Raw genomic sequence first — 72,089 nt, 5'->3', positions numbered from 1 at the left:
GGACGAAGCGCCCGGGTCACTAGAGTGTGTCGCTGACGGGATCGGGGGATTGGCAACAGTGGCAGGTGAAGTGGCTGTAGTGTCTGAATCACTGCCCAAAATGATAGCAGGTGGAATATTCGATATCTGAACAAGGAAAAATAAATTTTCCATGTCAGTAAGTCATAAAGCAAGCACGTATTAGGCCAAGTAACTACAACAGTCTAAATCATGTGCAACAGTAAGTAGCATGGCAATAACGACAAGTATCATGCAATCGAAAGCAGATAATAGCATGCAGTAGTGAAATCATGTAATAGCATACGACATATAGCAGTAAAAGTAAGCCGCAGCATGCAGTAAGTTCAGCGGAAACAAGTAAACTAGCAAGTTGTAGATTAGTCCTATTAGTGAATCCTACTCGGGTCGGTCCTAGACTCACTAATGCAACCTAATTCCCTACAACCAATGCTCTGATACCAAATGTGATGCCCCGTACAAAACCATCGTGTACGAATCATCAATAACAGGATCATTACAAGGTCAAACACTATATGCTATTTCAAAATACGTTTGTATTCATGGTAAAAGGTGACGTCATAACTAACGTCGAATGTTTAACAACCAAAGTATGCTTCAATGAATAGAAGCAAGGATAATAGTATGTGACCCATAGGTTGTTACAAATCATAGTTTCAAAAGTAATAATGTTTATGAATGCAAGATAAATGTTCATGCAGTAACATCTCTAAAGCAGCGGGTGTCTACAGCAAGACTAGTACACAGCGGAAGCAACCTTAAACACCTGAGAAAAACATGCTTAAAAATGTCAACACAAATGTTGGTGAGCTATAGTTTAAGTATAACAGTATGTAAGGTAGGCCACTAGATTTCAGTGCTACAAAGAGAGTTTCAAAACAGTATGATAAAGTATATGTTTAACCGTGGGCACTTGGTAACTAACTTAATGTTTATAACCCCCTGAAAGTACACTTGACGAGTGCGTATGTTTATGAAGTATTAAACACTCGTTAAAAGCTAGCGCGACTAGCCCGAGTGGGGATGTCAAACCCCATGGATCCATATCTAAGATTCGCGTTCACCGGTTCAAAAACCAATGACTATACGTTACCGAGCTAAAGGGAATGTTTATGCCGTTGTATAACCCACACATATATAAGTTTAAGTATTCGTGCCTAGTATGTAAAACGTAAAATGCGCATGTATTCTCAGTTCCCAAAATAGTTAAAGTAAAAAGGGATGCTATAACTCACAGTGGTAAAGTAGTAGTAAAGTCGAGTCAGGAAGTAAGCAAGTACGTAGGTCCGGAAAGTCCTCAACCTAAGTCAAATAGTACTAAGTCAGTAAATTGTCCCAATAGGTTTAAATGTATGTAAATTAGGTCTTAAAGGTCATCATCATTCATCATCAAACAAAAGGTGTAAAGTAAGTTTCGTTCATGAAAAGAGTTTAAAACAAAGGCTGATTTGGATCAGTCACCACGGCCTCAATACCTACTGAAATAAGGTGAGACCAGTGGCCATGGCTCCGTATATGAGTCCTTTAGTTGTGGTAAAAATTTCAGAATCAAACTCGTCTTCGTTTGACCGTGGCGACGGTCTAAGTGGGAGTAGGTCAGAATTTTCAGCACAACATTAAAAGGACATAGTGACGTTCGGAGGGCCATAGATCCTAAACCGTAACTCGGATTAAGATGAGTCTTAATTGAAAAGTTATCTACTCAAACATAGCTAACTGAATATCAACATTACAGTAGCCCAGGTGAAATGTCCCGTTCTTATTGATTAAAAACGTTCCATATTAATTGATTTCGTTGCGAGGTTTTGACCTCTATATGAGACGTTTTTCAAAGACTGCATTCATTTTTAAACAAACCATAACCTTTATTTCATCAATAAAGGTTTAAAAAGCTTTACGTAGATTATCAAATAATGATAATCTAAAATATCCTGTTTACACACGACCATTACATAATGGTTTACAATACAAATATGTTACAACAAAATAAGTTTCTTGAATGCAGTTTTTACACAATATCATACAAGCATGAACTCCAAATCTTGTCCTTATTTAAGTATGCGACAGCGGAAGCTCTTAATAATTACCTGAGAATAAACATGCTTAAAACGTCAACAAAAATGTTGGTGAGTTATAGGTTTAACCTATATATATCAAATCGTAACAATAGACCACAAGATTTCATATTTCAATACACATCCCATACATAGAGATAAAAATCATTCATATGGTGAACACCTGGTAACCGAAAATAACAAGATGCATATATAAGAATATCCCCATCATTCCGGGACACCCTTCGGATATGATATAAATTTCGAAGTACTAAAGCATCCGGTACTTTGGATGGGGTTTGTTAGGCCCAATAGATCTATCTTTAGGATTCGCGTCAATTAGGGTGTCTGTTCCCTAATTCTTAGATTACCAGACTTAATAAAAAGGGGCATATTCGATTTCGATAATTCAACCATAGAATGTAGTTTCACGTACTTGTGTCTATTTTGTAAATCATTTATAAAACCTGCATGTATTCTCATCCCAAAAATATTAGATTTTAAAAGTGGGACTATAACTCACTTTCACAGATTTTTACTTCGTCGGGAAGTAAGACTTGGCCACTGGTTGATTCACGAACCTATAACAATATATACATATATATCAAAGTATGTTCAAAATATATTTACAACACTTTTAATATATTTTGATGTTTTAAGTTTATTAAGTCAGCTGTCCTCGTTAGTAACCTACAACTAGTTGTCCACAGTTAGATGTACAGAAATAAATCGATAAATATTATCTTGAATCAATCCACGACCCAGTGTATACGTATCTCAGTATTGATCACAACTCAAACTATATATATTTTGGAATCAACCTCAACCCTGTATAGCTAACTCCAACATTCACATATAGAGTGTCTATGGTTGTTCCGAAATATATATAGATGTGTCGACATGATAGGTCGAAACATTGTATACGTGTCTATGGTATCTCAAGATTACATAATATATAATACAAGTTGATTAAGTTATGGTTGGAATAGATTTGTTAACAATTTTCACGTAGCTAAAATGAGAAAAATTATCCAATCTTGTTTTACCCATAACTTCTTCATTTTAAATCCGTTTTGAGTGAATCAAATTGCTATGGTTTCATATTGAACTCTATTTTATGAATCTAAACAAAAAAAGTATAGGTTTCTAGTCGGAAAAATAAGTTACAAGTCGTTTTTGTAAAGGTAGTCATTTCAGTTGAAAGAACGACGTCTAGATGACCATTTTAGAAAACATACTTTCACTTTGAGTTTAACCATATTTTTTGGATATAGTTTCATGTTCATAATAAAAATCATTTTCTCAGAATAACAACTTTTAAATCAAAGTTTATCATAGTTTTTAATTAACTAACCCAAAACAGCCCGCGGTGTTACTACGACGGCGTAAATCCGGTTTTACGGTGTTTTTCGTGTTTCCAGGTTTTAAATCATTAAGTTAGCATATCATATAGATATAGAACATGTGTTTAGTTGATTTTAAAAGTCAAGTTAGAAGGATTAACTTTTGTTTGCGAACAAGTTTAGAATTAACTAAACTATGTTCTAGTGATTACAAGTTTAAACCTTCGAATAAGATAGCTTTATATATATGAATCGAATGATGTTATGAACATAATTACTACCTCAAGTTTAGTAGGTAAATCTACTGGAAGTGACAAGAAATGATCTAGCTTCAAAGGATCTTGGATGGCTTGAAAGTTCTTGAAGTAGGATCATGACACAAAAACAAGTTCAAGTAAGATTTTTGCTCGAATTAAGATAGTTTATAGTTATAGAAATTGAATCAAAGTTTGAATATGAATATTACCTTGAATAAGAAAGATAACCTACTGTATATAACAAAGGTTTCTTGATCTTAGATGATTACTTGGAATGGATTAGAAAGCTTGGAAGTAAATTAGTAAACTTGAAGGGATTTTTGAAGTATTCTTGAAGTGTTCTTCCTATGATGATTATAGCTTGATTCTTGAAGTGATTTTTGATGAAGATGATGATTAACTACTGGAAAAATACGTTCATAATAGTGTGGGTGTGTTGAGAGAGAATTAGAAAGAGATTTGGAAGTGAAATGGAGTGAATGATGAGTGTTAATTGGTGAGTGGTGAGTGGGGTTAAAAGGAGTTCTAGTTAGTTGACTAGCTCATGGTAGAAGTTAAAATTGATTAGTCATACATGACATAATCAAGAGTGGAATCCCATGCTAGTTCCTATTGGTATATACCCATAGTAAGTACGTTTTGAAGCTGTGTATAATACGGGTAAGAATACGACTAGAATTCTTGATGAAAGAAAAGAATGGGAAAGTAATTGTAACCATTTTCGTTAAGTATGAGTGTTTTGATATATGTCTTGAAGTCTTCCAAAAGTATTTTAATACATCTAAATACACTACATGTATATACATTTTAACGGAGTCGTTAAGTCATCGTTAGTCGTTACATGTAAGTGTTGTTTTGAAACCTTTAAGTTAACGATCTCAATTAATGTTGTTAACCCATTGTTTGTTATATCTAATGAGATGTTAAATTATTATATTATCATGATATTATGATATATTAATATATCTTAATATGATATATATACATTTAAATGTCGTTACAACGATAATCGTTACATATATGTCTCGTTTCGAAATCCTTAAGTTAGTAGTCTTGTTTATATGTATATAACTCATTGTTAATATACTTATGGAGATACTTACTTATCATAATCTCATGTTAACCATATGTATATCCATATATATATCGTCAAGTCGTTTTTACAAGTTTTAACGTTCGTGAATCGCCGGTCAACTTGGGTGGTCAATTGTCTATATGAAACATATTTCAATTAATCAAGTCTTAACAAGTTTGATTGCTTAACATGTTGGAAACATTTAATCATGTAAATATCAATCTCAATTAATATATATAAACATGGAAAAGTTCGGGTCACTACAGTACCTACCCGTTAAATAAATTTCGTCCCGAAATTTTAAGCTGTTGAAGGTGTTGACGAATCTTCTGGAAATAGATGCGGGTATTTCTTCTTCATCTGATCTTCACGCTCCCAGGTGAACTCGGGTCCTCTACGAGCATTCCATCGAACCTTAACAATTGGTATCTTGTTTTGCTTAAGTCTTTTAACCTCACGATCCATTATTTCGACGGGTTCTTCGATGAATTGGAGTTTTTCGTTGATTTGGATTTCATCTAACGGAATAGTGAGATCTTCTTTAGCAAAACATTTCTTCAAATTCGAGACGTGGAAAGTGTTATGTACAGCTGCGAGTTGTTGAGGTAACTGAAGTCGGTAAGCTACTGGTCCGACACGATCAATAATCTTGAATGGTCCAATATACCTTGGATTTAATTTCCCTCGTTTACCAAATCGAACAACGCCTTTCCAAGGTGAAACTTTAAGCATGACCATCTCTCCAATTTCAAATTCTATATCTTTTCTTTTAATGTCAGCGTAGCTCTTTTTTCGACTTTGGGCGGTTTTCAACCGTTGTTGAATTTGGATGATCTTCTCGGTAGTTTCTTGTATAATCTCCGGACCCGTAATCTGTCTATCCCCCACCTCACTCCAACAAATCGGAGACCTGCACTTTCTACCATAAAGTGCTTCAAACGGCGCCATCTCAATGCTTGAATGGTAGCTGTTGTTGTAGGAAAATTCTGCTAACGGTAGATGTCGATCCCAACTGTTTCCGAAATCAATAACACATGCTCGTAGCATGTCTTCAAGCGTTTGTATCGTCCTTTCGCTCTGCCCATCAGTTTGTGGATGATAGGCAGTACTCATGTCTAGACGAGTTCCTAATGCTTGCTGTAATGTCTGCCAGAATCTTGAAATAAATCTGCCATCCCTATCAGAGATAATAGAGATTGGTATTCCATGTCTGGAGACGACTTCCTTCAAATACAGTCGTGCTAACTTCTCCATCTTGTCATCTTCTCTTATTGGCAGAAAGTGTGCTGATTTGGTGAGACGATCAACTATTACCCAAATAGTATCAAAACCACCTGCAGTCCTTGGCAATTTAGTGATGAAATCCATGGTAATGTTTTCCCATTTCCATTCTGGGATTTCGGGTTGTTGAAGTAGACCTGATGGTTTCTGATGCTCAGCTTTGACCTTAGAACACGTCAAACATTCTCCTACGTATTTAGCAACATCGGCTTTCATACCCGGCCACCAAAAATGTTTCTTGAGATCCTTGTACATCTTCCCCGTTCCAGGATGTATTGAGTATCTGGTTTTATGAGCTTCTCTAAGTACCATTTCTCTCATATCTCCAAATTTTGGTACCCAAATCCTTTCAGCCCTATACCGAGTTCCGTCTTCCCGAATATTAAGATGCTTCTCCGATCCTTTGGGTATTTCATCCTTTAAATTTCCCTCTTTTAAAACTCCTTGTTGCGCCTCCTTTATTTGAGTAGTAATGTTATTATGAATCATTATAATCATAGATTTTACTCGAATGGGTTCTCTATCCTTCCTGCTCAAGGCATCGGCTACCACATTTGCCTTCCCCGGGTGGTAACGAATCTCAAAATCGTAATCATTCAATAATTCAATCCACCTACGCTGCCTCATATTCAGTTGTTTCTGATTAAATATGTGTTGAAGACTTTTGTGGTCGGTATATATAATACTTTTGACCCCATATAAGTAGTGCCTCCAAGTCTTTAATGCAAAAACAACCGCGCCTAATTCCAAATCATGCATCGTATAATTTTGTTCGTGAATCTTCAATTGTCTAGACGCATAAGCAATCACCTTCGTTCGTTGCATTAATACACAACCGAGACCTTGCTTTGATGCGTCACAATAAATCACAAAATCATCATTCCCTTCAGGCAATGACAATATAGGTGCCGTAGTTAGCTTTTTCTTCAATAACTGAAACGCTTTCTCTTGTTCATCATTCCATTCAAATTTCTTCCCTTTATGCGTTAATGCAGTCAAGGGTTTTGCTATTCTGGAAAAGTCTTGGATGAACCTTCTGTAGTAACCAGCTAGTCCTAAAAACTGGCGTATGTGTTTCGGAGTTTTCGGGGTTTCCCACTTTTCAACAGTTTCTATCTTTGCCGGATCCACCTTAATACCTTCTTTGTTCACTATGTGACCGAGGAATTGAACTTCTTCCAACCAAAATGCACACTTTGAAAACTTAGCGTACAATTCTTCCTTCCTCAATACTTCTAACACCTTTCTCAAATGTTCACCGTGTTCTTGGTCATTCTTTGAGTAAATAAGTATGTCATCAATGAAAACAATGACAAACTTGTCAAGGTATGGTCCACACACTCGGTTCATAAGGTCCATGAACACAGCTGGTGCATTAGTTAAACCAAACGGCATGACCATAAACTCGTAATGACCGTAACGTGTTCTGAAAGCAGTCTTTGGAATATCATCTTCTTTCACCCGCATTTGATGATACCCGGAACGTAAGTCAATCTTTGAATAAACAGACGAGCCTTGTAGTTGATCAAATAAGTCGTCGATTCTCGGTAGTGGGTAGCGGTTCTTGATGGTAAGTTTGTTCAACTCTCGGTAGTCGATACACAACCTGAATGTACCATCTTTCTTCTTAACAAACAAAACAGGAGCTCCCCACGGTGATGTGCTTGGTCGAATGAAACCACGTTCTAAAAGTTCTTGTAATTGGCTTTGCAGTTCTTTCATCTCGCTGGGTGCGAGTCTGTAAGGAGCACGAGCTATTGGTGCAGCTCCTGGTACAAGATCTATTTGAAATTCAACGGATCGCTGTGGGGGTAATCCCGGTAATTCTTTCAGAAATACATCGGGAAATTCTTTTGCAATGGGAACATCATTGATGCTCTTTTCTTCAGTTTGTACTTTCTCGACGTGTGCTAGAACAGCATAGCAACCTTTTCTTATTAGTTTTTGTGCCTTCAAATTACTAATAAGATGTAGCTTCGTGTTGCCCTTTTCTCCGTACACCATTAAGGGTTTTCCTTTTTCTCGTATAATGCGAATTGCATTTTTGTAACAAACGATCTCTGCTTTCACTTCTTTCAACCAGTCCATACCGATTATCACATCAAAACTCCCTAACTCTACTGGTATCAAATCAATCTTAAATGTTTCGCTAACCAGTTTAATTTCTCGATTCCGACATATATTATCTGCTGAAATTAATTTACCATTTGCTAATTCGAGTAAAAATTTACTATCCAAAGGCGTCAATGGACAACTTAATTTAGCACAAAAATCTCTACTCATATAGCTTCTATCCGCACCCGAATCAAATAAAACGTAAGCAGATTTATTGTCAATAAGAAACGTACCCGTAACAAGCTCCGGGTCTTCCTGTGCCTCTGCCGCATTAATATTGAAAACTCTTCCGCGGCCTTGTCCATTCGTGTTCTCCTGGTTCGGGCAATTTCTAATAATGTGGCCCGGTTTTCCACATTTATAACAAACTACATTGGCATAACTTGCTCCGACACTACTTGCTCCGCCATTACTTGTTCCGACACCATTTGTTCCTTTCGTTCTGTTAACCCCTGGTCCGTAGACATCACACTTCGCCGCGCTATGACCATTTCTTTTACACTTGTTGCAAAATTTGGTGCAGAACCCCGAGTGATACTTTTCACACCTTTGGCATAGCTGCTTCTGATTGTTGTTGTTGTTGCGGTTATTATTGTTATTGGGATGATTGTTGTAGTTGCTGTTGTTGTTGTTGTTGTTGTTGTTGTTGTTGTTGTTGTTGTTGGGCCGTTTGTTGTAGTTACGATTGATGTTGCGATTGTTGGTATAATTGTTGCGATTATTGTTGTAATTGCTGTTGTTGTTGTATTGGTGATTCTTATCACCGTTTTCCTCCCACTTTCTTTTGACTTGCTTCACATTGGCCTCTTCAGCAGTCTGTTCTTTAATTCTTTCTTCAATCTGGTTCACTAGTTTGTGAGCCATTCTACATGCCTGTTGTATGGAGGCAGGCTCGTGTGAACTTATATCTTCTTGGATTCTTTCCGGTAATCCTTTCACAAACGCGTCGATCTTCTCTTCCTCATCTTCGAATGCTCCCGGACACAATAGGCACAATTCTGTGAATCGTCTTTCGTACGTGGTAATATCAAATCCTTGGGTTCGTAACCCTCTAAGTTCTGTCTTGAGCTTATTGACCTCGGTTCTGGGACGGTACTTCTCGTTCATCAAGTGCTTGAATGCTGACCACGGTAGTGCGTACGCATCATCTTGTCCCACTTGCTCTAGATAGGTATTCCACCATGTTAATGCAGAACCTGTAAAGGTATGCGTAGCGTACTTCACTTTGTCCTCTTCAGTACACTTACTTATGGCAAACACCGATTCGACCTTCTCGGTCCACCGTTTCAATCCGATCGGTCCTTCGGTTCCATCAAATTCCAAAGGTTTGCAGGCAGTGAATTCTTTGTAGGTGCATCCTACACGATTTCCTGTACTGCCAGATCCAAGGTTATTGTTGGTATATAGCGCAGCCTGTACTGCAGCTATGTTTGAAGCTAGAAAAGTACGGAATTCCTCTTCATTCATATTCACAGTGTGTCGAGTAGTCGGTGCCATTTCCTTCAAAATAGTTAAATGGAACAAGTTAATCATACAGAATATTAAGAGTAGTTAATAGTATTTCGTAGCATAATATGAACTCATTTATAAAAGCTTTTTCTTCATATTAGCGTTTTATAAGTTTAAATTCGGGTAGTACCTACCCGTTAAGTTCATACTTAGTAGCTAATATACAATTCAACTACTACAATTCTATATGAAAAACAGATTGTAATAATATTTCGCGTTCAAACTTTTACACAATATTTTACAAACTTACAATACCACTTATTTTACATATAGCATGAAATATAGCACACAATAAATTTGATACAAGATGGTTGTGAAGATAATTCTAGCTAGTACACAAGTCGTTCAGCAAAGGCAATAAAGACACGTAATTCATACGTCCAGAAACAAGTCATGCATTCTGGTTTTACTAGGATTACTTCCCATCCTTGGTCTTGTGGAACATAACCGTTATGGCCGTTGATAAGACAGCGTGTTGTAACGTCGTCAAAGGGACGAGGGTTACGTAATGACCAACAGTCTCGTAATAACCTAAAAACCTCATTTCTTACCCCAATTACCAACTCCGTCACTTGAGGGAACGTTTTGTTTAATAGTTGTAGCCCGATGTTCTTGTTCTCACTTTGGTGAGAAGCGAACATTACTAACCCGTAAGCATAACATGCTTCTTTATGTTGCATGTTAGCCGCTTTTTCTAAATCACGAAGTCCTATATTTGGATATACTGAGTCAAAATAATTTCTTAACCCGTTGCGTAAAATAGCATTTGGGTTCCCCGCAATATATGCGTCAAAGTAAACACATCGTAACTTATGGATTTCCCAATGTGATATCCCCCATCTTCCGAACGAAAGCCTTTTATAAACCAAATCATTCTTGGAACGTTCTTCGAATGTCTTACAAACTGATCTCGCCTTAAATAGTTGTGCCGAGGAATTCTGACCGACTCTAGACAAGATTTCATCAATCATGTCTCCGGGTAGGTCTCTTAAAATATTGGGTTGTCTATCCATTTTGTGTTTTTATACTGTAAAATAGACAAGAGTTAGATTCATAAAAAAAATACTTATTAATACAAGTAATTTTTACATATATCATAAAGCATAAGCACACTATATTACATATATTACACCACACGAATACAACTATCTTATTCCGACTCGCTTGTTTCTTCTTCTTTGGTTTTGGTTCGTTTTCCCAAGTTTCTAGGGATATATGATGTTCCCCTAATACGAGCCGTTATTTTCCACATTGGTTTAGAAAAACCTGGTGGTTTAGAGGTTCCCGGGTCATTGTTACAACTTAAGGACTTCGGGGGTTGACGATACATATAAAGTTCATCGGGGTTGGAATTAGATTTCTCTATTTTTATGCCCTTTCCCTTATTATTTTCTTTTGCCTTTTTAAATTCAGTTGGGGTAATTTCTATAACATCATCGGAATTCTCGTCGGAATCCGATTCATCGGAGAATTGGTAATCCTCCCAATATTTTGCTTCCTTGTCGGAAATACCATTGACCATAATTAACCTTGGTCGGTTGGTTGAGGATTTTCTTTTACTTAACCGTTTTATTATTTCCCCCACCGGTTCTATTTCTTCATCCGGTTCCGATTCTTCTTCCGATTCCGATTCTTCTTCTGGTTCCGACTCTTCTTCCGGTTCCTCTTCGGGAACTTGTGAATCAGTCCACGAATCATTCCAATTTACATTTGACTCTTCATTATTATTAGGTGAGTCAATGGGACTTGTTCTAGAGGTAGACATCTATCACATAATATCAAACGCGTTAAGAGATTAATATATCACATAATATTCACATGTTAAAAATATATAGTTTCCAACAAAATTTGTTAAGCAATCATTTTTCAAGTAAACACGGTCGAAGTCCAGACTCACTAATGCATCCTAACAAACTACATAAGACACACTAATGCAAAATTCTGGTTCTCTAAGACCAACGCTCTGATACCAACTGAAATGTCCCGTTCTTATTGATTAAAAACGTTCCATATTAATTGATTTCGTTGCGAGGTTTTGACCTCTATATGAGACGTTTTTCAAAGACTGCATTCATTTTTAAACAAACCATAACCTTTATTTCATCAATAAAGGTTTAAAAAGCTTTACGTAGATTATCAAATAATGATAATCTAAAATATCCTGTTTACACACGACCATTACATAATGGTTTACAATACAAATATGTTACAACAAAATAAGTTTCTTGAATGCAGTTTTTACACAATATCATACAAGCATGAACTCCAAATCTTGTCCTTATTTAAGTATGCGACAGCGGAAGCTCTTAATAATTACCTGAGAATAAACATGCTTAAAACGTCAACAAAAATGTTGGTGAGTTATAGGTTTAACCTATATATATCAAATCGTAACAATAGACCACAAGATTTCATATTTCAATACACATCCCATACATAGAGATAAAAATCATTCATATGGTGAACACCTGGTAACCGACAATAACAAGATGCATATATAAGAATATCCCCATCATTCCGGGACACCCTTCGGATATGATATAAATTTCGAAGTACTTAAGCATCCGGTACTTTGGATGGGGTTTGTTAGGCCCAATAGATCTATCTTTAGGATTCGCGTCAATTAGGGTGTCTGTTCCCTAATTCTTAGATTACCAGACTTAATAAAAAGGGGCATATTCGATTTCGATAATTCAACCATAGAATGTAGTTTCACGTACTTGTGTCTATTTTGTAAATCATTTATAAAACCTGCATGTATTCTCATCCCAAAAATATTAGATTTTAAAAGTGGGACTATAACTCACTTTCACAGATTTTTACTTCGTCGGGAAGTAAGACTTGGCCACTGGTTGATTCACGAACCTATAACAATATATACATATATATCAAAGTATGTTCAAAATATATTTACAACACTTTTAATATATTTTGATGTTTTAAGTTTATTAAGTCAGCTGTCCTCGTTAGTAACCTACAACTAGTTGTCCACAGTTAGATGTACAGAAATAAATCGATAAATATTATCTTGAATCAATCCACGACCCAGTGTATACGTATCTCAGTATTGATCACAACTCAAACTATATATATTTTGGAATCAACCTCAACCCTGTATAGCTAACTCCAACATTCACATATAGAGTGTCTATGGTTGTTCCGAAATATATATAGATGTGTCGACATGATAGGTCGAAACATTGTATACGTGTCTATGGTATCTCAAGATTACATAATATATAATACAAGTTGATTAAGTTATGGTTGGAATAGATTTGTTAACAATTTTCACGTAGCTAAAATGAGAAAAATTATCCAATCTTGTTTTACCCATAACTTCTTCATTTTAAATCCGTTTTGAGTGAATCAAATTGCTATGGTTTCATATTGAACTCTATTTTATGAATCTAAACAAAAAAAGTATAGGTTTCTAGTCGGAAAAATAAGTTACAAGTCGTTTTTGTAAAGGTAGTCATTTCAGTTGAAAGAACGACGTCTAGATGACCATTTTAGAAAACATACTTTCACTTTGAGTTTAACCATAATTTTTGGATATAGTTTCATGTTCATAATAAAAATCATTTTCTCAGAATAACAACTTTTAAATCAAAGTTTATCATAGTTTTTAATTAACTAACCCAAAACAGCCCGCGGTGTTACTACGACGGCGTAAATCCGGTTTTACGGTGTTTTTCGTGTTTCCAGGTTTTAAATCATTAAGTTAGCATATCATATAGATATAGAACATGTGTTTAGTTGATTTTAAAAGTCAAGTTAGAAGGATTAACTTTTGTTTGCGAACAAGTTTAGAATTAACTAAACTATGTTCTAGTGATTACAAGTTTAAACCTTCGAATAAGATAGCTTTATATATATGAATCGAATGATGTTATGAACATCATTACTACCTCAAGTTTAGTAGGTAAACCTACTGGAAGTGACAAGAAATGATCTAGCTTCAAAGGATCTTGGATGGCTTGAAAGTTCTTGAAGTAGGATCATGACACAAAAACAAGTTCAAGTAAGATTTTTGCTCGAATTAAGATAGTTTATAGTTATAGAAATTGAATCAAAGTTTGAATATGAATATTACCTTGAATAAGAAAGATAACCTACTGTATATAACAAAGGTTTCTTGATCTTAGATGATTACTTGGAATGGATTAGAAAGCTTGGAAGTAAATTAGTAAACTTGAAGGGATTTTTGAAGTATTCTTGAAGTGTTCTTCCTATGATGATTATAGCTTGATTCTTGAAGTGATTTTTGAAGAAGATGATGATTAACTACTGGAAAAATACGTTCATAATAGTGTGGGTGTGTTGAGAGAGAATTAGAAAGAGATTTGGAAGTGAAATGGAGTGAATGATGAGTGTTAATTGGTGAGTGGTGAGTGGGGTTAAAAGGAGTTCTAGTTAGTTGACTAGCTCATGGTAGAAGTTAAAATTGATTAGTCATACATGACATAATCAAGAGTGGAATCCCATGCTAGTTCCTATTGGTATATACCCATAGTAAGTACGTTTTGAAGCTGTGTATAATACGGGTAAGAATACGACTAGAATTCTTGATGAAAGAAAAGAATGGGAAAGTAATTGTAACCATTTTCGTTAAGTATGAGTGTTTTGATATATGTCTTGAAGTCTTCCAAAAGTATTTTAATACATCTAAATACACTACATGTATATACATTTTAACGGAGTCGTTAAGTCATCGTTAGTCGTTACATGTAAGTGTTGTTTTGAAACCTTTAAGTTAACGATCTCAATTAATGTTGTTAACCCATTGTTTGTTATATCTAATGAGATGTTAAATTATTATATTATCATGATATTATGATATATTAATATATCTTAATATGATATATATACATTTAAATGTCGTTACAACGATAATCGTTACATATATGTCTCGTTTCGAAATCCTTAAGTTAGTAGTCTTGTTTATATGTATATAACTCATTGTTAATATACTTATGGAGATACTTACTTATCATAATCTCATGTTAACCATATGTATATCCATATATATATCGTCAAGTCGTTTTTACAAGTTTTAACGTTCGTGAATCGCCGGTCAACTTGGGTGGTCAATTGTCTATATGAAACATATTTCAATTAATCAAGTCTTAACAAGTTTGATTGCTTAACATGTTGGAAACATTTAATCATGTAAATATCAATCTCAATTAATATATATAAACATGGAAAAGTTCGGGTCACTACACCAGGTATTCGGGTCTGTTCCAGAAAATAGTAAACAGTAGGTTCTGGTGGTTCTTGGTGCTCGATGCTTATCACGGTTCTCATCCTTGATACATATAGCTTCAAGTGTACAACTCGTTGATGTGTTTGCATCATCTTAACCAAGTTTTGACCATCATAACACAAGTGCAAGTCTAAGATATGTAGCACAACTCAATTAAGTGTTGTATGTAGTTTGATGAACCAAAGTTACATCAAAGTCTTAGATTTAACACATACATGAAATATAAAAGTAATATTGAACTACAAACTTGAAAGTAAACTAACTAATCAAGATCTTAAGATGTAGAACATAGTTCTTAGTTAGATTTTGAAGATCCAAGACCCAAAGGTCTAGATCTAAAGTTATTAAGTTAAATCCTAAGTAATAATACTTGAATCTTTACTTTAATGAAACCATAAGTTACAAAACTTAGATTTTCATCTTGAAAAGTGCATGTAAGCTTGCAAGCTTTTGTTTATGACAAAATAAGTAGACCATAAGCTATAAAACTTAGATCCATCACAAGTATATGAAGTTATAACTAGAAAGTTATACTTCTATGTTCTTGAACTTTTAAAGTTAACTTTAGTTCAAGAAAAATGAGATCAAAGTTAACTAGTAACACTTGACCAAGAATAACATAAAGTACATAAAATGAAGAAATAATCTAAATAAACAAGTAACTAGTTCATTGTTGTTCATACTTTAAAGATTCAAGACAAAATCTTGATCTTTAAGAAAGTAAACTTTAAGTTTACAAACATGAATTACAAGTATGATTTTACAACATATGAACTTACAATCTTTTGAAACAATAAATGTAGAACATAAACTAGAAAGTTTTGTTCTTGTTTGTTCTTGTAATACAAGATGATAAGAAGAATCAAACTAGAAAGTTTGATTCTTGTACTAGTAAGTAAATAATAACTAAGAACAAGTAACAATCAACAACAGTAACAACTAGTAAGTAATCTAGACATTAAACAAGAACAAGAATGATGATGATGGGGTGTATGGGCTACGGTTTTCAAGCAAGAAAAGAAAGGAGAAGTAAACTTGTTACTTACAAGTTAGAGAGAAATGTTTGAGAGGAAAATGAAAGCAAGTAAGTGTGTGAGAAAGTGAGAGAGTAATACTAGTAATATGTAACAAAAAAAAAAGATTTTGAATCCTCCCCATACACAAGTAGGCCGACGGTTTGATCAAGGGGAGGGGGAAGGAGAATGTTCACTAGTCACTAGCATGTAAAGGCTTAAAAGTTGGTTAATAGGTGTGTTGGTGTTGGAACAAGGTGTAACCAAACTAGTAACTAGATTCCATGCACTAAACTAACTAGTTAAGCCTTAATCTTAATCTTAATACTTCATTAGCTTAATGATGGGCTAACTAGTCCATTAAGATAAGTAGGGTGGGCTTCTAAGTCCATTAATCACAAGCCCAAGTCCAATTAAGTAATAATCCAAACAAAAGCCCAAGTAATTAACTAGCATCCATAGTTAATTAAAAATGATTAATAAAACTTAATTATGAATGTAAATAATACTCGAAAATATTATCCATGTAATGTACGTATGTCACAAAGATGTTTCGGGCAATTAAAGTCAAGTATGGTAACAAGTAAATGTATATAAACAATACATTCATTAAACACAAGTATTAATAATAATTATTAATAAGTAAACGTTGGAAAATCCAGGGTCGTTACATTACCCACCTGTTAAAGAAAATTTCGTCCCGAAATTTTAAGCTGAGGTAGATGGAGGAGTCGGGAAAAGGTGAGGATACTTCTGCATCATTTGATCCTCTCGCTCACAGGTAAACTCAGGTCCTCGTTTGACATTCCATCGTACTTGGACGATCGGAATCTTGTTGCGTTTCAAAGTCTTGACCTCACGGTCCATAATTTCAACAGGCTCTTCCACGAAGTGGAGTTTGTCGTCAATAGTAAGTTCCTCCAATGGTATGACAAGTTCCGGTGCAGCAAGACACTTCTTCAAGTTTGACACGTGGAAGGTAGGATGAACTGAGCTCAATTGTGCTGCTAGATCCAAACGGTAAGCAACAGGTCCAACACGTTTCAAGATTTCAAAAGGACCAATATATCGTGGGTTTAACTTTCCACGTTTTCCAAAACAGATCACACCTTTCCAAGGTACAACCTTCAACATTACACGGTCACCCACGTTGAATTCAAAGTCTTTACGTTTAAGATCGGCATAACTCTTTTGACGATCACGGGCCATCTTAAGTCTAGCTTGAATCTGAGCAATCTTCTCCGTTGTTTTGTGGACTACCTCGGGTCCGGTGATTTGCTTTTCGCCCACGTCGGCCCAACAAATAGGAGATCGGCACTTGCGGCCATACAACGCTTCAAATGGTGCAGCATTAATGCTCGAGTGATAACTGTTGTTGTAAGAAAATTCGGCGAGTGGCAAATGCCTTTCCCAGGCCTTTCCAAAGTCAATGACACATGCACGCAACATGTCCTCCAAAGTCTGAATCGTTCGTTCACTTTGCCCGTTGGTCTGTGGGTGATATGCAGTACTCATGTCGAGACGAGTTCCCATGGCTTCTTGCAAAGAACGCCAAAATCTAGAAGCAAAACGGGGATCGCGATCTGAGATGATCGATAAGGGTCGTTACAGCTTGGCTTCAACATATCCCTAAAAACAAAGAATTCTATGTTAAAAAATACCATCCGCAAAGACGTGAGGACAAATTTGCGTCTCCTTAAAAGGGAGATGCATAGTCGCAAACACTATCTTGCGCCTGTTACATTCACAAGGCGCAAGGACGCAAGCATTAACTTGTGCCATCAACGATCAACAAAACGCAAGGACGCAAGATCTACCTTACGCCCATTATGTTTTACAATCTTTCCCAGAAAATCGCAGTAAAACCAATTAATACCGCTTAAAAAAGCATATGCTTGCGAAAATAATCAAGTAGAAACAACCATAACATTAAAACAACACAAAATATTCAATGAGGCATTTAATCGAGCATTTGGTGTGTGAAACTATTTGAGTGGGAGAGATTGAACGATTTGAGAGGATGAGTGGCACTAACCTGAGGTTGACTCTGAGTTCTACTCTGATCTTTTGCCATCGTGGATTAAAACATGGATCTAAGGCGGTTTGTACGATATTAGGGTTTCTGGGTTGAGGTGATGGTGGTCGTGATGCTGATGGTGGTGATGATGACGACTGATGGTGGTGATGATGGTGATGCTCCAAATGTTCGACGATGATGGTGGTTTGTGTAACGGGTCTCAAAATGAGGAATCGAACACGCAAGGTTTTAGTGTGTGTGAAATGGTCGCAAGGGAGCAAATGGGGAAAGTGAGAAAAACAACAGATTTTTTTTATATAACAGCAAAAACGCAAGGACACAAGGCGCAAGGTCGCAAATTTGTGCCTTGCACATTTTTGGTCGCAAGATATCTTTTGTCCTGCCAAATTTTTGGACGCAAGACTTGATTTGAATCTTTGCGTCTTGTTGACAATATGATTTAAAGAAGGTAAAATATAGGTAGAATAAAATTTCAATAACATTTATGTAATCTGAATTACATAGTTTATTGCAAAAGGCCCTACGGCCTAATTTATTACATGACCACCACATAGAAAACATTTAAGCAGCATGCGGAACCTCAGCATTCAACTCCACTCGATTAGAAGGATACACCAACTCATCTTCATCAAGAAAGAAGTTGTTCAACAACAAGCCATAGGGTAATCCTCTCCCAGCAGCCGCTGGCAATCCCACAATTCGATTAGCAACCACATATGCAAGATTAATTTGGATTTGTTCGATCAAACACATCAAAATCAAAACTTCAGTTACATATAGCTCCACATCATTATCATCTCGAAACATGACATTCTTCTTGACGATCCTCATCATCTGTCGATACTGATCCTTAATATATTCTTCCCTGATTATGATAGGACCACTGTTTGGAAAGATAAAATAAGGTTTGCACAGTCCCGAAACATAACCAGAAGCTGAGAAAAAATTTCCCGCAGGTGACCTCCTCGGGCCACTTTTCACATCCTTGCTGAGACTGAAAAACTTGAAATCATCCGCGGGGATATCCAGGTTCTCCGCAAACACCTCCAATGTCCAATTGTATGGATAACCAAACATGTTCAAGTGAACACATTTCACCTTACGTGGATCAAACACATAGTTTGCATAGAATTCCCTAACAAGTTTGAGATAGTATGCATTTTCTTGAGGATGATTGAGAAAAGCTCCAACACTAATTCCCCGCTAGTCGGCAGAATAGTTTGGTTGAGCAGCAACATAACAACCAGTCAGAATAGGACGATCAGCCACTAGTCGTCGTCTATCATCAACATGTTGTGATGACTCTCCTTGTGAAACTCTTCGTGAAGCTCTTCCTGACATGGATATTAACTGAAATGAACAACACACTAAAATTAATTATCATTAGCACAATTCATAAATACTAAAATTAGTGAAAAATGCTTAAAACAGTACCTTAACGTGGCTATAATCTATGAATTGAATATATTTTTAAATGTAATGAGACTGTGAATGCAAAGTTCCAGGGTCATTCTATATATATGGTAAAAATCTTATCCGAAAAAATCTAGGAAATCTGACAAAATCTTATCCAGAAAATCCAATTCTGATCAGATAAGGACGCAAGGCCACAAGGCGCAAGGTCAAAAATTTGTGCCTTGCGCGGGTCTGGTCGCAAGGTATCCTGCGACTTGCGCGGGCAATCTGGCAATTTTTTTTTTTGGGCTCTGACGCAAAATTGTGTAAAAAATTGGGCAAAAAAGTGATAATCCCAATACAAATACACCGAAACAAATGCAGGCCCATATCAAGCCTTCAATTAAACTCCCTAATGCTTTTCTTGAGTGCCAACCACCAACCATTAACCCTTAGCCAAAGATCCTGAAGGGATCAAGTCTCTAGTCTCCGAAGCAACCTTTTCGAAGTTATACCTACTATACATGGCCTGATTTTGAGGTGTATAAAGTGTGCAATCGCACACGACACACAGTTTAAAAAGCCTAAAAATATAACGTTTTTGTGTATCTTTTAGAACTTTATGAATGATAAAGATTTCAGGTAACTTTTCCAACTGCCTAACACATTTCGATTTCTTTTACAAAATAAATTTTTTTGTAGCGGGTCGGGTGAAATTCAAAAATGTCTTGGATAATATGGGATTGTGTACTATCTTCTTATGGGCAGGGTGAGTTAAATATTGAGTCGTTAAAAGCAAAAAAATCTTGTACTACTCGGAAAATGGTGGTGGCGGTTTCAGGTCAAAAGTGAAGCGTTTTGAGTAAATATTATCAAGAGTATACATTGTCGGGATGAGGGTTTGGGATCTCTTAATAATAACACCAACATTAATAAGGGTTCTGTTTGGATTCGGAATTTTTGAATTTAAATGTACAGTTTGATAGATCCTTTTCAACAATAGTCAATAATGGTGAAGGGACACTGTTTTGGAAAGATATTTGGGTTGGTGAACAACCGCTATGCGATCGTTTTGATAGGATTTTCAGGCTGGAAGAAAACAAAAATGCATCAATCGGTTATCAGTTATATAATACAAAGAAGTGGATCAGAGCTAAAACTTGTATGGAACTAGAGGCGCCAACCATCCGGCAGATCACGGGTAGAGCTGCAACAGTTGGAATCAAAGGTGACTAGGTTCGAATTTGGCAACAATGATAAGGATGCTTGGAAATGGACTTTACACGCCACTGGGCTTTTCTCTTCATGTGCTTTGACTGAATTAATCAACAACAATTTGCACGCTTCCTTAAATTCGTCTTCTGCTACCTTCGAAATAGATTACTTCCGCAAAAAATAGAGGTATTTATTTGGAGAGCACAAAGAAATCGTCTCCCGATTAGAATGGAGCTCGACAAAAGGGGTATTGATCCTGACTCGACTCGGTGCCCGGTATGCTATAACGACATTGAGACTGTAGAACACATATTGCTACAATGCTTGTGTGCAAAAGATTTGTGGCAACGACTATTTCGGTGGTGGGGCTTTCAATATAATGCCTCACAATCCCTACAAGAACTATTAGGTGATAACTCCATCCGCTTGAACTCGTCGATGAGCTCCTTAATATGGCAAGCATGTGTTTGCGTATGCGCATACAAAATATGGCAAAACCGGAACAACACACTTTCCGAAAACCGAGTTGGTCAAGTCCATTTACATTACAAGAAATCCAAATTCGTTGCTTTGAATGGATCACAAACCGAACAAAGAAATTCTCTATCGATTGGCTAGTTTGATCGTGCACCCAAAAAGCATAGACAACCATGGTTAATTTTATCCATCTCGTTATATCTTCGTTTTTTCTGTATTTTCGTTAGAAAGAAGAGTGCATACCCGATATTTCTGTTCTTGTTTTTAGCCATTAACTCCAAGGCATGGTTGTAACTATCCAGTTGATAATAGAAAGTTATTTGCTTTTAAAAACAAATGTATATAAAAATTTTCTCGAACTTAACTTTTAAGGTTATCGTAAACATACATCAAAGTGTTGCACGATTAACTTAAAATTTTATATAGATGATTGTATAATTGTACAATATCGTCCTAACACTAGTAAAAAAGTTATTTATATTTAGTATATATTACTTCGTGTATATATATATATATATATATATATATATATATATATATATATATATATATATATATATATATATATATATATATATATATATATATAACTATATAACTATATATATATATATATATATAGTGGTAGGATCAAGAGGGAAGTAAACATTCGGGGGAAGCGGGGGGAAGCAAAAACTTTTTTTTTTTTTTTTTTTTTGTTTTTTGAAAAAACTTTGTTCACGGACATTATAGATGAGATGAAAATATGAACATTTAGTAGAGACACTTTGTGATAAATGTTTTTATTTTGGCGGGAAAACGCTCGAAGAAGTAATATATAACAATTATCGTGTTTTTCGAGCGTATTTTGAGGTTTTAGCTATTGGGGTTTAGATATTAGGGTTTAGATATTAGGGTTTATAGGGTTTAGAAATTTAGGGTTTAGGGTTTAGATTTAGGGTTTAGATTTAGGATTTAGATTGAGTTTTTAACAAGAACGGTTTAGAATTTAGGGTTTAGGGTTTAGGGTTTAGGGTTTGGTGTTTTGGGTTTATGGAATAAACCCAAAACACCAAACCATAAACCATAAACCCTAAACTCTAAACTCTAAATTGGGCTAAATTTTACTTCACAAAACATGAAAAAAAAACGTTCATATTCTTCACGAACAATATTATCTTGAATGTTATTTTTGTCGATTTTTTTCCCGCCTAAATAATAACATTCATCACGAAGTGTCTCTTCTACATGTTCATATTTTTGTGTGATCTTGATGCCGGAAAAAAAAATTCAAAAAAAACGAAAAAAAAAAAATTTGCTTACCCCCGATTGGTTACTTCCCCATACACACACACACACACACACACACACACACACACACACACATATATATATATATATATATATATATATATATATATATATATATATATATATATATATATATATATATATATATATATATATATATATATAGTGGTAGGATCAAGAGGGACGTAACCAATTGGGGGGAAGCGGGGGGAAGCAAATTGTTTTTTTTCTTTTCGTTTTTTGAAAAAACTTTGTTCACGAACATTATAGATTGGATGAAAATATGAACATTTAATAAAGACACTTTGTGATAAATGTTTTTATTTTGGCGGAAAAACACTCGAAGAAGTAATATATAACAATTATCGTGTTTTTCGAGCGTATGTTGAGGTTTTAGATATTAGGGTTTAGATATTAGGGTTTATAGGGTTTAGATGTTAGGGTTTAGAAATATAGGGTTTAGGGTTTAGATTTAGGGTTTAGATTTAGGATTTAGATTGAGTTTTTAACACGAACGGTTTATAGTTTAGGGTTTAGGGTTTAGGGTTTGGTGTTTTGGGTTTATGGAATAAACCCAAAACACTAAAACCCAAACCCTATAAACCTAAACTCTAAATCGGGCTAAATTTTACTTCACAAAACATGAAAAAACGTTAACATTCTTCACGAACAATATTATCTTGAATGTTATTTTTGTCGATCGTTTTCCCGCCAAAATAATAACATTCATCAAGAAGTGTCTTTTTTAAATGTTCATATTTTCATCCAATCTATAATGTTCGTGAATAAAGTTTTTTCAAAAAACGAAAAAAAAAAAATTTGCTTCCCCCCGATTGGTTATTTCTCCATTGATCCTGGCCATATATATATATATATATATATATATATATATATATATATAAAATAGGGTTTAGATATTAGGGTTTAGAAATTTAGGGTTTGGGGTTTAGATTTAGGATTTAGATTGAGTTTTTAACACGAACGGTTTAAAGTTTAGGGTTCAGGGTTTGATCCTGCCCCTAGATATCGTGTTTTTCGAGCGTATGTTGAGGTTTTAGATATTAGGGTTTGTAGGGTTTAGATATTAGGGTTTAGAAATTTAGGGTTTAGATTTAGGGTTTAGATTTAGGGTTTAGGGGGGGGTTTAGGGTTTAGGGTTTGGTGTTTTGGGTTTGAATAAACCCAAAACGCCAAACCCTAAACCCTAAACTCTAAATCGGGCAAAATTTTATTTCACAAAACATGAAAAAAAAACGTTCATATTCTTCACGAACAATATTATCTTGAATGTTATTTTTGTCGATCGTTTTCCCGCCTAAATAATAACATTCATCACGAAGTGTCTTTTCTAAATGTTCATATTTTTGTGTGATCTTGATGTCGGGAAAAAAAATTCCAAAAAAACTAAAAAAATAATAATTTGCTTCCCCCGCTTCCCCCCGATTGATTACTTCCCCATTGATCCTGCCTATGTGTGTGTGTGTATATATATATATATATATATATATATATATATATATATATATATATATATATATATATATATATATATATATATATATATATACTGTAGTGACCCGAACTTTTTCATGTTTATATATATTAATTGAGATTGATATTTACATGACTAAATGTTTCCAACGTGTTAAGCAATCAAACTTGTTAAGACTTGATTAAATGAAATAAGTTTCATATAGACAATTGATCACCCAAGTTGACCGACGATTCACGAACGTTACAAATTTGTAAAAACTACATGTTGTGGTATATATAGACATATATATATGGTTGACATGAGATTATGATGAGTAAGTATCTCACTAAGTATATTAACAATGTGTGATATATATAAGAAATGAGATTACTAAGTTAAGAAACTCGAAATGATATATATAACGATTATCGTTATGATAACGTCTACTAAATACATATGTATCATATTAAGATATTGATACACTATATTTAACATGATAAAATGATATTTAAATATATCATTAAGTGTGTTAACAATGAACTACATATGTAAAAACAAGACTACTAACTCAAGATTTACGAAACGAGACTTATATGTAACGATTATCGTTGTAACGATATTTTAATGTATATATCATATTAAGAGATATTCATACATTATAATATCATGATAACATAATAATTTAACATCTCATTTGATATAATAAACATTGGGTTAACAACATTAATTGAGATCATTAACTTAAAGGTTTCAAAACAACACTTACATGTAACGACTAACGAAGACTTAACGACTCCATTAGAATGTATATACATGTTGTGTTTTGATATGTATTCTTACACTTTTGAAAGACTTCCAGACACATATCAAAGTACTTCTACTTAACAAAAATGCTTACAATTACATCCTCATTCAGTTTCATCAACATTTCTACTCGTATGCACATGTATTCGTACTCGTACAATACACAGCTTTTAGATGTATGTACTATTGGTATATACACTTCAATGATCAGCTCTTAGCAGCCCATGTGAGTCACCTAACACATGTGGGAACCATCATTTAGCAACTAGCACGAAATATCTCATAAAATTACAAAAATATTAGTAATCATTCATGACTTATTTACATGAAAACAAAATTACATATCCTTTATATCTAATCCATATACCAACGACCAAAAACACCTACAAACACTTTCATTCTTCAATTTTCTTCATCTAATTGATCTCTCTCAAGTTCCATCTTCAAGTTCTAAGTGTTCTTCATAAATTCCATAAGTATAGTTTCAAAAATCAAGAATACTTCCAAGTTTGCAAGTCTACTTCCAAGCTTTCTAATCCATTCCAAGTAATCATCTAAGATCAAGGAACTTTTGTTATTTATAGTAGGTTATCTTTCTAATTCAAGGTAATATTCATATTCAAACTTTGATTCAATTTCTACAACTATAACAATCTTATTTCGAGTGAAAATCTTACTTGAACTGTTTTCGTGCCATTATTCTGCTTTAAGAACTTTCAAGCCATCCAATGATCCTTTGAAGCTAGATCCATTTTTCTCATTTCCAGTAGTTTTATCCAGAAAACTTGAGGTAGTAATGGTGTTCATAACATCATTCGATTCATACATATAAAACTATCTTATTCGAAGGTTTAAACTTGTAATCACTATAACATAGTTTAGTTAATTCTAAACTTGTTCGCAAACAAAAGTTAATCCTTCTAACTTGACTTTTAAAATCAACTAAACACATGTTCTATATCTATATGATATGCTAACTTAATGATTTAAAACCTGGAAACACGATGAACACCATAAAATCGGATATACGCCGTCGTAGTGAAATCGGGGGCTGTTTTGGTTTGGATAATTAAAAACTATGATAAACTTTGATTTAAAAGTTGTTATTCTGGGAAAATGATTTTTCATATGAACATGAAACTATATCCAAAAATCTTGGTTAAACTCAAAGTGAAAGTATGTTTTTCAAAATGGTCATCAAGATGTCGTTCTTTCGACGGAAATGACTACCTCTTTAGTAATTGACATGTAACTTAAATTTCCGACTATAAACCTATAGCTTTTCTGTTTGGATTCTTAAATTAGAGTTCAATATGAAACCATAGCAATTTGATTCACTCAAAATGGATTTAAAATGAAGAAGTTATGAGTAAAACAAGATTGGATATTTTTGATCTTTTTAGCTACAGGAAATGTTTAACAAATCTATACAAATCATATCCTAGCTAACTTATATTGTATTATATATGTATTCTAATATATTATGTAATCTTGGGATACTATAGACACGTATGCAAATGTTTTGACATATCATATCGACCCATGTACATATATTTTTGGAATCAACCACAACTATATATATATATATATATATATATATATATATATATATATATATATATATATATATATGGAGTTTATATAATTAAAAAAAATGTTGGAACTAGTAAATTTGAAGTAATTAATGAAATGGTTGTGCTTTTCAAAAAAAAAATAAAAATGAAATGGTTGTTTTTAAAAAAAAAAAAAAAAAAAATTAGAAGTAAATAGTGGTTAAAGGTAAAAATACAAGTTACGATCTTATGGTCAAAGATAGTACCTTTTCCATTTCTTAAAGCTCCTACCAAGTCAACGTTATTGAATTGCATTACTATCTTACACGTCGTCGTTTTGTTTCAGCAAAGGTCCACAAAATCTTTCTCCGCGTCCGCAATATTCAGTCACCGTCCACCGCTTCAGTACTAGCCACTAGGTTATTTTAGGAATTAAGTACCGAGTTTTTTTTAAACATATAACTACAACATAAAATTAAAATTACATAATAATATACAGATTACATAACATACCATTATCATTATTTTTGCATATAATTTAAGTGACGTTTTTTATATTTTCACAAAATGAACAGACCAGAAATAGTTACAAAATGACTTGGTTTAAAAACATACATTGAGTAAAATAGCCATCTGAAATAATAATAAATTGATAATTTTGTCTGATTTGATTTCAAAAAATTTCAACAAGAATTGAATATAGACAGATTCGGAACAACGTGCGACGGAATTCACATTCACATTGAGAACTAAATACTCCATTACAGAGTATATTTATATTTATATATTATTAAGTATTAAATACCAATCCAACACAAATATAGGGATTTCAATTCAAACAGCTCAATCTCTTCTCTTTTTTTACAAATCTCCAAATTCATTACTCTTGAATTTAAAGCAATAACAAATTTACAATTGTTTGAGATTTTTTATTTTTTTTTTTTTAAGTTTCTGGAGAGCAATTAAGGTTTAGTGATTTAACGGTCGTTTATTTGGTAAGAATGTTTTAATTCTAATTATATACTCCGTAACATATATAACATATATAAAGAAAGAAATAAGGTATATGTTTGTGTTAATTGAAGTTTTTAATTATTGAATTGCTGTTACATTCAAGTGATTCTTCTTCTGATCCAACCTCCATTGCTGAAATATGGTATGTTATGTTTCTACTGTTTTATTACTTTATTCAATTGTAAATGTATTTACTGTTTTGATGTTCATTTTAGTAATTGTTTTTTTTTTTATATGTATGTGTAATGTGTATTTACATAAGATGACTCTTGAATTGAATGGAATGTGTGAAATTTGTATATATGAAGTATAAATTTGGTATGAATAAAGTTATTGTGATATTTTCTGTTAATTTATAAAGTCAGCAACATTGTTGATCTACTGAGCAATGATCCGGATATCAAATAAACATTTTTTGGTTCTATTAATTTGAATTTCTATTTACTCTGTTAACTGTACTTGGTCCATATAGCAAAGAATTATTAACATGGATCTTTTTTTATTTATATTTATTTATAATAGTTTTAATTAGTTGTAAAAATGTAATTTACAATTGTCATGTTCATCATTATGTATGTAGAAAACTTGGAACACCATTAGGCTAGTTCTTAGAACGATTTTGAATTTTTTTCTACTTCTTATTTGTATAATGTGCACTAAAAGAGTGATTATTACTGATTAAAAACCTCGTGGACGGGATTTAAATGTAAATAAATCGGTAATGTTGGTTTATAGGCGGCCTCTGTTAGTTTCGGGGTTGGATCACTTGTTTGGGTGGAAGATCCAGTTGAGGCTTGGATAGATGGTAAAGTTATTGAGGCAACGGGTAAAGAAATTAAGGTCGTTACTACTTCAAGAAAAACGGTAAATGTCCTTAATCTCTAATCCATATGAATAATGAGTACACGTTCTGTTTTCTGTTATTGTAAAGATTTAGATCAATAGTACTTATTATGTGTAAATGTATGTCGATAATAGGTTGTTGCGAAGGCATCAAATGTACATCCCAAAGATGCTGAAGCACCACCATGTGGAGTAGATGATATGACAAAATTGGCGTATTTGCATGAACCGGGGGTTTTAAGTAACTTACGATCTAGATATGATATTAACGAGATATATGTGAGTTAGTTATTCCTTCACACAGTGATTTTTTTTATTTATTTTGCTAACGACAACCATAAGGGTTGTCGTTAACATGCATCAAATCATTGTAAATAGCATTTTTCAGTCACTTTCAAAATGGCGTTTATCAAGATGTACAACAATATAAAGCACGTTAACGATAGCCCCTAAGGGCTGTCGATAGCAAAATCCTTTTTTTTGTTTAATTTTTTTTCGTCTTCCTAATGATGGTGCAACCAGACATATACCGGGAGCATACTGATAGCTGTGAATCCTTTCACACGATTACCACATTTATACGATAGTCATATGATGGCACAATATAAAGGTGCGACATTTGGAGAATTGAGTCCCCACCCTTTTGCGGTTGTAGATTCTGCATATCGGTATTATTCAAAATTCATATCAAAATATAAAAAATAACAAAAAACTTCATCGTTTTTAACCAACCGAAACTGTCATTATGGTGCAGAGTTATGATGAACGATGGTATAAGTCAGTCGATATTGGTTAGTGGAGAAAGCGGAGCCGGTAAAACCGAAAGCACAAAACAACTTATGCGATATCTTGCTTACATGGGCGGTCGGACTGCTTCTGAAGGAAGAAGTGTCGAACAAAAAGTCCTTGAGGTGATAATAAGTCTCGTTTTGAATCTTTTACAAGAAATTTATTATTTATTATATAAACTTCTGTAAAAAAATTAATTATATGACTTCTTTATGTTATAGTCCAATCCTGTATTAGAAGCTTTCGGTAACGCAAAAACTGTAAGAAACAATAACTCGAGGTTGGTAATTAATCAATCACTTAGATCCTAATTCCTACATCCGTTCTAAATTTAATCATTTCTACTGACGTTTAACCATTTTTACCATTCTTTACCATTTCAGTCGTTTTGGCAAGTTTGTGGAGATTCAGTTTGATAAAAAAGGAAGGATATCGGGAGCTGCTATACGGACATACTTATTGGAAAGATCTCGGGTTTGCCAACTTTCAGATCCCGAGAGGAATTATCATTGCTTTTACATGCTTTGTGCTGCACCACCAGAGGCAAGAAGTCTTTTTTTTTTCTCACTGAACTTTATTAAATTTTAATTAGTATTATATCTGTTGTGGTTATAGGATCTTCAAAGATTCAAATTGGGTGATCCAAAGACCTTCCATTATTTAAATCAATCAAACTGTTACAAGATTGACGGTTTAGATGAAGCGAAAGAATACATTGCCACTAGGAATGCAATGGATGTTGTAGGAATTAGTTCTGAAGAGCAGGTAAAACGTACACACGTGCATACTAAAAACTCTTTTTACAAAAAAAGGTCACAACTAGTGAACTACCAATCCTGTTTTAGATAATATTTTGCGTTCGATTGGTTATCATCACAGGATGCTATTTTTAGAGTTGTGGCTGCAATTCTTCATCTGGGTAATATAGAATTTGCAAAAGGAGAAGAATTTGACTCATCTGTGCCCAAAGATGAAAAATCTTTCTTTCACCTACAGACTGCTGCTGAGCTGTTCAAGTAAGTGGTCATAATGAGTGGGTCGGGTGAAATGGGTTGAAAGGGTTGTTTTTTAACTAATGCTGAAAGCTCTCTTTTGTCCATTTTTTAAAACTGACCAGTGTGTTAATTATGATAAAACTACGGTATTACAATCATGATCTGATTATGTAAATAAAACAATATTGGAGGTTGTAAGCATTTAAAAGGTCAAAATACACACTGAGCGAATCTCGAGCCGTTCTGTTTTAGTTGACCCCATATGACCTTTCAGGGGTAAAACATAACCCAAATTGGCACATTTATAGATGAGTCAAACAACTTTTTTTTTTTTTTTTTTAATTCTATTTAGTTGACAGTAGAACCACTTGTAGGTGTTATATTAAGTTGGAGTATTATATATTTTATTATCCAGGTGTGACGTGAAAGCTCTAGAAGATTGTTTATGCAAACGTGTAATTGTAACACGTGATGAAACCATCACCAGATGGTTGGATCCAGAATCTGCTGCTGTCAGCCGAGATGCATTAGCAAAAGTCGCTTACTCGAGGTTATTCGACTGGTAAGCTTCACTTTCCTATTAAAGAAAGTTTTTACTTTTGTGATGTTGACTAATCTAGGCTCAGAATAACTTCTTTCGTTTGGGAGCTGTAAGCTTGATAATGTCACTTAACAGTTATGTATTTACAGGCTCGTAAATAAGATTAACAGCTCGATCGGTCAGGACTCAACCTCTATATACATAATTGGAGTACTGGACATTTATGGTTTCGAGAGTTTCAACACAAACAGGTGCTTCACTGGTACGCCTTTTGTTTGCATTTTAAACTGACGTTTATGAAAAAGCTCAAATCTTTGACTAAAAGAGTTCTTATCGATGCTATATGTGGAATTTTAGCAACAGTTACTAAAAAATGAGAAAATTTGCAATTATAATATCTAACTTATACTGTGTCCGAACTTTTTGGCAGCTTCGAGCAGTTCTGCATCAACCTGACAAATGAAAAACTCCAACAGCATTTTAATCAGGTTGTGTAACAGGACTTTTTTTATTATTATATTTTATCACTGAAAAGTGTGAAAATACTACGTAGGTTGTCTCTTTAAACGGAAAAAAAAATAATACTGCGTATGTAACGGTATCGTGTTGGATTTAATGGCAAAAAATACTATGTATGTAACGGTTTCGTGTTGCATTTGCAGCATGTATTCAAGATGGAGCAAGAAGAATATACAAAAGAAGAAATTAATTGGAGCTACATTGAATTTATTGATAATCAAGATATTCTTGATCTCATTGAAAAGGTTGTGGTGCTTTTTAGTTTTTATATGTTTAAATTTTCTTCCTTACAACGTTACTGAGTTAAATTGTTTTTTGGATACGTAGAAACCGGGTGGTATTATAGCTCTTCTAGACGAGGCTTGGTAAGCGATACTTGAAGTTTATCTGCTTGTCGCCTTTTTTTTATAAACAATATGAGCAGTTAAAGTATGTTCCCAACGTTTAAGGTATTACTCGTGTTTCACAGTATGTTTCCTAGGTCAACACATGAAACATTCTCGCAAAAGTTGTACCAAACTTTTAATAACCACAAGCGTTTTGCCAAACCAAAACTGGCACGTTCTGACTTCACGATTTGTCATTATGCTGGTGATGTAAGTTCCTAATAAAGTTCAACTCTTAATGATCCTTAATATTTTATGGATTAAATAAATTAACTTTAATTTAGGTGACATATCAAACTGAGCTGTTTTTGGACAAAAACAAAGATTACGTCATTGCAGAACATCAAGCACTCTTAAGTGCTTCCGAATGTTCGTTTGTGTCGTGTTTGTTCCCGACTTCATCTGAGGAATCATCCAAGTCATCTAAGTTCTCATCAATCGGCACGAGTTTTAAGGTATGATCTGTCACCTTCCGTTTCTAAACATAACGAAGAAACTCAACTAACGTATATGGTTTTTTTCATTTTTAAGCAACAACTGCAACAATTGCTTGAAACTTTGAGCTCAACCGAACCTCATTATATTCGTTGCGTGAAGCCTAATAACCTTCTCAAGCCTGCCATTTTTGAAAATCAAAATGTTCTACAACAACTGCGATGCGGGGTAAGGATATATATACTTCATTTATGAAAAACTAGAAATCATTTTGTTTTTATGTTTTTTTTCCCAATATCAAGATATATACGGACACACTATTTTTTTAAAGTTTGATTGAAATTGTGTAATATAATGTATGTTGTGATTTAGCGCACTTTCAAGACCCCGAGAAATTAATAGAACAATTAAGCAATAAATAAAGACACAAGGATTTACGTGGTTCGGCGTGAGGCCTAGTCCACGGGCGGAAGCAGAGATGGATTTTACTAGCAAATATGGCAAACCCGAGGTTACAATGTATCACTCAATCTAGGCTCCGAAAATACTAACAAAGTATTTGGACCACTCACTAGATTATTACACTTCCCTCGTAACTCACTCGTATAGAATTTTATTTAACAATTCTATACTCTCTCTATTTTCTACAATACTTCTCACAAGAGTGTTATAGACTCTTTCAAGTATTATGTAACTTGAGATGGGATTTAAGATGTGAAGAATGGGATGCCTAAATGAAGTTCCAAGCATTTCCTTTTATAGTTGAAATGAGCCATATGAATGCATGTGTGAATTCAAGACATTTCATGGTCAACCTTGAATAATCCCATGTGTTGAATGCATATTTCAACAACCACCCATGTGATCCATCTAGATGTGTTAGGTGGCCTAACTCATAATCCAAATTGGAATTGAGTCAAATTAGTCCAACAAATCTCCACCTTGACGAACATTCCATTCCTTTGCTATCTTTTCTCAATCTCCGCTTCCCGTCAGCCCTCCCGGGCTCATCACTTTCTTCGAACGCCAACCAAGTCCAAACAGTGTTCGAACTTGTTTGTAGTAACGGGCTTAGTCAACATATCTGCCGGATTATCTGCCGTGCAAATCTTCTTGACAATTATAACTCTTTTTGATATGACTTCTCGAATAAAGTGATACCGTACATCAATGTGTTTGGTTCTCTCATGATACACTTGGTTTTTAGTCAAATGTATGGCACTCTGGCTATCACAATGCACTACAGTTTCGTCCTGTTGCAAACCCAGATCACCAACCAAACCCCTCAGCCACTTTGCTTCTTTCACACCCTCAGTCAGAGCCATGTATTCCGCTTCAGTTGTTGACAAAGCAACCGTCGATTGTAATGTTGCTTTCCAACTAATAGCACATCTTCCGAGAGTAAAAACATACCCCGTCTGAGACCTTCTCTGATCCAAATCACCAGCATAGTCTGAATCGACGTATCCGGTAACATTAGTATTACCACCGCTATCAAATACTAAGCCAATATCTGTTGTCCCTCTGAGGTACCGTAGAATCCATTGCACCGCTTTCCAATGAGCTTTCCCTGGACAATCCATATATCTACTCACCACGCTTACCGCCTGTGCAATATCCGGTCTAGTACATACCATAGCATACATGATGCTACCCACAGCACTAGCATATGGAACATGTGACATATGCTCTACCTCCTCCTCAGTTTCTGGTGATAACGCCGATGAAAGTTTGAAATGTGCAGCAAGTGGAGTACTAACCGGTTTGGAGTTATCCATCCCAAAACGCTGAAGAACCTTCTCAATATATTTATTTTGTGACAAATACAATTTTCCTTCACGTCTATCTCTGATAATCTCCATTCCCAATATCTTCTTAGCTGCACCCAAATCTTTCATCTCAAACTCACTTTTGAGTTGAGATTTTAACTGATCGATCTCAGACATGTTTTTCGAAGCAATCAACATATCATCCACATATAACAGCAAATAAACGTACGAGCCATCTGGAAGCTTCTTGTGATATACACAACTATCATAATCACTCCGCGAGTAACATTTACTAGTCATGAATACGTCAAACCGCTTATACCATTGTCGAGGTGATTGCTTCAAGCCATATAATGACTTTTTCAGCAAACAAGCATAATCTTCCTTTCCTTTGACCACAAATCCCTCTGGCTGGTGCATAAAGATCCGTTCCTCCAACTCACCATGTAAGAATGCTGTCTTGACATCTAGTTGCTGCAGCTCCATATCAAGTAAAGCAACCATGGCAAGTAACACGCGAATAGATGTATGCTTTACGACCGGTGAGAAAACTTCATTAAAGTCAACTCCCTCTCTCTGAGTAAAGCCTTTTGCTACAAGGCGTGCTTTGAACCTTTCATCTTCTACACCCGGAATTCCATCCTTCTTTTTGAAGATCCATTTGCATCCAACAATCTTCTGACCTTTTGGCGGTTTCACCAGCTCCCACGTATGATTGTTATAAAGAGACTCCATCTCTTCATTCATAGCTACAGACCACTTTGCAGATTCTGGGCCACTTATAGCTTCACGATATGTAGCAGGTTCTTGGACTTCTATATCTTCTGCCATACTCAGGGCATAAGCTACCAAATCTGCATGCCCGAACCGTTGTGGTGGTTTTATTGCTCGTCGTTCTCTATCTCTTGCTAGATTATAATTCTGTAGATCATGTTGTTCATCTGACTGATCTTCTGGTGTCATTTGATCAACACCAGAGTCATGTACATCTTCTACAACGGGCTCGACAGGAGTATCTTGTACTACTCCTTGTGAAACTTCTATTTCTTGCTCCACCTGCTCTTCAACTTCACGATCTTTTCCAGCAACTACTTGTTCCTCCTCTGTCTTTTTCAACATAGCAGACTCATCAAATGTCACATCCCTGCTGATGAGAAATCGGGATGATTTACCATCAGGGCACCACAATCTATAACCCTTCACCCCATCTGCATACCCTAGAAATATGCATCTCTTAGCCCTCGGCTCAAGTTTACCATCTTTCACATGAGCATAAGCAGGACAACCAAATATCTTCAAATCACTGTAACTTGCAGGGGAACCTGACCATTTCTCCAAAGGAGTTTGACAATCAATTGCCGTTGATGGAGACCGATTTACCAAATAACAAGCTGTGTTGACAGCTTCAGCCCAAAATATATTTGGTAATTTTGCATTTGAGAGCATACACCTCGCTCGCTCAAGGAGCGTTCTATTCATCCGTTCTGCAACGCCATTCTGTTGTGGTGTAAACCGCACTGTGTGGTGTCTCACAATGCCTTCGTTCTTACAGAACTCATTGAATTCGCCTTTGCAGAATTCCAGTCCATTGTCAGTTCTCAAGCGCTTAATGAACTTTCCAGTCTGCTTCTCTATCATCATCTTCCATTGCTTGAAATTGACAAAGACTTCATCCTTACGTTTAAGGATATAAACCCATACTCTTCTCGAATAGTCATCAATAAAGGTTAACATGTATCTCGCACCACCTTTTGAAGGAACAGGAGATGGACCCCAAAGATCTGAATGGATATAATCCAAAGTACCTTTCGTCCTGTGAACGGCTGTGCCAAACTTTATTCGGCTCTGTTTTCCGAATACACAATGCTCGCAGAATTCCAATTTTCCGATATTCTGACCGCACAGCAAACCTCGTTTACTAAGCTCCATCATTCCTCTCTCGCTCATGTGCCCAAGGCGCATGTGCCATAACTTGGTGGTATCTACATCTTTAGCCGATGAAGAAACTCCAGACACACCAGTAACCGTGCTACCTTTTAACAGGTAAAGGCCGTTACACCTTTCACCTTTCATCACGACAAGTGCACCTCTAGAGACTTTTAGTACTCCACCTCGGGCTCGATACTCGCAGCCGATGGAGTCCAGCGTACCCAAGGAAATAAGATTCTTCTTCAATTCTGGAACATGCCTGACATCTGTCAACGTCCTCACCGTGCCATCATACATCTTGATTTGGATCGTTCCTATGCCAACAACCTTACAAGCTACATCGTTTCCCATAAGGACTTTACCACCATTTATTTGTTGATAGGTAGTAAACCAGTCCCTAATAGGACACATATGATAAGAACAACCTGAGTCAAGAATCCACTCATTACTTGAGAGGCCATCGGTAACACTAAGAACATTTGCACCATCAGAATCATTTTCTGCAACCGCGGCAACTTTATCGGCTCCCGCTGCATTCCAAGTCTCTCTTTTTCCTTTTAAGTCTGGACAGTCTCTACGCATGTGACCTTCCTTGTGACAATTGTAACACTTGATCTTTCTAGATCTTGGTTTCGATCTAGAACGACCTTTGTTGTTACTACTTGATGCTCTATCATTACGTCTTCCTCTTGCCACCAAACCTTCTGCACTCTCTTCCAGATAATCCGCCGAGGATTTCTTCCTTAACTCGCTAGAGTTCAAGGTAGATTTGACATCCTCCATGGAAATAGTTTTTCTACTATATAGTAGAGTTGTAACCAAATGCTCGTACGATTTTGGCAAGGAACATAAGAAAATTAATGATTGATCTTCATCATCAATTTTCACACCAATATTATTCAAGTCCAAAATTATTTTATTGAACTCATCGATGTGATCATTTAGTGAACCTTCTTTCATCCGAAGAGTATACAACCGTTGTTTCATATACAACCGGTTCGTGAGACTCTTAGTCATATATAGAGTTTCTAGCTGTTTCCAAAGTCCAGCCGGTGTGGTTTCTGCCGCAACTTCTCTAAGCACACAATCGGCAAGATTTAGAATAATCATGCCGTGTGCCTTTTCCAGAAGTTCATCCTTCTCTTCATCTGTCAACTTTTCGGGTAGATGTTCTCTCCCTTTCAAAGCTAACAAATAACCTTGTTGGCTCAGTAGAGCCCGCATCTTCATTCGCCAAAGACCAAAATCGTTCTGGCCATTAAATTTCTCTACGTCGGACCTTATTATCGTCATCTTGTATATTTAATCACAGCTATAGATCTGATACCAGTTTGTTGTGATTTAGCGCACTTTCAAGACCCCGAGAAATTAATAGAACAATTAAGCAATAAATAAAGACACAAGGATTTACGTGGTTCGGCGTGAGGCCTAGTCCACGGGCGGAAGCAGAGATGGATTTTACTAGCAAATATGGCAAACCCGAGGTTACAATGTATCACTCAATCTAGGCTCCGAAAATACTAACAAAGTATTTGGACCACTCACTAGATTATTACACTTCCCTCGTAACTCACTCGTATAGAATTTTATTTAACAATTCTATACTCTCTCTATTTTCTACAATACTTCTCACAAGAGTGTTATAGACTCTTTCAAGTATTATGTAACTTGAGATGGGATTTAAGATGTGAAGAATGGGATGCCTAAATGAAGTTCCAAGCATTTCCTTTTATAGTTGAAATGAGCCATATGAATGCATGTGTGAATTCAAGACATTTCATGGTCAACCTTGAATAATCCCATGTGTTGAATGCATATTTCAACAACCACCCATGTGATCCATCTAGATGTGTTAGGTGGCCTAACTCATAATCCAAATTGGAATTGAGTCAAATTAGTCCAACAATGTAGGGAGTATTGGAGGCAATCAGGATCAGTTGTGCTGGATATCCGACTAGAAAAGCGTTTGACGAGTTTGTGGATCGGTTTGGCATCTTGGCTCCCGAGATTTTGAACGGCAGGTGATTAATATAATATTATATATTAATACATTTTAATTTATTTTATTATACAATTATTCAGAGTGAAATGTAAGATGAATAAAAATGCATTTTTCTTGTGACTGACTTATAATAGTAAGGATGAAATTGTGACTTGCAAGAAGCTTTTGGAGAAAATTGGACTCGAAGGCTATCAGGTGATTGTTTTGCACTTTTTGATGTTAGATTCTCTTTATAGATATAGGATTATGTATAAAGCTTCGTTGTTACATACACGCAGTGGCGGATCCAGGAAAAAAATTTAACGGGGGCAAATTTTTTTTTTTATTTTTATTTTTTTTGAAACATGACACTTGTAAGTCTCAAACCTAAGACCTTGTAGTTATAGGATCATGTTGTAACCAAATGAGTAAATACTAGAAAAACACCTAGTTATTATACATAAATAAAAGAGCTTTTTGAATGTTTTGTTTAAAGATGGTCTATGTTTGTTTTGTTTTAGAATTTGCTTTGTGTAATTCTAGTGTTCTATCTTAGTTTGCTAGTTTAGACTAGAGATTTTGGCTCCGTTGGGTTCGCTTGAAGTTATCGTCGGTTTGTGACGTTTATTTATTTCGACCCATTTCGAGTTGTTTTGGACTGTAATGGAGGTATAAATGAGCCAAACTGAAAAATTCAGTCGTAAAAATGACTTTGCAAGGTCTCGAACCTGCAACCATGTAATAGATAGAGTCCACTCTAACCAAGTGAGCTAATGAACTTCTTCTTTAAGATTTCTCCTATTTGTTTTATATCCGTATAGCACCGTACAGTTTTTATTTTAAGTATATAATAAAATATTATTGAAATTATTTCGATCACCGGGGGCGGGTGACCCCAGTTGCACTACATTGAATCCGCCCATGCATACACGGAATTATACATTATAAGTTTAAAATGCTTGCATTTCAATTTTGTTGAAATGCAGATTGGTATAACAAAGGTGTTTCTAAGAGCTGGTCAAATGGCTGAGCTGGATGCTCGCCGAACTAAAGTTTTGGGACGATCCGCCACTATCGTTCAACGAAAAGTTCGTTCTTTTATTGCACGAAAAAGTTTTATCTTGTTACGTCACTCTGCCTTGCAAATTCAAGCCGTTTGTAGAGGTACCCTTTATATACATTTTGGTTTTTATATATACGGGTAGCTTAAAGCATAAGTACAACTTAACGATCTTTTTTGCTGTGTTCTTAACAGGGAAACTTGCTCGACAAGTTTTTGAGCGCATGCATAGAGAAGCTTCTTGTTTGAGGATTCAAAGAGAACAGCGAATGCATCTTGCGAGGAAAGGTTACAATGTTTTAAGGTTGTCTGCTATTTCGGTTCAAACGGGGTTCCGGGGTATGGCTGCACGTAACGAGCTTCGTTTCAGAAGGCAGACAAAAGCAGCAATTATCATTCAGGTGTTGACTTCACCTCAAATATTAAAAAGCTTAACCTTTTTTTTGTATGACGCGTTCAATCGTTATAGTTTATCAAGGCAACATGTCAAATGAGTTGAATGAAAACAGCCCGACGTGTATTTCTAATGCACACATCCTGTTAATATCTGCGATTAAACGAACCATAACCGTTTTGCTCTGGTTTTGACTGAATTTAGTTCTTCTGCAGAGCCATTGTCGCAAGTTCTTAGTCCGCTTTCTATTCACAAAGTTAAAGAAAGCTGCAATTACTACACAATGTTCATGGAGGGGAAAAGTTGCTCGTGCTGAACTTCGGAAGCTTAAGATGGTAAATTTTCCACTCCTATTCTTGCACAAATATTTTTTTGTTATTTGAAAAAAGTTTAAATTACATTATTTGATACTGGTTTTCAAATGTAGGCTGCAAAGGAAACTGGTGCGTTACAAGCCGCCAAAAATAAACTAGAAAAGCAAGTTGAAGAACTTACTTGGCGATTGCAGCTTGAGAAGCGCATAAGGGTACACTTTTTATGCGCCTTTTTGTTTAACTTTTAATTTTTATTTTTATTTTGGAAGATAATAAAAATTTTCCAAAGATTAAATAGTTGTTTCCATGATTTACCTGAATTTACTTTTAACACCCCGTCTTGCAGGTTGACTTAGAAGAAGCAAAAACACAAGAAAACGGAAAACTGCAATCTGCTTTGCAAGAGATGGAAGCTCGATTTAATGAAACTAACGAACTGCTCGTGAAGGAACGTGAAGCTGCCGCTAAGGCAATCGAAAAAGTTCCACTCATTCAGGAGGTCCCGGTGGTTGACCATGAACTCATGAATAAGCTTACGTCTGAAAACGAGAAACTTAAGGTAATGTAGCTCAGGTTAATTCAAATTTGATGATAAGATGCTTTTTTATCTTCTTTGGGTAGTCTTTTATCTTAATTGGCACACGACTTGGAAAGTTTGACCCGTTTACTTATGAAATAGGTTGATATGGGTAGTGTTTAATCTTAATCGGGTTAAATGGATCAAATGGGCGGAACGGGTTGAAGTCACTAAAAGCTCCTTTCTAATGCATACATTTTATATAAAGATAAAGATTAATATTATATCGGTAATGGTAATGTTATGGTAATTACAGGCTTTAGTCGACTCCCTAGAGAAGAAAATTGGTGATACCGAGAAAAAATATGAAGAGACGAACAAACTCAGTGAGGAGAGACTAAAACAAGCTATGGAGGCAGAGACAAAAATTATTCAGTTAAAGACTGCTATGCAGAGGTTTGACTTTGACTTTGACACACTTGAATTAGTCAAATTATACGAGTTATTAGAATTCTATCTCTGATTTTTATTCTGGTTACATATGTTTACATTTTATATTTGAATATGTAGTCTTCAAGAAAAGGTATCTGACATGGCATCTGAGAACCAAATTCTTCGACATCAAGTATTTTCTTCACCTAATAAACATGTGCCGGAATCTCCAAAAATTAACGTGAGCTTCTCTTGTATTACTTTGACATTATTATTGAATTACTCCCTCTTATATCTTTCTTTATTACTGACCACTTTAATCATTGAGTTATTTTACAGCCAAGTGTGGAAAGTGGTCCCCATGAAATAGAGGTGAATACAAGTATACGAAATTATGTTACTATTTTCAATCACAGTTGTGGTCGCAAGATGGGCGGGTCGGGCAGGTTGGCAAACTGGTCAAAATGGGTCACTTTTAGTATGTTAAGAACGGTTCAGTCCAGCACTTATTTAAATAGAATAATTTCCTCGTTAAGTATGATCACAACATTATTATTGTTACTTTAAATCTTGAAATAGAATGATTTAGGAAGTTCTATTTGTTACAGATGCAGGGTGAATTCCAACCTGTTTGACCTATTATTCTTTTAGTTGACTTTTTATTTGATTCATTTGCAACCAAACACAACCCAAATCGACACCTGCAAGGAATTTGACCCAAACACAAGCCAAATTTTTTATTAGATTAATTTTCAAGTCTTTACAGGATCCTGATACACCTGCTAGGAATTCAGTAACTGAATCTACACCTGCAAGGAAGTCGACTAGTGAATCTGACAACAAGCCTAAAAAATCGCAAGTTGATAGTCAAAACGAGGTATGTGCCCTCGCGTTCTGCCGGATGAACGTTTGCTAAATTTGATAGACAAAAAGGAGAAAAATAGAAGCAAAGAAAACAAATTGAATCGAGTAAAAAACCCAAGATTCCCCCAAAAAATTTAAAAGTTACTGTTCATTGTGCTTAAGTTTTACTAAAGAGTAAAATAATAATAAAAGGCAAAAATACTGCGTGCTATTCACTATTTTTGCCTTTTAAAATAGAGGTAAATGTACAAACTGTATTCAGATTATTATCCATTTATTAATATTTTCTTTGAAACAAGATACGATTAATTCATTAATTAATACAAATGCTGTAACAGGAGAATATTGAGGCACTCATCGAATGTGTTAAGAAAGACGCCGGATTCAGTCATGGCAAACCTGTTGCAGCTTTTACGATATACAAATGTCTTATTCATTGGAGATCGTTTGAATCTGAAAAAACTAGTGTGAATGATCGACTTATTCAAATGATTGGTTCAGCAATTAAGGTACTTATTGTTAACTTACATATACAATATAAAATAATTATCGGATCATTTCATATATAATGATGGGTCACCTTGTTGCAGGATCAAGATAATAATGATCATATGGCATATTGGCTATCAAATACATCTACTTTGTTGTTCTTAATCCAAAAAAGTTTAAAACCTGATACTACAACTTCAGTTCGGAAACCTCCAACCGCAACTTCACTATTCGGAAGAATGACGATGGTGACGATTTTTAACTATATTTTTTCTTTCTGTCCAGAGGTGGGAAAATGGGCGGGTTGTCTGGTTCGTTAACGGGTCAAACAACAAATTAATAATCAATTCTGTGAACAAAATGATTTACAAGTGTTCTATGCATTTCAAGTGCACTTTGAGCGAGTTTTGACACTCAAATTCAAGCTAATCTGTTTAGTTTTACTCGATTGCACTGAGATAATACGTAATTCGAATATTCTCATTGAATTGGTTGAAGTTTCCGCCTCTAATTATTTATATATCATGTTCCTATAATTATATGTATATTTTTTATAATTCATGTAGAGTTTCCGATCGTATCCTACGAGCCTTGCTGCAGCTGAAGCGGCACTTGAGGTAGTACGTAAAGTTGAAGCTAAATACCCAGCTTTGCTTTTCAAGCAGCAACTTACAGCATACGTAGAGAAAATGTATGGCATTATTCGCGACAACTTAAAAAGGGAGTTGGGATCTTTAATTACCTTATGCATTCAGGTAGTAAATTCCAATATTATGATTAATATATCCAATTAAAAAACATGTATTTATTTTGTGATTTTAACAATTCAGGCTCCACGTACGTCCAAGGGAGTGCTGAAATCCAATCATTGGCAAAGCATTGTTGACTGTCTTGATAATCTTCTCGACACATTGAAAGAAAATTTTGTACGATTTCGATGCTCAGCCTATAGATGTTAAAATACTCCTTGCATTAAAGTGAACATTTTGTTAATTGGTTGAAAATGGGCGGTTTAAAACGGGCAATGTTTGGTACAGGTGTGGTTGATCCGAAACACTTTAACTTATACTCCCTCCGTCCCATAAAAAGTCTCCCATACAAATTTTTGTAGGATTTAATTTAGGCATGATAAATGTCAGTTTTGTCTTTACATTTAAAAATATGTTTGACTGAATTCTTTTATGATATAAATGATTGATAGTAATAAATGATGGTGAATTGGGGAGTTTAATGGGATTTAGTAGTTATTTTTTGAAAGTGAACAGTTATTTTGGGACATGTATAAATAGTAAGGTGTACACTTATTTTTGGACGGAATGAGTATCTAAAGGTAGTCTAAACTGAAGCTAAGTTATACTCGTAACTGTTAAGAAAATATTTTACATCAAAGTCTCATATAGCTTTATTTCAGGTGCCTTCTATAATTATTCAAAAGATATTTACTCAAGTTTTCTCGTACATCAATGTGCAGCTCCTTAACAGGTACATTGATTACTCCTCTTAATTATCCTGCCATATATTTTATCATCTGTTTTTTTTGTTTTTTTTTTTGTTTTGTTAATTATCTTCATTCTGCAGTCTTCTTCTACGTCGGGAGTGTTGTACCTTTAGCAACGGGGAATATGTGAAATCCGGGTTAGCAGAGTTGGAGATATGGTGTTCTCAAGCAAAACAAGAGGTAACGCATGTAACCACTATATATTATCTAAATTACGGAGAATTAATAATTAATTTCTGTAGCAAAATCTATAAAATTTATTTACGTGAATGTTGGAAGCTTCGACGAGCCCAACACACCCACTATAGAGGATCTAGACTATACTAGACTCACTACACCAACACTTTGGCGTTGATTAGCCTTTAATTTTATGAATTCTTAGTGCACAATAGTACTTAGGCGACAGTGTCGACCATATATCATTTAGGCGGTATAACCGACCATGTATCACTTAGGCGGCAGAGCCGACCATATAATAAGAACAACACAAGTGCACTAAGAACTTAAACACAAACTAAGGCTTAACCGGAAAACTTAACAAAGAACACTTTTATTAATACAAAATACAATTACAATATTACTTACTTACAAGCTTTTCTTCTCTACTCACACTCTTCTCACTTCTTACTTCTTCTCTACTTCTCAACTCACTCTTTTCACAACTTGATTACAAATGAAACTCCCCACCCATATTTATACCTGTCCATGGAAGTTTCTACACACTAGATATTTCCATGGATAAATATCTAGATATTTCTCACCTACAAATATCTATATTATCTAGATGTTTCTACATATAAATATCTAGATATTTCTTTTACATATTAATATCTACATATTTTCTTATACATATTAATATCTAGATATTTTTTCATACATATTTACAAATTCCATATTATTCCAAATTTGCATTGTATTTTAACACTCCTCCTCAATGCAAATTTTCTTCCAACGATGACTTGCAGATCATTTCAAGTGCTTCTCTGAATTTTATAAACTTCGGTTTACTTAGGCTCTTGATGAATTTATCTGCAACTTGTTCATCTGTCTTTGCTGGCACCATCTTGATCTCCCCTTCAAGGACCTTCTCGCGAACATAGTGATAGTGTACTTCTATATGTTTTGTTCTTGCGTGAAAGACTGGATTCTCTGCTAGACGTATAGCTGATAGGTTATCGCAGAAAAGCTCTACTTGATAGTCTGTTGATTGATGAAGATCTTCCATTAGTTGTTTCAACCATGTAATTTCTTGTGTTGCTGGTGATGCCGATCGATATTCTGCTTCAGTGCTTGACAAGGATACTGTTGGTTGTCTCTTGCTGCACCATGATATTACTCCTGATCCAAGACTAAACATGTATCCAGTTGTTGACCGTCGTGTATCATAGTCTCCAGCGTAATCGGCGTCACAATATCCAATCACATGACATTCTTTTGTTTTCTTGTATAAAATACCAAAGTTGATAGTGCCTTTAACATACCTTAAGATGCGTCGTACAACATCAAGGTGAGGCTTCTTCGGATTGCTCATGTATCGACTAACCACTCCAACTGAATAAGATATGTCTGGCCAGCTTAGTGTGAGATAAATAAGACTTCCGACCATCTTTCGATACATGGTAACATCTTGAAGACTTTTTCCTTCATCTGCTCGTAGTTTTGTATTCGGATCCATCGGAGTTGAAATAGGTTTGCAATTAAGCATTTCGTACTTTTGTAAAAGATCTCGCGCATATTTCTGTTGTCCCAGAAATAATCCTTCTCTTTTCTGCTCTATTTCGAGTCCAAGAAAATGTTTGAGTTCTCCAAGCTCCTTCATATGAAATCTGATAGACAAATTCTCTCTTTTCTTTTGGATCTCCTCATAGTGATCTCCCGTGATGATTAAGTCATCCACATATACTAGCACGATGGCTAGTTTTCCTTGATCTTGTTTCACAAATAAACTAGAATCTGAAGGAGCAACTGTGAAACCACTTTGTACCAAGAACTCACCAATCTTCCCGTACCAAGCTCTTGGAGCCTGCTTCAAGCCGTATAGTGCTTTCTTTAATTTACAGACATGCTCGAGATGGATTTTGTTCTCAAAGCCTCTTGGTTGATCCATATAAATGTCTTTGTCAAGTTCTTCATGTAAGAAAGCGTTCTTGACATCCATCTGCCACAGCTTCCAAGATTTGCTAGCGGCTAAAGCTAGTAGAGCTCGAATTATTGTGATCTTCGCCACTGGACTAAACGTTTCTTCATAATCCAGCCCATATTGTTGAGAAAAACATCTAGCAACAAGTCGAGCTTTATACCTTTCAATGGAGCAATCTGATCGAGTCTTCACATTGTAAACCCATTTACAAGATATTGGTTTTACATCTTTTGGCTTTGTCCATGTCTGGTTTTCTTTTAGTGCATTAATTTCTTCTTCCATCGCTTTCTGCCATTCTCGACTTTGTGATGCTTCTTCATAAGTAGAAGGCTCAATAGGTATTGATTCATCCACATGAGCAGCATTGGCATACCTCGGATTAGGTTGCCTCGGTCTTGTTGATCTCAATAATTCTTGTACATGCTCCTCGACATCCATTTGGCTTGGACGAACCTCCTTGGATACAGATTGATGCACACCAGTTTTCCATGGACTCGTTTCCTTAGAGTACGACTCTTATCCTTCTTTAGTTGGATCTACTATTTGCTCTTTACGTTCTATTTCTTCTGGAACTTCTTCTAATCCATGAGATTCTGGAAGCTCTATCTTTTGAGGTGACCACCATGAAGAAGCTTCATCAAATACCACATTTCTTGAAGTATGACACTTTCCAGTATTTGGATCACAACATCTCCATCCTTTTCTTGATTCATCATAACCGACAAAAATGCATCGAATTGCCTTCTTATCAAATTTGCTTAGGAGATGATCTGGCACGAAGACGTAGCATACACATTAAAAAACCTTGAGATGGTTGACGGTTGGCTTGATCTTCCATAATCTTTCATATGGTGAAATATATCCCAACTTTGTTTGTGGGAGTCTGTTAATCACGTATGATGCCGTCCTCATACATTCGGCCCAAAATCTGCCTGGTACATTCTTACCATGAAGCATACTTCGACAAGTTTCGGCAAGGTGACGATTCTTACGTTCTGCCACTCCATTCTGTTGTGGAGTATTAGGGCAAGTTAATTGCCTTCTGATCTTGTGCTTCTCAAGATACATATTGAACTCAGTCGATAAATATTCTCTTTCATTATCTGTGCGTAAGCATCGAATCTTATAATTGAGCTCACTTTGTACCTTATTCTTGAACTTTTTAAACTTCAGAAAAGTCTCCGACTTTTCTTTCATGAAGTAAACCCACACATACCTTGAGAAGTCATCAATGAATGTCACCATATACTTCATGCCTCCAAGTGATGTTTGTTTCACTGGGCCGAAGACATCTGAGTGTATGAGCTCTAGTGGTGTCTTGGACTGATGCGCTGACTCCTTGAATGGCAATTGGTGAGCTTTGCCAAATTGACATCCAGCACAAATTGTATCTGTTCGGTTATCAATTTGAGGAAGCCCATTTACTATGTGTTTTACCATCATCTCCTTTAACTTGTTGTAGCCTACATGCCCAAGACGTTCATGCCAAAGATCAGCCGTCTCATTTTTTCGAGTCTTATCCACATATGCTGTTTCAGCAGATAGTACATAGACCGACTCTATTCTTCTTCCTTGCATAATTGGATTGCCAACCACCTTCACTCTCTTAAATACGGACACATCTTCTGGTCCAAAGAGCACATAATTCCCTTCTGCTGTCAATTGTGGTACTGACAGTAAATTCTTCTTTAGGCCAGGGACAAGATACACCTTCTCGAGTTGGAGCTTATGAGAGCCGCCTTCATTTGGAATTATTGTCTTTCTAATGTGAGAAATAGACAACCTTGAATTGTCGGCTGTCAACACGACTCTCTTTCCTTTATAATCATCCATTTCTTGCAGCTTCGTCTCATCATTGGTCATATGATTTGAGCACCCAGAATCGATGATCCAATCATCTTTGTAGTTTATTGTTGACTTTAAGGTTGCTGCAAGAACTTGATCATCCATTCCAGCTTCAACAGAAAATTCAGCTTCTGCATCCCATGTTTCCTCATCAATGGTTGCTTCAAATGTGACCTCTTTCTTCTCATCTCTTGCGGTGGTCACATTTCCTTCAAAAGTTCGCCTTTTGGGGAATTTACAATCTCGAGCAAAATGACCCTTCTTGCCACAATTGAAGCATTCACCATTCTTTCTCTTATCATTTTCTCCATGTTGTTGGAGATGATCTCTTCTTCCTTGTTGAGCTCCCCGAGCTCCCCCTGAAGCGTTGCCTTTTGACTTTGGGTGACTCTTCCATCCATATGTTTGACTTTCTTTCATCGCATCTTGTCTTCGAGATGTTGCTTTCTTCTTATTGGTGAAGAGTGCATCTTCTCTGTCTTTTATGGTTACTTCATTCATCTGCTTGGCTAATGCCTCTTGATTAGCCAATAAATTCTCCAGCTCTATTAATGATGGTTGAGTAGGCCATCCTCTCACAGCGGCTATAAATCCATTATACTCGGACCTTAAGCCGTGGATGATAATTCTCTTCTTCCTTGCATCACTCACTTTCTCTTTAGGAGCAAGTTGAGATATCTCACGACAAATAGATTTCACCTTGGTGAAATACTGAGAAATAGATAGACTTCCTTGTGAGATAACTGCGAGTTCATTTTTCAAGAGCTGGAGGCGTGCTTCATTCTTCTTTGAAAATAATTTTTCAAAAGTTTCCCAAGCTGCCTTTGGTGTTTTCTAGTCACGGATGTGCTCCAATAGATCCTCCTCGATTGTAGTCTTCAATATAAATAAAGCCTTCCCGGCCTTGATGTTCCATTTTCTCAAGGCTTCGACATTTTCTTTCGGTGGAAGCGTTGTGTCACTGCCAGCAACTATTTCCCATAAATCCTGTCCTTGTAGGTAGGATTCTCTGCAAGTCCGCCAATAACCATAGTTGTGGTTATTGAGACTCTTGATTCCACTGCTCATACTTGCAAGATCTGCCATCATGACGTCCAACGTACAATAAGCTTGGTCCCAGACCGATGAGCTTTCACAGTTCCTAACTGTGCTCCGACAGAATCTCCCTTAGAGCCTTGGTGAAAACAAGTCGATGTAAACGTCCAACGTTTACCGATGATTTCCTCCACTAGAGATGGTCCCGAACGATCCACTCTGATACCAATTGTTGGAAGCTTCGACGAGCCCAACACACCCACTATAGAGGATCTAGACTATACTAGACTCACTACATCAACACTTTGGCGTTGATTAGCCTTTAATTTTATGAATTCTTAGTGCACAATAGTACTTAGGCGACAGTATCGACCATATATCATTTAGGCTGTATAACCGACCATGTATCACTTAGGCGGCAGAGCCGACCATATAATAAGAACAACACAAGTGCACTAAGAACTTAAACACAAACTAAGGCTTAACCGGGAAACTTAACAAAGAACACTTTTATTAATACAAAATACAATTACAATATTACTTACTTACAAGTTTTTCTTCTCTACTCACACTCTTCTCACTTCTTACTTCTTCTCTACTTCTCAACTCACTCTTTTCACAACTTGATTACAAATGAAACTCCTCACCCATATTTATACTTGTCCATGGAAGTTTCTACACACTAGATATTTTCATGGATAAATATCTAGATATTTCTCACCTACAAATATCTATATTATCTAGATTTTTCTACATATAAATATCTAGATATTTCTTTTACATATTAATATCTACATATTTTCTTATACATATTAATATTTAGATATTTTTCCACACATATTTACAAATTCCATATTATTCCAAATTTGCATTGTATTTTAACAGTGAATAAGTCTTATTTTCCCTGAGCAAAAACTATAAAATTTATAGAATAGTACTTTATAGTGTTAACGTTTCTTATATATTGCAGTATACAAGGTCGGCTTGGGATGAACTTAAGCATATAAGGCAAGCTGTTGGGTTCTTGGTATGCGTCTTACAATAAAGTTCATTTTGTCACTTTAAAAAAAAAAGTTAATTTTATTTTATTTTATTTTAAAGTAGTACAATTATTATATTATATTACAGTTTAGTAATCTATCCCACCTTATTCATCATCTTAATGACCTTCAGGTTATACACCAGAAATACAGGATATCATACGATGATATAATCAATGATCTATGCCCTGTAAGTCTCTCTCTCTCTCTCACACACACACACACATGACACGCATCCGTATGTAAAATGTGATCATAAGTTGATGCTAAATTCATATCCAGATTTTAAGCGTCCAGCAGTTGTATAGAATATGCACGCTTTATTGGGATGACAACTACAACACTCGAAGTGTATCTCAAGAAGTAAGTTAAATGTTATCCTAATAACGTCTGTTAAAGTAAAACTATTTCTGTTATTAAACGATATATAAATATAAATTACCCAACGTTCATGTTATCTCGTTTCAGGTTATCTCAAGCATGAGGGCACTGATGACAGAGGACTCCAACGCCTCTGTGGGCAGTTCTTTTCTACTAGATGATAATTCCAGGTAATATTAAATACGGCCCCCAAATTACTGTTTTGAATATTTTTGTTTTACCTATGCGACCCATTTCTAAATGGGTCGAAATGGCCACCATTGCTTGTAAATTTTTGTACTTGTACATTGCAAATGCAATTGCACTCTGAACATTGTTTCCATATGCAGCATACCTTTCTCAGTTGATGACCTGTCAACTTCCCTTCAAGTAAAAGATTTTGCGGACGTTAAACCTGCTTTAGAACTCGCTGAGAATCCCGCCTTCCTTTTTTTACTATAAAGGCGATTGGAACTCGACGTGCTCTTATATTTTTCCAAGGTATAGCGTAAGTTCCATACAAAGAAATATACATTCTTTATATCTTGCCAATGGGGCTTTGCCTCATTGGTCACCATGTTAACATGGTGTTCGAGGAGACCAAGGGTTCGAGTCTCGGGGGGGGGGGGGGATTTTCGTGAATTAACTCTAACCACTAACATTGCCTTTCAAAAAAAAAAAAAAAAAAAAAAAAAAAAAAAAAAAAAAAAAAAACATTCTTTATATCTTAAAACTGATTTGATGTATTTTTTTGACATTACCCTGCCCAAAGTGCATTCTTATGTCATATTAATGTTTGTAATGTTATACAAAATACAAAAAGGAAGTAGGGACATTATTTATTGTTTTTTTTTTCTTCCTTTTTTTTGTAATGTATAGTGCTTTTATATCCATCTCCATGAGATTTCATTATGTTGAAATCGAATGACGAAAATATAAAATTCAAACCTTGCTCAAGCTCCGCGTTGACGCATTCAGCCTGAGCTCGAGTTTGACTATCAGAGACGGAACATAGTGCAACCAGTGGGGTATGTGCCTCAGCTCGATTTAAAAAAAGAAAAAAAAGAAGAAATTTACACTAATTTTCTAATACTTAAATAAGGTATTTTTAGTGTTTACTTCCCTTTCACTAGTTTCGCTCAATCTCAGGTCGGGTTCAAGTTCCGCCACTATTGACTACCAAGCTACACAAGTCAATATGATCCGGTCTCGAGCTCTTCAAGAAGGATTCAGAATGGTGTAAAATCGAATAAAAACTTATATACGCTCGAGTTCATAATATGACATTAAAATAAAACATGCTTTTATATCCATTTATTATCTATCCACTATCAGATTTCTTCTCTCTTTTTTCATAAAAAGAATAATATTGAATATTTTATTCATTAAAGACAACAATGCTCGATCTTGAAGCATTAAAGGACTAGATATGATATAAAAATATGCCATATGAACGACTTCGTTAACAATCTTGATTAAAATCGACTTCTCAAAAGCATACGATTGCGTTTCTTACGATTTTTTACTCACGACTTTACACAAGATGGGCTTCGGATCTAAGTTCATTTCATGGATTGCAACTTGTATTTCCAACATTCACTTCTCGGTTCTCCTAAATGGCTCACCATCGCGAGAAGGTTTAATGCATTGAGGGTTACGACAAGGTGACCCATTATCCTCTTTTTTGTTTATCATAGTAGCCGAGGTCCTAAGTAAATTACTCTCAAGGGATTTAAAAAATGGCTTCTTGAAAGGGTGCAAATTCGGTAATGACTCATCCATCAACCATTCTCAATTCGCGGATGACACGATTATTTTTGCACAACCGAATGTACGAGAACTTAATCGTATTAAGTACATAATGGGGTTGTTTTTTCAATTGTCCGGGCTTCAAATGAATGATACCAAGACCACTTTATACGGTATTCACGTCTCTAAAGAGGACATGATCTCCTTCTCGGCCATGTTCGATTGTAAAGTGGACATTTTTCCTATGGTGTATTTAGGTATCCCGATAGGTTTTAACTCTAATAGAGTTTCGATGTGGGATCCAATTGTTAAAAAGTTCAAAAAGAAACTAGCCGGATGGAAAGGTAGATGTCTCTCTTTTGGTGGACGTTTAGTCATGGTCAATGCGGTTTTATCTAGTTTACCTCTTCATTACATGGCTATTTATAAAGCTCCGGTGGCTATTATCAAGCAATTAGAAAGATATCGAAGAAACTTCCTATGGCGAGGTGATTGTCTTAAGAAGAAAACGAGTTTAGTCAAATGGGACACAGTTTGTCGTCCTAAAGAGATGGGTGGTTTAGGCGTTACCCCTCTCCATATTAAAAACTTAGCAATGCTAAGCAAGTGGGTGGTGCGTTTCAATTCTTCCAATCCGTGTTTATGGAAAACAATTGTCACATCTTCTTTTGGTTCTTCTTTTCGAGGTAAACTATCGAACAATGTTTCTTTGCTACACTCTTCACAACTTTCTCCTATTTGGAGAGATTTGGTTAATTTGCAACATGACAATTCTTTCATTGGTATTATTGGTCCAAACGTTTGGAAGTGGAAAGTAGGTAATGGCGAGAACATTTTGTTTTGGCACGGACCTATGGGTGAATGATTGTATCCTTAAAGATGTTTTTCCTACTCTCTTTGAAGCTTGCATCACTCCTTTTGCTACTGTCAAATTTTTTCGCATTATAAATCAAGATTCCAACCTTTTCAGTGGGTGTAATTTTCATTTAATTCAACCTTTGTCATACTTCAATTCAATTAAAATGGACCAATTGGAGCTACTGTTATCTTCTGTCCCCTTTAATGATTTGGTTATCGACCAAATTAGTTGGTCAGGTTCTCACGATGGGGAGTTCTCGGTATCCGACGCGGTTAGAACTTTAATTCAATCAAACGTTGTTACTTCACCCAAATGGCCAAGAGTGATTTGGGGTAATAATGTCCCGTCTAAAGTTATGTTATTTCATTGGCTCGCAATTCGTAATAGCATTCCCGTTAAAGATGTTCTCTCTAAAAGACACATATTACCTCCTTCGCAATCTAATTTATGTATTTGGTGCTTGGATGCAATCGAATCGGTCAATCATCTTTTGTTACATTGCAAGTGGTCTTTCAAAATATGGGCGGAGTTGTTTAAGTGGTGGAATGTTTTATGGGTTCTTCCGGGTACGATTGAAGCCTTCTCCTTTGATTGGTATCATGGCATGGGAATAAAAGCTTCTAAGTTTTGAAAATTGATCGGTCCCGCTACCATATGGGCAATTTGGTTGGCAAGAAACGATTTCATTTTCAACGGAAAAGTCATGTGCCGTTAGGTTTTGATTCGTAACATCAAGCTCAAGACCTTCCTTTGGGCGACAAATCTTCAACTTTGCAATAGTGTCCAATCCTATATTTGGGACCATAGTCCTTATTTTTTGTGTTTTTAAGTTTCGTATTTCTTCAATTTGTATCTCTTTTTCGACCGAGCTTTACTCCGTCATTGTATCTCGTATTGCATCTTCATTGTTTTGATGAAGATCTTTCACTCAATACGTTTCAACTTTTTCGCCGTAAAAAAAAAAATATATATATATATGCAGATATCGCATTCTATCCAAGTGCCCATATTTGTTAATTTTTTCTACAACTGATTATTGGAGCTTCCGATCATGAATTCATGATGGCAAAACTAATTATAAAAATCTCAATTTATTCACTATGAAGAAAGGAGTAACGATACTGATCAAACATAGAATAATCGGGTCGGGTTCGGTCCATGCTTGACAACAAGGAATGGGGATTTAAGGGTCAATTGGGTTTAACTCTCCGGTCCGGAGTACCGTGAATAACCCCCTGCGAGATGAGGATCTCAGCGGGGGTGGTTAAACATAGACCCACCATCGGCGGGTAGTCCGGTCAGCGATGGCTCGCTCTAGGTTGTAGGGTTTTGTATTCATAGAACGTTACCTGTGTATCAAGAATGTCTAGTGAAATGCTATAAGTCCGGTAGCGCGGGTATAATTGCGCTATGCGCTATTGTTGATAGTGTATATATGTGTGTGAAGTGAATTCCAGATCCCTCGTTTTGTGGATGAAGTTCGCTATTTATGGGGTAATCCTTCTTGTCTTTTATCGCCACATAATAAGGTTAAAAGAATAGTGACCTCCCAATAGTACATCTTTGAGTAAGCTGACCCGACAAAAGTAAAAAGTGTTCTTGTCGGACTTGACCCTTTGTCTGCCAGGTGTCCCCTGCCAGCTACGGCATCGCCTGACATGTGCATGTCACCAATGCGCACGTATGGGATCAGCGCCATAGTTGACACTATAGCGCTATATGCCTAAGCGCGCCATCTGGCAATCCTTGTGGCGATGTTGTTTGATGCGCTACACGAGCTGATTGGGTATGCGTATCATTAAGTCCCCCATTTCAATGGTATGCGCAGGTACTGTACATGGTGTTGAACTCAACTTATGACTACCGTCTGCCTACTCCTTTCGAAGCTCCTTCGCTTCTCTCTATCTATACTTGAATAAAGTTTTGTCCTGCTAGATTAAATGCAAGGTAATTGAGGCGACGTTTGTCAGTTGCTACAGTAATCATTCCGTCATTTCCGTCGCCTTTGGTTTCCTCGTATCTTTTCCTTTCCAGCTTTTGACACGTGACTCCATCTCCGCCGTTCATATTTTAACCGCCCTTTTCAACTTCTCTTGAGACCTCTTCCGTGTTTTTACTTCCCTATAAATACCTCATAACTACTTCTTTCATTTTTTACTCCATCTGTGCTCTTCAATCCTGCGCAAATCTTCTCGTCTTACTACTTCGACCTCGTCTTTTAGCTTTTTTCAGGTTAGCTCGCGTTTAGTTTCTTTTCTTATTTTGAATTATTTGTTAATAGATGGCGTCTTCTTCTTCTACTGCTGAGCCTCCGAATTGCGGAGCAAGTAGGTCCATTATGACGGCGCGTAAAATCGCGCGTTTGGTGGACTGGTACCCACCTTTGGCCGATTTGAATCCCGTAGCGCCCCTGCCGAATCAGCGCGCAGATACCGTTATTGACGATAAGGTCACCGTGTATCGACAAGTCATGATGGAAGGGGAATGTGCGCTATCCTTCTACTCCTTTTTTCATGAGGTCCTTGACCATTTTAATATTGGCATTGGTCAATTACATCCGTATAGCGCTTTCCGAGTCATACTTTTTGAGATGATCTGTAATTTCTACAATTTTCCTCCCAAGCTAACGTTATTTAAAAACGTGTTTTCTTACTGTAAAAGCCAACAAAGTTGGTACGCTTTCAATGACAGGGTTAACTTTATGGCGCATCTGAAAGCTGGCGTCCGTAAGAAATGGAAAAATTCATTCTTCTATATTGACGATTCCTTCATCCCTCTTGCCTTTCAAAATATTCGCGCATGGCACACAGAAGCTACCGACGTGCGACTCAATGTTAAGCCCACACTTTCTCCGGTCGAGCAAGAGAGGCTCAGGCACTTTAATAACCGCGAGCTTCCAATTCGCCCTTATAGTAGCGACATCTTGCGAGTTGCCAACATGTGTCCTTATCCGTCTGCCCTGCCAATTATTAGAGATGGCGACGATAATGGTATGCGGCAGATGGGTGCTAACTTTATACTTGTTTTATTTTTCTAATGCTTTGCTCTAATCCCTTGTTTGTTTTTGTTGCAGTCATGCGTCTAGACAGGATTCTTGGATCCCGCAATATCGAGGGCATCTATACCGAGACACCCGAGATGGAGAATGAGGGCGAGCAACGCTCAAGCACTGACCCTGTGGTCCAGGGTGACGATTCTGATGGCGCCGGTGGTTCTGGTGGCGCTGAGCAACATGAGAGTCATGCAGGTGACGACTTTCAATGAGTGGATGTTGGGGGGCCCGAGGTAACTGAGGCCCCAACTGAGAGTGGGCACAAGCGTAAACGCGCTAAGAAGGCAAAAGGTAGTTTCATTTTGCTTAAGTTATGAACAATTGCGCTACTAATCACGTCACTAATCGGTTATTTTTTTGCTTGCAGAGGCTCGCTTGCAATTTTATGGTATGAATGACCTTCTGTCAATACCGGAGAAGGCGGCGACCTCCCAATTCGACTACTTGGAGAGTATCAAGATCCCCAACTACTTCACGCATCTATCGCTCGAAGCAGCGTGGTGCTTCGATGTTCAATTAACTATGATGAACTTGATGCGTTCTCAATTTTACTTGAAGGGGGCAAGGGCTCCTTTGGATGTCGCGGGCTCCTTTGGATGTCGCGGGCTCCTCTACGCCAGGCGCCTTGACTGTTGATCAGGCCCACGACCGCAATGTGCACCTGAATTCGAAGCTCGGGGAGGCAGAAAAAATGCGCAAAGAGGCAATCACCGCTTCGTCTGCCTTGGCCGCTGAGAAGATATCTTTGATTTCTCAGGTTGAGGGGTTAACCGAAAAGGTTAACTCCCTTGAGTCTGAAAAGAGCGCTCTGGCTAAAGAGCGTGAAGATTTAGTTGGTCGATTGTCTACTTGTGAAGGTGATCGTGGCGAGGCGGTGCGTCAATTCGAGACCTTGAAGAAGGGTCTTCCTTCGCTCGTTACTCGCGCTTGCGATTTCAAATATGTGAGCGATCTGCTTGTTGATGCCATTCTTGCCTTTAAGGCGGAAGAGAAGCTCACTTTCTGGAAGAAGATTCAGCCTCACGTTCAATCTTCCAAGGCTTTAGATGCTATTATTGCTAAGGAAGTGGATCCTCTTGTGTAATGACCCGGACTTTTACGATTGATCTATACTTATAAGATTAATATTTACATAAATTAAACCTTACCAACATGATAAGCAATCCAAATTGTTGAGACTTATGTTTTTGAAAAGAGTTTTACACAACGTTTGACCGTTTAGTTGACCGATGATATCACGAACTATATAACATATGATAATTATACGTTTGTGTATATATATGTATAAATACATATTTAACATGATCTAAGAATGTTGTAATACCTCATTTTGTATTAATAACAATAAGTTATAAGTATATTTTGAAACTACTAACTTAAGTTTTCAAAACAATAACCATACGTAACGTTCTTTGATATAAATACTTATAACCTATAATGTTTATACATATATCGTATATGTAATGTATTTAATCACTTTTTAAGGACTTAAATACATAAAACAATATAAGTATATTCACAAAAGATAACTATATTTGAATCCTTCCGTTTTCACAAGATTTCTATACGTATATTTAGAGTATATGTACTCGTATCATACCTAGCTTCTATACGTATTTACTATTGGTATATACACATCAAATCACCACCAACCAGCCCTTGTTCATGCCTTATGTATAAGGTAACTCCCTTGTTCATGCCTTATGTATAAGGTAATTACTTTTGTATGATTGTATGACTAATTAACAAGATTACAAGCTTGAAACTTGTCTTTGTCTCCCCCCCCCCCCATTCACGTTTTTAATGGGCTAGGAGTACTCCATTCTTGATTCATTTTTACTTCAATTTTCTAGCCAAAACACACACATACTTAGAAGCTTTAAAACCCTTAACCATCTCAGCCCACAACCATGAAGATCTAGCTTCAAAAACATCACTTAATCACCATAAGAAAACCCTTACAAAAACACTTCAAGCATCCTTCCAAGAACACAAGTTTACTTCCAATCTTTCATCCAACTCCACCACTCTTTTGGTTCTAGGTTTTTACTCCTCTTTTACAGCAATATTGTCCAAGTAACTTGAGGTAGTAACTTTGTTCATAACCTTATTCGATTCATATATATATAGTTATCTTATTTTATGGTATACAATTTTAACAACAAGAACATAGTTTGAATGATTTCAAACTTGTTTGCAAACTAAATAGATCCTTCTAACTTAACTTTTAAAATACTTCAAGACCTGTAATATATCATAAATATATGCTAATTTAACAAGGTATAACTTGGTTTTTCAAAGAACACCTTAAAAACTGAATTTACGACGTTGGAGTACAACCGGGGGCTGTTTTGGATTGGATAATTAAAAACTATTTTGAACTTTGAATTGGAGGCTTATTTTCTGGAAAATTGATATTTACTATGAATATGTTAACACATAAAAATTTCATGATTTAACTCAAAGTATAAGTATTTTTAGAAAAATAATCATTTAAGGTTGTTTACATGATGGAAAATGATCAACTTCATGAGTTTCACTAAAGTTTGACCTATTACCTGTGATTTTGAATACAAACTAAGGTATTTACAGTTCATATTCTTAAAGAAGGACTCGATCCAAGGAAGTGGCAAGTTGAACCAACGAAAACGGAGTTGTAACGAAGAAACTATGACTAAAACAAGATCGGATATCCAAAACTAGTTTAGCCACGAAAATAATTGGAGAAAAATTAAATAAATCACATCTTTCTAAAATAACATGATATTTTATATATATGTACTCATAATTTAATTTTATATATTTCAGGATCACCCGTAAACAATACGAGAAGATTAATCATAAGATCCCATGATTGTACGCAATACGTCTTCTAGACAATATAGGTACCATGGGTCAAGATTAATCCCGACCAATACAAATACGATGGGGGTTTTATTTATTTCGATAGGGGTTTTATTTATTTATTAAACACCTAAATATGAACCACTAAAATTGAATTGCTAACTACGGACTAAGAAGACATTAGAAGTATTATAAGTATATATATGTGACGATTGTTTAAAATGAAAATATATTGATATATTATATATGGATAGGTCCGTGATATCAACCGGAGACCAAGTCAAAATATATATATCTTCAAGGCAAAAGTGAGTATATAGTCCCACTTTTAAACTCTAAATATTTCGGGATGAGAATACATGTATTTTATGTTTTACGATATGGACACAAGTAACTGAAAAATATATTCTACGTTGAGTTGTACCACTGGCATACTTCCCTGTAGCTTGGTAACTACTATTTACAGCGGTATTGTAAACGCGAATCCTGTTGATAGATCTATCGGGCCTGACAACCCCAACCGGACTGGACGACCAGTATTCAACGGTTGCACAGTACTTCGTTTCGGTGACTACACTTGGTACGGTGTAGTAAGATTTCATAATAAAGGGAATATGCGACGTGATTAAATGTTAAGTATGGTTACCAAGTGCTCAACCACTTAGAATATTTTTATTAAAATGTTTACATATGAAATCTTGTAGTCTATATTTATACCGCTGCCGGCATTAAACCTATATCTCACCAACTTTATGTTGACGTTTTAAACATGTCTATTCTCAGGTGATAACTAAAAGCTTCCGCTGCAACATGTTGAATTTAAGCAAGATCATGTGTACGCATATTTGTGTCAAAAACAAAACTGCATATCCGAGGAATTGTAATGTAAAATATGCTAGAAATCGTATTGTTATCATCACATGTAAAGTTTGTAAGTCTAAGATTATCGCTAAACGATAATCATCTTTTTATTGTCTAAAGCTTGTATTAAAATAAGAGTTATGGTTTGTAATGTAAAATAAATGCAGTTGTTCTTTTAAAAATGTCGCATATAGAGGTCAATACCTCGCAATGAAATCATACGTTATGTAACTCATTCTTATGGTTAAGGACGGGTTATGACATGTGGTATCAGAGCGGTGGTCTTAGCGAACCAGGTTTGCATTAGTGTGTCTAACTGATAAGTCGTTAGGATACATTAGTAAGTCTGGACTTTGACCGGGTCTGATTTAAAAACCATTGCTTATCATTGTTGGTTAAAATTTATATGTAAATATTATGTAGTACTAATGGGTTAGTTGTTGTGTGATAGATGTCGGGCTCAAAACTTGTTATCACATTCAGCGACTCCGAACCAGAATCTTCAGATGGTGTTCCAGTCATTAACTTATCCGATGACGAAAATAATATCTTTGGGGAAGACTCACAAATTCCGGATGAACCAACTATAGAGAACCCGGAAAGTGAACCCGAGGAGGAAAGTGAACCCGAGGAGGAAAGTGAACCCGAGGAGGAAAGTGAACCCGAGGAGGAAAGTGAACCCGAGGAAGAAATACAGGAAATTACAAAAGACAAGTTCAAACTAGGAAAGAAACGAAAGGCTAATGAATTAGAAAATTCAAATCCCGAGTTTAGTGAGGATGATGTGGCACCAACTCCACTAGACACTACCACCCCTATTCCCGCTATTCCTATTCGTTCTATCCCGGCATCCAGTTCTTCAGCCCCACAACCAAAATATAGGGAGACACCGCCAAAATATAGGCAGACAGCCAGGATAAGCGTTAAGCGATTCTTTGAACCTAAACGTCCTAGAAAATAGACCAAACGATGCGCTGCCGTATTAAACCATGGGATCATATAATATTTTGTATAATATTATTAGTGTGGTTTGCTTAATGTTCGATGTAAGATAAGCATATGTAAAATAGTGAAGTATGAAATGCAATAATTTTTCATGGTTAAGTATTATTTAGATGGTAGTAATTGGTTCTGTACTAAGCTATTAAGTATGGACATTAACGGGTAGGTACTACCCTAGATATAATTATAAAACGCTAATAAGAAGAAAAGGCTTTTATAATAATACCTGGTTCATATTATTAATAAGCTATAATGTACTGTAAATATACACTACATCTATAATATTCCATGTGAATAATTATTTTCTTTTCATTCTTATAGAAGAATATGGCGCGATTGAATCGAATGACGGAACAAGAAGTCGAGGAATTCATCAACCAGCGAGTGAACGACAGAATGTTATGGGTCGAGGCTGCAAGAGCTGCTGCAGTTAACCCAAATCCTCGTGTAGGATGCACCTACAAAACTTTTCAAGCTTGCAAGCCCTCATCATTCAGTGGAACAGAAGGACTGATCGGTTTAACCCGGTGGATAGAAAAGATGGAGACTGTGTTTAAAATCAGTGGTTGTGTTGAAAATGACATAACCAAGTATGCATCGTGCACTTTACAAGATAGTGCACTCACGTGGTGGAAAAATTATGTGAAGGCTGTAGGAGGAGATGTAGCTTATGATACTCCATGGGATGAATTCAAAATAATGTTAATCAACGAGTATTGTCCAAGGAACGAGGTTAGGAAGTTGGAAGATGAATTACGAAGCCTGAAGGTTGTTGGTACTGAAATCACCAACTACAATCAGCGATTCATGGAATTAGTTTTGCTATGTCCTGAATTGGTTCCAACCGAAGAACGGAAGATTGAAATGTACAAAGATGGTTTGCCCAAAAAGGTCAAGGCAAATGTTACAGCATCGAAACCTAAGACAATTCATGAAGCTATAACCATGGCAAACGAGCTAATGGATCAGGTCATCATGGATAAGAAAGTATCCAATACTGATGTGAAGGTATCAGGTAACAAAAGAAAGTGGAATGGAAATTATGATCGAGGTAACAAACAACAATCTTTTAAGAAACAAGAAATCACGCAAGGTGCGGGTAGTGGTTTAAGCTTTGGTTATAAAGGACAAAATCCTTTATGTAACCGATGCCACAAACATCACTCTGGCTACTGTAATGTGGTATGCAACAAATGTAATCGAAAGGGTCATCTTGCTGAAGATTGTAGGGCTCTCGTTACAAATACAAATGGTACCAAGACTCCTGCCACCAATGCAAATAGAACTGCTTTGGCTACCATTACTTGTTATGGGTGTGGAAAACAAGGTCACTATAAGAGCCAGTGCCCGAATCCTGAGAAGAATATCGGACCTGCACATGGGAGAGCATTTATTATTAATGCTAGAGAGGCATGTGAAGACCCGGAGCTTGTTACGGGTACGTTTACCATTAATAACTTATCAGCATCTATTATATTTGATACTGGTGCCGATAGAAGTTACGTGTGTAGAAATTTTTACACTAAATTGAATTGTTCATCATTACCTCTAGATGCTAAGTACATGATTGAGTTAGCTAATGGTAAACTAATTAAAGCCGATAAAATTTGTCGTGATTGTAAAATAAATTTAGCCGGAGAAACGTTTAAAATTGACTTGATACCCGTAGAATTAGGAAGTTTTGATGTAATAGTCGGCATGGACTGGATGTCCAAAGTAGGAGCTGAAGTTGTGTGTGCCAAGAAGGCAATTCGCATTCCTTGTAAGGATAAAATGCCGGTGATGATTTATGGAGAGAAGGGTAACTCAAAGCTAAAACTCATTAGCTGTTTGAAAGCCAAGAAGTGTTTAGAAAAGGGATGTTATGCTATTCTAGCACATGTTAATAAAGTCGAAAAGAAAGAAAAAGAGAAGTGCATCAACGACATGCCTGTGGCAAGAGATTTTCCTAAAGTTTTTCCGGAAGAGTTGCCGGGATTACCTCCATTTAGATCTGTAGAATTTCAAATAGATTTAGTACCAGGAGCTGCACCAGTTGCCCGTGCTCCATATAGACTTGCACCGTCCGAGTTAAAAGAACTTCAGAGTCAGTTAAAAGAATTACTGGATCGTGGATTCATACGACCAAGTACTTCACCGTGGGGAGCTCCGATTCTATTTGTTAAAAAGAAAGATGGATCTTTTAGGATGTGTATAGATTATCGTGAATTAAATAAGTTAACTATCAAAAATCGGTATCCACTACCGAGAATTGACGACTTATTTGATCAACTCCAAGGATCATGTGTGTACTCGAAAATTGACCTAAGATCGGGCTATCATCAATTACGCGTCAAAGAAGAAGATATACCGAAAACTGCTTTTCGGACACGTTACGGTCATTACGAATTTTTGGTCATGCCGTTTGGATTGACGAATGCACCAGCTGTATTCATGGACCTCATGAATCGAGTTTGTAGTCCATATTTAGATAAGTTTGTTATTGTTTTCATTGATGACATTCTTATCTATTCCAAGAGTGAGCAAGAGCATGAGCAGCATTTAAGGTTAATATTAGAGTTGTTGAGAAAAGAACAGCTATACGCTAAATTTTCTAAGTGTGCTTTCTGGTTGAACGAAGTGAAATTTCTTGGTCACGTTGTTAGTAGCAAAGGAATTCAGGTTGATCCAGCTAAAATTGAGGCCATTGAAAAATGGGAGACTCCTAAAACACCAATGCAGATACGCCAATTTTTGGGTTTAGCCGGTTATTATAGAAGGTTTATTCAAGATTTTTCCCGAATAGCTAAGCCGTTGACAGCATTAACGCAAAAAGGGAAGAAATACGAATGGACCTCGGAGCAGGAGAACGCATTTCAATTACTGAAGAAGAAGTTAACTACGGCGCCTATTTTATCGTTACCTGAAGGGAACGATGATTTTGAAATATATTGTGACGCTTCGCGACAAGGTTTTGGTTGTGTTCTTATGCAACGAAAGAAAGTTATTGCATACGCATCCCGACAATTGAAGATTCACGAGCGGAATTATACGACGCATGATCTAGAACTGGGAGCAGTCGTGTTTGCGTTGAAGATATGGAGACACTACTTATATGGGGTTAGATGCACTGTGTTTACTGATCATAAAAGTCTTCAACATATTTTTGATCAGAAACAGTTGAACATGAGGCAACGTAGGTGGGTCGAGCTGATAAACGACTATGATTGTGAAATTCGTTATCATCCCGGGAAGGCGAACGTGGTGGCTGATGCTTTAAGCAGAAAGGAACGAGAACCAATTCGAGTTCGAGCGATGAACATAAAAATTCGCATGAATCTCAACTCACAAATCAAAGAGGCTCAACGAGAAGCACTTACTAAAGAAAATATAGGAAATGAAATAATGAAGAAGTATGAGAAGCAACTCGTTATACGGGAAGATGGAACTCGATATTTTGCAAATCGTATTTGGGTACCGAAGTTGGGTGGATTAAGGAAGTTGATATTGAACGAGGCACATAAGACAAGATACTCGATACATCCTGGAGTTGGAAAGATGTATCAAGATCTTAAGACGCATTATTGGTGGCCTAATTTAAAGACAGACGTTGCAACATATGTTGGGGAATGTTTAACTTGTTCCAAAGTCAAAGCAGAACACCAGAAGCCGTCAGGGTTACTTCAACAACCAGAAATTCCAGAATGGAAATGGGACGGTATTACCATGGATTTCATCACGAAGTTACCAAAGACTGCTTGGGGATACGACACCATTTGGGTGATTGTTGATCGTCTCACCAAGTCTGCACATTTCTTGCCTATAAAGGAAATGGATAGAATGGAGAAATTATTACGATTATATATAAAGGAAATAGTTTCAAGGCATGGAATACCTATTTCCATTATATCTGATCGTGATAGTAGATTTACATCAAAGTTCTGGCAATCACTACAAGAGGCCCTAGGAACTCGTTTAGATATGAGCACCGCATATCATCCGCAAACAGACGGGCAGAGTGAAAGAACAATTCAGACTCTTGAAGACATGCTCAGGGCATGTGTGATCGATTTTGGAAACGGATGGGATAAGTATTTACCGTTAGCAGAATTCTCGTATAATAATAGTTATCATGCGAGCATTAAAGCTGCACCATTCGAAGCACTGTATGGAAGGAAGTGTAGATCTCCTATCTGTTGGAATGAAGTAGGAGATCGACAATTAACTGGTCCCGAGATCATACATGAAACTACTGAAAAGATAGTACAAATCAAGGAGAGATTGAGAACGGCCCGTAGTCGCCAAAAGAGCTACGCCGATGTCCGAAGGAAACCATTAGAGTTTCAGATCGGTGACATGGTTATGCTAAAGGTGTCACCTTGGAAAGGTGTAATACATTTTGGAAAAAGGGGTAAACTAAACCCAAGGTATGTAGGCCCGTTCAAGATTATTGAACGCATCGGACCTGTAGCTTATCGACTCGAGTTACCGCAACAACTCGCCGGAGTACATAATACATTTCACGTCTCGAACCTTAAAAAGTGTCTTGCAAAGGAAGACCTCACCATTCCTCTTGAAGAAATTCAAATTGACGAGAAACTACAATTCATAGAAGAACCAATCGAGATCATGGACCGTGAAGTTAAACGGCTCAAGCAGAGCAACATACCGATCGTTAAAGTTCGTTGGAATGCAAGAAGAGGTCCCGAGTTTACTTGGGAGCGAGAGGATCAAATGAAACAAAAGTATCCACACTTGTTTTCCGACGACGCAAAATAGGTACAATTTTAAAATTTCAGGATGAAATTTATTTAACGGGTAGGTACTGTAATGACCCGGACTTTTACGATTGATCTATACTTATAAGATTAATATTTACATAAATTAAACCTTACCAACATGATAAGCAATCCAAATTGTTGAGACTTATGTTTTTGAAAAGAGTTTTACACAACGTTTGACCGTTTAGTTGACCGATGATATCACGAACTATATAACATATGATAATTATACGTTTGTGTATATATATGTATAAATACATATTTAACATGATCTAAGAATGTTGTAATACCTCATTTTGTATTAATAACAATAAGTTATAAGTATATTTTGAAACTACTAACTTAAGTTTTCAAAACAATAACCATACGTAACGTTCTTTGATATAAATACTTATAACCTATAATGTTTATACATATATCGTATATGTAATGTATTTAATCACTTTTTAAGGACTTAAATACATAAAACAATATAAGTATATTCACAAAAGATAACTATATTTGAATCCTCGTTCCGTTTTCACAAGATTTCTATACGTATATTTAGAGTATATGTACTCGTATCATACCTAGCTTCTATACGTATTTACTATTGGTATATACACATCAAATCACCACCAACCAGCCCTTGTTCATGCCTTATGTATAAGGTAACTCCCTTGTTCATGCCTTATGTATAAGGTAATTACTTTTGTATGATTGTATGACTAATTAACAAGATTACAAGCTTGAAACTTGTCTTTGTCTCCCCCCCATTCACGTTTTTAATGGGCTAGGAGTACTCCATTCTTGATTCATTTTTACTTCAATTTTCTAGCCAAAACACACACATACTTAGAAGCCTTAAAACCCTTAACCATCTCAGCCCACAACCATGAAGATCTAGCTTCAAAAACATCACTTAATCACCATAAGAAAACCCTTACAAAAACACTTCAAGAATCCTTCCAAGAACACAAGTTTACTTCCAATCTTTCATCCAACTCCACCACTCTTTTGGTTCTAGGTTTTTACTCCTCTTTTACAGCAATCTTGTCCAAGTAACTTGAGGTAGTAACTTTTTTCATAACCTTATTCGATTCATATATATATAGTTATCTTATTTTATGGTATACAATTTTAACAACAAGAACATAGTTTGAATGATTTCAAACTTGTTTGCAAACTAAATAGATCCTTCTAACTTAACTTTTAAAATACTTCAAGACCTGTAATATATCATAAATATATGCTAATTTAACAAGGTATAACTTGGTTTTTCAAAGAACACCTTAAAAACTGAATTTACGACGTTGGAGTACAACCGGGGGCTGTTTTGGGTTGGATAATTAAAAACTATTTTGAACTTTGAATTGGAGGCTTATTTTCTGGAAAATTGATATTTACTATGAATATGTTAACACATAAAAATTTCATGATTTAACTCAAAGTATAAGTATTTTTAGAAAAATAATCATTTAAGGTTGTTTACATGATGGAAAATGATCAACTTCATGAGTTTCACTAAAGTTTGACCTATGACCTGTGATTTCGAATACAAACTAAGGTATTTACAGTTCATATTCTTAAAGAAGGACTCGATCCAAGGAAGTGGCAAGTTGAACCAACGAAAACGGAGTTGTAACGAAGAAACTATGACTAAAACAAGATTGGATATCCAAAACTAGTTTAGCCACGAAAATAATTGGAGAAAAATTAAATAAATGACTTCTTTCTAAAATAACATGATATTTTATATATATGTACTCATAATTTAATTTTATATATTTCAGGATCACCCGTAAACAATACGAGAAGATTAATCATAAGATCCCATGATTGTACGCAATACGTCTTCTAGACAATATAGGTACCATGGGTCAAGATTAATCCCGACCAATACAAATACGATGGGGGTTTTATTTATTTCGATAGGGGTTTTATTTATTTATTAAACACCTAAATATGAACCACTAAAATTGAATTGCTAACTACGGACTAAGAAGACATTAAAAGTATTATAAGTATATATATGTGACGATTGTTTAAAATGAAAATATATTGATATATTATATATGGATAGGTTCGTGATATCAACCGGAGACCAAGTCAAAATATATATATCTTCAAGGCAAAAGTGAGTATATAGTCCCACTTTTAAACTCTAAATATTTCGGGATGAGAATACATGTATTTTATGTTTTACGATATGGACACAAGTAACTGAAAAATATATTCTACGTTGAGTTGTACCACTGGCATACTTCCCTGTAGCTTGGTAACTACTATTTACAGCGGTATTGTAAACGCGAATCCTGTTGATAGATCTATCGGGCCTGACAACCCCAACCGGACTGGACGACCAGTATTCAACGGTTGCACAGTACTTCGTTTCGGTGACTACACTTGGTACGGTGTAGTAAGATTTCATAATAAAGGCAATATGCGACGTGATTAAATGTTAAGTATGGTTACCAAGTGCTCAACCACTTAGAATATTTTTATTAAAATGTTTACATATGAAATCTTGTGGTCTATATTTATACCGCTGCCGGCATTAAACCTATATCTCACCAACTTTATGTTGACGTTTTAAACATGTCTATTCTCAGGTGATAACTAAAAGCTTCCGCTGCAACATGTTGAATTTAAGCAAGATCATGTGTACGCATATTTGTGTCAAAAACAAAACTGCATATCCGAGGAATTGTAATGTAAAATATGCTAGAAATCGTATTGTTATCATCACATGTAAAGTTTGTAAGTCTAAGATTATCGCTAAACGATAATCATCTTTTTATTGTCTAAAGCTTGTATTAAAATAAGAGTTATGGTTTGTAATGTAAAATAAATGCAGTTGTTCTTTTAAAAATGTCGCATATAGAGGTCAATACCTCGCAATGAAATCATACGTTATCTAACTCGTTCTTATGGTTAAGGACGGGTTTTGACATCTTGCAGCGTAAAAGAGCAAGGAAGTAGCGCCGACGCTGGTGAATATCATGGTTCCTTCGTTGGTAGCTTTGTCCAACGATCCTACTGCTGATGCCCACCGCTTGTTAAACGAACAATTGTAATTTATTATTCTCTTCATGTTATGTAATGACTTTTCTGGAAATAAAATATTTATCTTATTGCCTTTTCCCTATTGTGGATGACGTTTATGTTATAATGTGCTAAAGTTTATGAATGCACGTCAGTGATTTGTACTTGGGTAAATTTTATCGTTGTTAATCATGGACGATATACGTGCACTAGATATGACTTTACTCTTTGTGATTTACGCGTTTTCGTCCAAGTGACGGTTGCTAAGTATTTGTACGACCAAGTATATGGGTTTTGTTTGCAATTATAGTATGATCATGCGCGTAAGATCGTTTGTTAACATTTTTCTTTTGGCTAAGTTCTCGTTGATTTTTATAGTAATTATACTCGAGGCATGTCAACATTTAACTTATCACATATATTGTTGTGTACACAATATATGCTTAACTTAAATATCTGTATGTACGCATCGGGAGTCTTCTAAGTGCGCCAACACTTAGGACTGAGGTCAAGCGCGACCAACGCCATCGTTTATAGTCATGACTTGCAGATCTCAAGTTCTGCATGGGTTGGTTAGGTCAACCCAATGACGTTTAACCGTCCGGTTATAATAGACTAGCTTGTCGCCAAACAAGCTTCTGCCGCACGGGTGCCGGAGAAAGCAACCCTTCAAAGGTAGGAGTGCGCTGCCTACATAATTGTGCGCACCATTTTCAAGTTATAGAACTACTTTGCATGTAAATGGCACAAAGATTTTAGCAGACAATAACTTGGAGACATGCAAACATAAAACAAATTAAACTGCGCACTAAGTGCTTAGGATCATTGTTATAACTTATAAGTACAATCTTCAAATATGCGCTGGACACAATACGCATTACGACAAACATCCAAACTTTTTCTAATACCAATAGTAACCGTATCCACCATGATCATAGCTGAAACTACATGCTCTCTCCCTCAACTTCTCATCCTTGTACTCCTCGAACTCATAGTTCACGCCGGCAATTTCGTCTCCCTCGTCATTTCCAGCTCCTGAAGAACTGGCCCCATCTTTCTTCGCCTTTGCCTCGGCCTGAATACTTCGGATCTGTGGATACCAGTCAAATATTGTTACAAATCAACGAATGCGCGAGTATGTATGCAAGTGCACTCTAATATGCATCTTATGTTTCGGATTATGTAAGATTGTGCTCATTTTAATGCGGTAAGCGCGCAGACTGGTTACGCGCTTATTTCGTTTCCTCCGGTTAAGTATTTAAGTTCCGATTATGCTTTTGTGTGCCCGCGCATAATCTGCAGTTTTAATTTTCAAAGTAATTAGTTACATATGTACGTGTACTTGTTGAAGTCGATAGTCCTCCGCTGTTACTTTGGACTTGAGCGTAGCTTTCCCTAATGGGGTAGGTAGCGTTATGATGCCTTGATAAAGGCAGGTGCTGATGGCGAAGTGTGATAGCGCCGGTTGTCCAAGGATAGTGTCGTATTCCGATTCCGCGCGTATCACTTTGAAGTCAACCACCAGTGTGTGCTCCCTTTCACTGTCATGATCGTCCCGCAGGGTCAGTGCTGCTCCGAGTATCCCTTTTGACCATGCGGAGTCCCCACTGATTCCTCTTAATTGTTGCTTCGCCTCTCTCATGTTGCATTTCATTTTGTAGGATAGGTTATTGATGTGCGTAGAGGTGTATACAAAATAGTTATATTTTTACTACAAAATACTATTAAATACGATACAATTTTACACAAGTTATTTATTTATTTATAGAATGGATATACCTAAAATTTGCTACAACACTTATAGGCAGTGTACCTAATCGTACAGTAGTGTAGTTTTTAGTAAGTCCGGTTCGTCCACAGGGAACTCGCCAAGTTTAACGCTATATTTTTAACTTATAATTGTAAATATACAAAAATATATATAAGTAGTATTATTATTATAAAAGGGAGTTTTTACCGTTTAATGACCGGTTTGTCGATTTTAAAACTTTAGTCGCAGTTAAAACCTAATGTAAAATATTAAAAATAAATACAACTTAATTTAAAGCGTAAAGTAAATAACGATACTTAAAGTACGATAAATAAAAGTGCGATAATTAAAAAGTACGATAATTAAAAGTGCAATTAAATAAAATGACAGTAAATAAAAGTGCGATAATTAAAAGTGCAATTAAATATGAAATAAAAGAATTATGCTTATTTAAACTTCCGTAATCATGATGTTCGACGTGTTGTTTTTTGTTTAGTACCATGGGTTAATTGTCCTTTGTCCTGGATTATTTGATATGTCCATACAGTTTTGTCCATAATAGTCCATCAGTCATAAATATAAAGTGCGAGAGTCTTCGTCAAATTATCCTTATACCCGAAGTCAAATATTCCAACTAATTGGGGATTCGAATTGTAACAAGGTCTTAATACTTTGTTTAATGAATACACCAGGTTATCGACTGCGTGTAATCCAAGGTTTTATTACTTTGTTAACAATTACACCAATTACCCTTGAATGTAATCCATCCCTGTTTTAATGAGTCCATTAACTATTAATCCATTCCCGTGTCCGGTCAAATGAATAATTATTGGTATTTAGAGATATCCCGCCCACCGTACCCAGTCAAGCGTATGTGGTTATATATAAATACGTTAAATTATAAGTCTATACATTAAATTAACGAGGTATCATTTAGTTAATATAAAGCCCATTAATAGCCCATAGTCTAATTTTTAAATTAACGAGGTATCATTTAGTTAATATAAAGCCCATTAATAGCCCATAGTCTAATTTCCACAAGTGTCGTTCTTTTGTCCAAACCCCAATTACCCAATTTTAATATTTAGCTCAACATCATGATTACTTCAGCTTAAATAAGCATAATAATAACTTAGCTACAAGACATTAATTTAAAAAGGTTGAACATAACTTACAATGATTAATAATAGCGTAGCGTTACACGGACATAATTTCGACTTACACCCTTACAACATTCGCTAACATACCCTTATTATTATTAAAATTAAAATTAAAATTAAAATTAAAATTAAAATTAAAATTAATATATATATATATATATATATATATATATATATATATATATATATATATATATATATATATATATATATATATATATACGAGTGAGAGATAGATAAAGAAAAAGATATGTTAAATTGATCACCAAACTGCGAAATTTATAGGAGTGTGACCAGCTAATGTTCACCATGCGATCGCATGGTATTATAATTGCCAGGCCATGCGATCGCATGGCCTGCTTTTCCAGCTCACATGAGCTTGTTTGCTTCTTGCCGACGGTTTATAAATATATATATAATATATAAATAATTTTAAGAATTATTTAAATATTATATTATATTTATGTGCATAGTTGACTCGTAATTTTTAGTCCGTTGCGTCGAGCGTTGAGAGTTGACTTTGGTCCCGGTTCCGGATTTTCGAGCGTCCTTGCGTACAATTTAATATCTTGTATTTTGCGTTTTGCGGCTTGTACTCTTGTAATTTTGAGACGTTTCTCACCAATAATTTGAACCACTTTGATTGTACTTTGCACTTTTTAGCTTTTTAGTCGTTTGCGTCTTCAATTCGTCGAATCTATCTTTTGTCTTCACCTTTTATTTTTTAAACGAATATCACTTGTAAATAGAACAATTGCAACTAAAAGCTTGTCTTTCTTGAGGGATAATGCTATGAAATATATGTTCATTTTTAGCATTATCAAATATTCTCACACTTGAGAGTTGCTTGTCCTCAAGCAATATAGTCTTTAAATAAAAATACTAGAATCACTTCTTTATTCTTCACACTTTGTACATCAGTGATTTCTATACGGCGGTATGAACAATGGTAGTAACGATGTGGTTTACAGTCCCACATGACTATAAAAATTTAGATCCTTAAGGAATTTGGATCTTTATGAAAACATTTGATCTTTTGAAAATTCAATCTAGCTTTTACCCTAGATAAGTTTTCCGGAATAACCCTTCACCGGTGTTTGCAAAATGTTTTTGTGGGTTTGGTGGGTTTCAGATTTGAAAATTTTAGCTCAAAACTTGCGGTTTTGTGTCACCCACTTGCTAACCTTGTATTGGGAAAGCAACACGTCCAGTATACTTGCTCCGTATATTACCTTTCAGTAAACTACCGTCCGGTTGTAAAGGAAAGCGTTGAACAAGCAACTGTTAAGGCAGTGTCCCCTGACATGCTTTTAATTATGGTTTATAACGTGTCGGATGCAATTACTATCCTTGGTAGGAGCAATAGTAAAGCTCACCCTATGGTTTTTGGATCTGGCACAAGGTCCTGTCTTTGACCATTCTATGCAACCACCGTTCTTACGGTTGACACCCGATTTGGTTCAGGTGACCTAATGAATTCTAGGTGAATTCCTAGGATTTTACGTTCAATGGTAATGAACGCATTAAAAATGGGTTTTCAGAAAACAAATCGGTTTGTAATTTTGATAAAAATATTTTCTCGTTCAAGGTCGAGTTTAGATATCATTGAATTCCATGAGTTTGAATTCTCAATCTTTAAAAGTCAATCTCAAGGATTGAGTA

At 35.8% G+C, this 72,089-nt stretch overlaps 1 protein-coding gene across 1 annotated transcript; it reads left to right on the top strand.

Moving 5' to 3' along the window:
- The first annotated feature begins 27,293 nt into the window (after positions 1 to 27,293).
- On the top strand, positions 27,294 to 49,828 carry LOC139899209 (myosin-6-like). Its single transcript, XM_071882031.1, has 38 exons — positions 27,294 to 27,333; positions 27,927 to 28,055; positions 28,170 to 28,313; positions 28,557 to 28,702; positions 28,789 to 28,945; positions 29,045 to 29,103; positions 29,207 to 29,366; positions 29,439 to 29,588; positions 29,703 to 29,839; positions 30,234 to 30,380; positions 30,509 to 30,610; positions 30,790 to 30,847; positions 31,022 to 31,123; positions 31,206 to 31,243; positions 31,348 to 31,474; positions 31,549 to 31,719; positions 31,796 to 31,927; positions 37,309 to 37,418; positions 37,534 to 37,594; positions 38,365 to 38,542; positions 38,634 to 38,839; positions 39,048 to 39,167; positions 39,260 to 39,358; positions 39,493 to 39,705; positions 39,980 to 40,119; positions 40,234 to 40,288; positions 40,853 to 40,972; positions 41,301 to 41,468; positions 41,550 to 41,696; positions 42,015 to 42,203; positions 42,279 to 42,374; positions 42,860 to 42,930; positions 43,027 to 43,126; positions 48,937 to 48,993; positions 49,140 to 49,196; positions 49,289 to 49,369; positions 49,475 to 49,557; positions 49,717 to 49,828. Exons 1-38 carry the CDS (start codon positions 27,331 to 27,333, stop codon positions 49,826 to 49,828), a joined length of 4,425 nt encoding a protein of 1,474 aa, XP_071738132.1. The 5' UTR covers positions 27,294 to 27,330.
- The last annotated feature ends 22,261 nt before the right edge of the window (positions 49,829 to 72,089 follow it).

This window comes from Rutidosis leptorrhynchoides, chromosome 3 (assembly GCF_046630445.1).
Source record: "Rutidosis leptorrhynchoides isolate AG116_Rl617_1_P2 chromosome 3, CSIRO_AGI_Rlap_v1, whole genome shotgun sequence".
Taxonomy (NCBI): Eukaryota; Viridiplantae; Streptophyta; class Magnoliopsida; order Asterales; family Asteraceae; genus Rutidosis; species Rutidosis leptorrhynchoides.
Note: the sequence above shows the minus strand (reverse complement) of the source record. Positions and strands in the feature narration are given on the sequence as shown.

Coding starts and splice junctions, on each gene's coding strand:
- LOC139899209 (XM_071882031.1), top strand. Junction 31,124..31,205: donor TTCTTGATCTCATTGAAAAG/GTTGTGGTGCTT, acceptor TTGGATACGTAG/AAACCGGGTGGTATTATAGC. Junction 38,543..38,633: donor AATTCAAGCCGTTTGTAGAG/GTACCCTTTATA, acceptor TGTTCTTAACAG/GGAAACTTGCTCGACAAGTT.